This window comes from Heterodontus francisci, chromosome 10, assembly GCF_036365525.1.
Source record: "Heterodontus francisci isolate sHetFra1 chromosome 10, sHetFra1.hap1, whole genome shotgun sequence".
NCBI classification, from domain to species: Eukaryota; Metazoa; Chordata; class Chondrichthyes; order Heterodontiformes; family Heterodontidae; genus Heterodontus; species Heterodontus francisci.
In genome coordinates this window covers 125,049,748-125,121,836 of record NC_090380.1, presented here as the reverse complement: position 1 = coordinate 125,121,836, position 72,089 = coordinate 125,049,748, and positions in this window count along the sequence as shown.

The following is a 72,089-nucleotide window of genomic DNA, read 5'->3' as shown; positions in this document are numbered from 1 at the left end:
GGCCTAACCATCAGCCTCAAGAAAACAAACATCATGGGGCAGGACGTCAGAAATGCTCCATCCATCAATATTGGCGACCACGCTCTGGAAGTGGTTCAAGAGTTCACCTACCCAGGCTCAACTATCACCAGTAACCTGTCTCTAGATGCAGAAATCAACAAGCGCATGGGAAAGGCTTCCACTGCTGTCTCCAGACTGGCCAAGAGAGTGTGGGAAAATGGCGCACTGACACAGAACACAAAAGTCCGAGTGTATCAGGCCTGTGTCCTCAGTACCTTGCTCTACGGCAGCGAGGCCTGGACAATGTATGTCAGCCAAGAGCGACGTCTCAATTCATTCCATCTTCGCTGCCTCTGGAGAATACTTGGCATCAGGTGGCAGGACTGTATCTCCAACACAGAAGTCCTCGAGGCGGCCAACATCCCCAGCTTGTACACACTACTGAGTCAGCGGCGCTTGAGATAGCTTGGCCATGTGAGCCGCATGGAAGATGGCAGGATCCCCAAAGACACATTGTACAGTGAGCTCGCCACTGGTATCAGACCCACTGGCCGTCCATGTCTCCGCTATAAAGACATCTGCAAATGCGACATGAAATCCTGTGACATTGATCACAAGTCGTGGGAGTCAGTTGCCAGCGTTTGCCAGAGCTGGCGGGCAGCCATAAAGACGGGGCTAAAATGTGGCGAGTCGAAGAGACTTAGTAGTTGGCAGGAAAAAAGACAGAGGCGCAAGAGGAGAGCCAACTGTGCAACAGCCCCGACAAACAAATTTCTCTGCAGCACCTGTGGAAGAGACTGTCACTCTAGAATTGGCCTTTATAGCCACTCCAGGCGCTGCTTCACAAACCACTGACCATCTCCAGGCGCGTATCCATTGTCTCTCGAGATAAGGAGGCCCAAAAGAAGAGATGCATGCAATAAGGATACATCTGTAATCATGGGTGACGTTCATCTACATCTAGATTGGTCAAACCAAATTAGCAATAATACTGTGGAGGAGGATTTCCTGGAGTGTGTAAGTGACAGTTTTTTAAATCAATACATTGAGGAACCAACTGGAGAACAGGCTATCCTAGACTGGGTATTATGCAATGAGAAAGGATTAATTAACAATCTCATTGTGTGGGGTCCCTTGGGAAGGAGCGACCATAACATGGTAGAATTCTTCAAGATGGAAAGTGAAGTAGCTGAATCCGAAACTAGGGTCCTGAATCTAAATAAAGGAAACTACGAAGGTATGAGGCATGAGTTGGCTATGGTAGATTGGAGAACTTTACCAAAAGGGTTGATGGTGGATAGGCAATGGATAATATTTAAAGAACGTGTGCATGAATTACAACAGTTATTCATTCCTGTCTGGAGCAAAAATAAAACTGGAAAGGTGGCTCAACCATGGCTTACAAAAGAAATTAGGGATAGTATTAGATCCAAAGAGGAGGCATATAAAATTGACAGAAAAAGCAGCAAGTCTGAGAATTGGGAGCAGTTTAGAATTCAGCAAAGGAGGACAAAGAGGTTGATTAAGTGGACAACATAAAAACTGACTGTAAAAGCTTCTATAAATATGTGAAGAGAAAAAGATTAGTGAAGACAAATGTAGGTCAGAAACGGGGGAAATTATAATGGGGAACAAAGAAATGGCAGAACAATTAAACACCTACTTTGGTTCTGTCTTCACAAAGGCTGACACAAATAACCTCCCAGAAATGTTGGGGAACCAAGGGTCTAATGAGAGGGAGGAACTGAAGGAAATCAGTATTAATTTAAAAAAAAAAGTGCTAGGGAAATTAATGGGGTTAAAGGCTGACAAATCCCCAGGGTCTGATAATCTACATCCCAGAGTACTAAAGGAATTGGTCCTGGAAATAGTGGGGGAAATGCTCGAGTCTATTATAAAGGATGTGATAGCAGAACATTTGGAAAGCATAAACGGGATTGGGCAAAGTCAGCATGGGTTTACAAAAGGGAAATCATGCTTAACAAATCTACTGGAGTTTTTTGAGGATGTAACTAGTGGAATAGATAAGGGAGAACCAGTGGATGTGGTGTATTTGGATTTTCAGAAGACTTTTGATAAGGTCCCACATAAGAGGTTAGTGTGCAAAATTAAAGCACATGGGATTGGGGGTAATATACTGGCATGGATTGAGAATTGGTTGACAGACAAGAAACAGAGAGTAAGAATAAATTGGTCTTTTTCTGGGTGGCAGGCAGTGACTAGTGGGGTACCACAGGGATCAGTGCTTGGGCCTCAGCTATTCACAATATATATTAATGACTTGGGTGAGGGAACTAAATGTAACATTTCCAAGTTTGCAGACAACACAAATCTGGAGGGGAATGTGAACTGAGGAGGATGCAAAGAGGCTCCAATGTGATTTGGACAAGTTGGGTGAGTGGGCAAATGCATGGCAGATGCAGTATAATGTGGATAAATGTGAGGTTATCTACTTTGGTTGTAAAAACAGAGAGGTAGATTATTATCTGAATGGTGATAGATTGGGAAAGGGGGAGGTGCAACGAGACCTGGGTGTCCTTGTACACCAGTCGCTGAAAGCAAGCATTCAGGTGCAGCAAGCAGTTAGGAAGGCGAATGGTATTTTGGCCTTCATTGCAAGAGGATTTAAGTACAGGAGCAAGGATGTTTTACTGCAGTTATACAGGGCCTTGGTGAGACCACATCTGGAGTATTGTGTGCAGTTTTATCCTTCCTCAGATAAGGAGACTATTCTTGCATTGGAGGGAGTGAAAGAAGATTTACTAGGCTGATTCCTGGGATGGCAGGATTGACGTATGAGGAGAGATTGGGTTGACTAGACCTATATTCACTAGAGTTTAGAAGAATGAGAGGGGATCTCATAGAAACCTATAAAATTCTAATAGGCTGCATTTGGAGTACTGTGTGCAGTTCTGGTCGCTGCACTGCAGGAAAGATGTGATTAAGTTAGAGAGGGTGCAGAAAAGATTCACAAAGATGTTGCCTGGTTTGGAGGGCTTGAGTTATAAAGAGAGATTGGATAGGCTGGGTCTGTTTTCCCTGGAGCAAAGGAGGCTGAGAGGGGACATGATGGGGGTATATAAAATTGAGGGGCAAAGATAGGGTAGATAGCCAGAGTCTGTTTCCCATGGTAGGGGTGACTAAAACTAGAGGGCATAGATTTAAGGTGAGAGGGAGGAGGTTTAAAGGGGATCAAAGGGTAAATTTTTCACACAAAGAATAGTGGGTATCTGGAATGAGCTGCCAGAGGAGGTGGTGGAGGAAGGAACAGTAGTGACATTTAAGAGGCATCTGGACAGGTACTTGAATGAGCAAGGCATAGAGGGATATGGAATTAATGAAGGCAGGTGGGATTAGTATAGATAGGCATTATGGTCGGCATGGATGTGGTGGTTGTTTCTATGCTGTATGACTCTATGACTCTATGACTAGACAGGCTAGATGTAGGGAGGATGTTCTTGATGGCTGGGGTGTTCAGAACCAGGGGTCACAGTCTCAGGATACAGGGTATGCGATTTCGAACCAAGATGAGGAGAAATTTCTTCAGAGGGTGGTGAACCTGTGGAATTCTCTACCTCAGAAGGCAATGGAGGCCAAGTCATTAAATATATTCAAGGAGGAGATAGATATATTTCTTTATGCCAAAGGGATCAAGGGGTATGGGGAGAAAGTGGGAACAGGGGACTGAATTAGATGATCAGCCATGATCTTTTTTGAATGGTGGAGCAGGCCCAAAGGGCCGAATGGCCTACTCCTGCTCCTATTTTCTATGTTTTTATGTTTCTTGGAACTCCTGGTCACACAGGATCCATCCACTTAGGATGTCCTGAAACAATGCCCATATCTTGAGACTGAATACTAAAAAACACAGAGAAACATGAAAGCAAAAGAGGTGCAAAGTAGTGTGAGCCCTGCAAATTTCAGGGGTTATCCAATTTCCTGCTCAGCTCTCAATAAACCTGCAATCCATGCTCCGTACAGGCTGTTCCTGCACACAGTTGGCATCTCCCCAGTGTAGGTACTGTAATATGGGCACTAGCTAGTGTTCTGATGCAAGGTAAGCAGATAGTTTGTTAGCTGATTGCACAATCCCTGCAGTTTGTTTGTCAGGCGCCTCAGTTTCCTGATGAGGGTTTAAACTATCAGACAGTGGATCGGTTTTCCAGCTCACAACCACAGAACAAGCATGCAGCAAATCCCTGCTATGCACACTCCATTGTGTAACAGCAAGGAATATGTCATTTAGGAGAAATGTTGGCCAGAACTCAAGACAAGCTCAGCAACTTCAGCTGACTGGTTTTTGAATGAAGGCAATCACGGCGTGAATGAGAAATGTAGTTCCAGCAACTTGATGTAAGCATAACAAATAAATCCACCTCTCCCATGACCTCAGGGCAGATACTGGGTCAACACGGGCTGTCTGATCACTGGCACATTCTGCACACATTCTCATCAACATGGGCCTGTCTCTGGATTAAACAGGCAGGCCACCATACTGGGAAAATCTCTAAAGGCGCTCAGTGGAAAAGCACAACAGAAAATCCAATAGAGGAAGTCTGAAATGAACCTGAACCTGACACTAACTGGCTGCAGCATAAACCTCGGGTTTTGATTTGTTTTCATCTAAAATTATTGGTTTACAGCAGATAATCTGAGTTCAGTAGAAACACAAAATGAGAGATCGGGAACCACACGGTATGTATAAGACGCCCCTCATGATATGCCACCAGCCACTTCCAGCACAGCCCATGAAACACACCAGTTTGAGATGGGCATTCATGAGGGCATCCCCTCTGAGATCAGGAAGCATCAGAACTGGAGAGATCACGATGTTGCATAGCTGATGTGATGGCCACACATCCATTCAAAGAATTCACATGTCCCTCAAAGATCAAGCTGTATTCAGCTGTAAGATGGGTCCTGTACCAGCTGTATTCAGCTGTAAGACGGGTCCTGCACCGGCTGTATTTAAAGGACCAGTCAACAAGTTGCAGGTGAGGTGCTTTTGACTTGTATCTGCCGAGGCTAAGTTTGTGCAAGCACTGTGTTCTGTGTTTGGAGTTGGTTTTTGAGAGCTGCTGCTTAGTCAGGGAGGACGGAGGACGAGGAATTATTATTATTATTATTATTCAGGTTCAACAAGGATAGTTACTGAACTATGCCATGTCCTTCAACCTGACCTGGAGCCTCACAGCAGGTTGAGGATGGCTCTGCCAGTGGCTATGAAGGTCACAGTCACCCTTAATGTTTACACCTCCAAGTCCTTCCAGGCAGGATTGGGAGACATCAACAACATTTCCCAGTATGCCATCCTTCACAGTATTCGGAAGGTCATGGAGGCCAGCTACTCCAGACAAGGGCAGTTCATTGTCTATTCGCTCAGCAGGAACAAGCAGGTTGAGAAGGCATAGCTAAAAACAAAGTGCTGGAAAATACTCAGCAGGTCTGGCAGCATTTGTGGAGAGAGAAGCAGAGTTAACGTTTCAGCTCAGTGACCTTTCATCAGATGAATGTTAACTCTGCTTCTCTCTCCTCAGATGCTGAACATTTTCCAGCACTTTTTGTTTTAATTTCAGATTTCCAGCATCTGCAGTAATTTGCTTTTATATTAGGATGAGAGGGTAAATGGCTTTGCCAGGATAGCATAATTCCCGATGGTGCAAGGAGACATCAACTGCACACACAAAGCTCTGGAGGCCCCCACCTCAATGGGCTGAGGTCATAGAGACATTATGCACAGAAGGAAGCCATTTGGCCCTTTGAGTCCATGCTGGTGCTCTGCAGAGCAATCCAGTCAGTCTCACTCCCCTGCACAATCCCCATAGCCCTGCAAGTTTGCTTGCCTCATGTGCCCATCCAATTTCCTTTTCAAATCATTCATTGCCTCCACTGCCATTACCCTTCTGGGCAGTGGGTTTCAGGTCATTACCTCTCACTACATAGAACATAGAACAGTACAGCACAGTACAGGCCCTTCGGCCCACGATGTTGTGCCGAACCTTTAACCTACTCTAAGATCAAACTACCTACATACCCTTCATTCTACTAACATCCATGTACCTATCCAAGAGTCGCTTAAATGCCCCTAATGTATCTGCTTCTACTACCACCGCTGGCAGTGCATTCCACGCACCCACCACTCTCTGTGTAAAGAACCTACCTCTGACATCTCCCCTAAACCTTCCTCCAATCACCTTAAAATGATGCCCCCTGGTGATAGCCCTTTCCACCCTGGGAAAAAGTCTCTGACTATCCACTCTATCTATGCCTCTCATCATCTTGTACCCCTCTATCAAGTCACCTCTCATCCTTCTTCGCTCCAATGAGAAAAGCCCTAGCTCCCTCAATCTTTCTTCGTAGGACATGCCCTCCAGTCCAGGCAGCATCCTGGTAAATCTCCTCTGCACCCTCTCTAAAGCTTCCACATCCTTCCTATAATGAGGCCACCAGAACTGAACACAATATTCCAAGTGTGGTTGAACCAGGGCCTTATAGAGCTGCAGCATAACCTCGCGGCTCTTAAATTCAATCCCCCTGTTAATGAAAGCCAACACCATACACCTTCTTAACAACCCTATCAGCTTGGGTGGCAACTTTGAGCGATTTATGGACATGGACCCCAAGATCCCTCTGTTCCTCCACACTACCAAGAATCCTGTTTTTAAGCCTGTATTCCGCATTCAAATTCAACCTTCCAAAATGAATCACTTCACACTTTTCCAGGTTGAACTCCATCTGCCACTTCTCAGCCCAGCTCTGCCTCCTGTCAATGTCCCGTTGCAACCTACAACAGCCTTCCACGCTATCCACAACTCCAGCAACCTTCGTGTCAATGGCAAACTTGCTAACCCAGCCTTCCACTTCCTCATCCAAGTCATTTATAAAAATCGCAAAGAGTAGAGGTCCCAGAACAGATCCCTGTGGAACACCACTGGTCACCGAGCTCCATGCTGAATACTTTCCATCTACTACCATCCTCTGTCTTCTGTGGGCCAGCCAATTTTGTATCCAGACAGCCAACTTTCCCTGAATCCCATGCCGCCTCACTTTCTGAATGAGCCTACCATGGGGAACCTTATCAAACGCCTTGCTAAAGTCCATATACATCAGATCCACTGCTCTTCCTTCATCAATGTGTTTTGTCACATCTTCAAAGAATTCAATAAGGCTTGTGAGGCATGACCTGCCCCTCACAAAGCCATGCTGACTGTCTCTAATCAAACCATGCTTTGCCAAATAATCATAAATCCTGTCTCTCAGAATCCTCTCCAATAATTTGCCCACTACCGATGTAAGACTGACTGGTCTATAATTCCCAGGGTTATCCCTATTCCCTTTCTTGAACAAGGGAACAACATTTGCCACCTTCCAATCATCCGGTACTACTCCAGTGGACAGTGAAGATGCAAAGATCATCACCAAAGGCGCAGCAATCTCTTCCCTCGCTTCCCATAATATCCTTGGGTATATCCCGTCTGGCCCCGGGGACTTATCTGTCCTCATATCATTGAAAATTTCCAGCACATCCTCCTCCTTAACCTCAACCTGTTGGGGCATATCAGCCTGTTCCACGCTGTCCTCACAAATGACCAGGTCCCTCTCACTAGTGAATACTGAAGCAAAGTATTCATTTAGGACCTCCCCTACCTCCTCCGACTCCAGGCACAAGTTCCCTCCACTATCCCTGATCGGCCCTACCCTCACTCTGGCCATCCTCTTGTTCCTCACATAAGCGTAGAACGCCTTGGGATTTTCCTTAATCCTACCCGCCAAGACTTTTTCATGTCCCCTTCTAGCTCTCCTAAGTCCATTCTTCAGTTCCTTCCTGGCTACCTTGTAACCCTCTAGAGCCCTGTCTGATCCTTGCTTCCTCAACCTTAAGTAAGCTTCCTTCTTCCTCTTGACTAGCATAAAAAAGTTCTTCCTCGCATCCCATTGCATCTCTTATCAAAAAGCTCAAATTTGCATCCTGTATTCATTGCACAATCAGCTACCTTATCTAAACCTGTCATAATCTTCTTTGGCCTCCTTGTCTCGGGAGACAATGGGTAAGCGCCTGGATGTGGTCAGTGGTTTGTGAAGCACCGCCTGGAGTGGCTATAAAGGCCAATTCTAGAGTGACAGACTCTTCCACAGGCGCTGCAGATAAAATTGGTTGTCAGGGCTGTTACACAGTTGGCTCTCCCCTTGCGCTTCTGTCTTTTTCCCTGCCAACTGCTAAGTCTCTTTGACACGCCACTCTTTAGCCCTGCCTTAACGGCTGCCCACCAGCTCTGGCGAACGCTGGCAACTGACTCCCATGACTTGTGATCAGTGTCACAGGCCTTCATGTCACGTTTGCAGAAGTCTTTAAAGCGGAGACATGGACGGCTGGTGGATCTGATACCAGTGACGAGTTCGCTGTACAATGCAATGCGTCCTTGGGGTTCCTGCCAGCTTCCATGCGGCTCACATGGTCAAGCCATCTCAAGTGCCGCTGGCTCAGTAGAGTTTATATGCTGGGGATGTTGGTCACCTCGAGGACTTGTGTGTTGGAGATATGGTCCTGCCACCTGATGCCAAGGATTCTCCGGAGGCAGCGAAGATCTTGTACACCTCTATTAAATCTCCTCTCAATCTCCTTTGTCCTAAGGAAAATAAACCCAGTTTTTCCAACCTAACCTTGTAACTAAAATTCTCAATCCCTGGAACCATTCTGGTAAATCTCCTCTGCACCCTCTCAAGGACCCTCACATCCTTCCTGAAGTGTGGTGACCAGAACTGGACTCAATACTCCAGTTGGGGCCTAACCAGAGCTTTATAAAGGTTCAACATAACTTCCCTGCTTTTGTACTCAATGCCTTTATTTATGAAGCCTAATATTCCATATGCTTTACTAATTACTCTCAATATGGCAGTTTGGCAGGGGGATGGGAACCCGAGGATAGACTCAGTTGGGACAAAATCAGGAATGAAAATGGAAGGCTGAAAATTAATGGATGAGTTTGGAAGACACAGGAAACGAGGGTTAGAAAATAAAAAAAGTTTGGCAGTGCTCAAGGGTATCTATTTCAATGCAAGGAGTAAAGCAAATAAAGCAGATGAGCTGAGGGCACAGATAGACACATGACAGTATGATATCATAGCTATTACAGAAACATGGCTTAAGGACTTCTCAGAGATTTGCCTACATATCTGCTCTTCTATCCCCCTCTGACTGTTTGGGGGTCTATAGTACACTCCCAGCAGTGTGACTGCCCCTTTTTTGTTCCTTAGTTCAATCCATATGACCTCATTTGATGAACCTTCCAACAAATCATACCTCCTCACAGCTGTAATAGTTTCTTTGACCAAAATTTCCACTCCTCCTCCTTTCTTATCCCCCTCCCTATCGTGTCTGGAAACACTGTAACCAGGAACTTTGAGCTGCCAGTCATAGTCATAGTCATAGACTGAGGCCATTTGGATTGAGCTAAGGAAAAAAAAAGGGGCAATCACACTGCTGGGAGTGTAGTATAGACCACCAGTCAGAGGGGGATAGAAGAGCAGATATGTAGGCAAATCTCTGAGAAGTGCAAGAACAATAGGGCAGTAATACTCGGGGATTTTAATTACCCCAATATTAACTGGGATAGTTTTAGTGTGAAAGGAATTGAGGGAGCAGAATTCTTGAGGTGCATTCAGGAAACTTTTGTCCAACAAGAGGGGGCGCAGTTTTAGACTTAGTTTTTGGAAATGCAGCTGGGCAGGTGGAAGGAGTGGCTGTGGGAGAGCATTTTGGTGATAGTGATCATAATTCAGTCATTTTTAACACAATTATAGAAAAGGACAGAAATAGAACAAGGATTAGAGTTCTCAATTGGGCAAGGCCAATTTTACTAAACTGAAGAGTGATTTAGCGGAAGTGGACTGGAAACAGCTACTTGAAGGTAAATCAGTGTCAGAGCAGTGGGAGGTATTAAAAGGGGAGATTCAAGAGGTTCAGGGTAAACATGTTCCCACAAAGAAAAAGGGTGAGACGGCCAAATCTAGAGCCCCATGGATGTCAAGGAGCCTACAGGGTAAAATAAGGCAGAAAAGGAAAGCTCATGTCCGACACTGAGAACTCAATACGACAGAGAGCCAAGAGGAGTATAGAAAGTGGAGGGGTGAAACCAAAAAGGAAATTAGGAAAGCAAAGAGAGGGCATGAAAGAATATTGGCAAGCAAAATCAAGGTGAACCCAAAGATGTTTTATCAATACATTATGAGTAAGAGGATAACTAAGGAGAGAGTAGGGCCCTTAAAAGACCAAAAAGGTAATCTATGTGTCGGGGCAGAAGGTGTTGCTATGGTTCTTAATGAATACTCTGTCTGTCTTCACAAAAGAGGGGGACGATGCAGATATTGTAGTTAAGGAGGAAGAGTGTGAAGTATTGGATGTGATAAACATCGGGAGAGAGGAAGTATTAATGGGATTAAAATCTTTGAAAGTTGATGAATCTCCAGGACCAGATGAAATGTACCCTAGGCTGTTAAAAGAAGCAAGAGAGGAAATAGCAGAGGGTCTGACCATCATTTTCCAGTCCTCACTGGATACAGGTGTGATGCCGGAGGATTGGAGAATTGCTAACGTTGTACCTCTGTTTAAAAAGGGAGTGAAGGATAGACCGAATAATTACAGACCAATCAGTCTAACCTCAGTAGTGGGCAAATTATTGGAATCTATTCTGGGAGATAGGATAAACTGTCACTTAGAAAGGCACAGATTAATCAAGGATAGTCAGCATGGATTTGTTAAGGGAAGATCTTGTTTGACCAACTTGATCGAATTTTTTGAAGTAGTAACAGGGAAGAGAGATGAGGGTAGTGCAGTTGATGTGGTCTACATGCATTTTAGCAAGGCATTTGACAAGGTCCCACATGGCGGACTGGTTAAAAACACAAAATCCCATGAGATCCAGGGAAATGCAGCAAGGTGGATACAAAATTGACTCTGGCAGGAAACAAAGGGTAATTGTTGACGGGTGTCTTAGCGACTGGAGGGCTGTTTCCAGTGGCGTTCCACAGGGCTCAGTACTGGGTCCCCTGCTTTTCGTGGTATATATTAACGATTAGGACGTAAATGTAGGGGGCATGATCAAGAAGTTTACAGATGACACAAAGATTGGCCGTGTGGTAGATAGCTGGGAGGATAGCTGTAGGCTGCAGGAAGATATTGATGGTCTGGTCAGATGGGCAGAAAAATGGCAAATGTAATTCAACCCAGAGAAGTGTGAGGTGATGCATTTGGGGAGGTCAAACAAGGCAAAGGAATACACGATTAATGGGAAAATACTGAAGTGTAGAGGAAGTGAGGGACCTTGGAGTGAATGTCCACAGATCCCTGAAGGTAGCAGGACAAGTCAATAAGGTGGTTAAGAAGGCATATGGAATCCTTTCCTTTATTAGCCGAGGTATAGAATACAAGAGCAGGGAGGTTTGTGGTGAAGAATGAGGAAATGGTGGAGAGACTAAACAATTACTTTGTGTCTGTCTTCACAGAGGAAGACACAGAAAATCTCCCAGAAATACTAGGGAACCAATGGGCTTGTAAAAATGAGGAACTGAAAATAATTAGTATCAATAAAGAGGTAGTACTCAAAAAAAAAAAAAAAAAAAATTAACTGGATTGAAAGTTGATAAATCCCCTGGACCAGAAAAGCTACATCCCAGAGTGCTAAAGGAGGTGGTTTTAGAGATAGTGGATGCATTGGTGATTATCTTTCAAAATTTTATAGATTCTGGAAAAATTCCTGCAGACTGGAAAGTAGCAAATGTATCCCCTCGATTTAAGAAAGGAGGGAGAGAGAAAATGAAGAACTGCAGACCTGTTAGTTTGACGTCAGTAGTAGGGAAAATGCTAGAATCTATTATAAAGGATGAGATAACTGGACACTTGGAAAATAATGATATGATTGGGCAGAGTCAAGATGGATTTATGAAAGGGAAATTGTGTTTGGCAAACCTGTTGGAGTTTCTTGAGAATATTACTTGTAGCACAGATAAAGGAGAACCAGTGGATGTGATGTATTTGGATTTTCAGAAGGCTTTTGATAAGGTCCCAAACAGAAGATAATAAACAAAATTAGAGCATATGGGATTGGGGTTAATATACTGGCATGGATTGAGAATTGCTTAACAGACAGAAAACAGAGTAGGAATAAATGGGTCATTGTCAGGATGACAGGCTGTTACAAGTGGGTTACTGCAAGGATCAGTGCCTGGGTCACAGCTGCTCACAATCTATAGAAATGATATATTTCCAAATTTGCTGATGACACAAAACTATGTTGGAATGTGAGTTGTGAGGAGGATGCAAGGAGTCTTCAGGAGACCTGGACAGGCTAAGTGAATGGGCAAGAACATGGCAGATGGAATATAATGTGAATAAGTGTGAAGTTATCCACTTTGGTAGAAAAAACAGAAATGCAGAATATCTCTTAAATGGTTAGAGGTTGGGAAATGTTGATATCCAAAGGGACCTGGGTGTTCTTGTTCATGAGTCAGTAAAAGCTAGCATACAGGTGCAGCAAGCAATTAGGAAGGCAAATGGTATTTTGGCCTTCATTGCATGGGGATTTGAGTACAAGAATAAAGATGTATTGCTTCAATTGAATAAAGCCTTGGTGAGACCACACCTGGAGTATTTTGTACAGCATGGGTCTCTTTATCTAAGAATAAATATACTTGCCATACAGTGAGTGTAATGGAGGTTCACCAGACTAATCCCTGGGATGGTAGGATTGCCTTATGAGAAGAGGTTGAGGAAACTGGGTCTGTATTCTCGAGAGTTTTGAAGAATAAGAGCTGATCTCATTGTAACTTACAAAATTCTTACAGGGTGTGACAGGGTACATGTGGATAGGAAGTTTCCTCTGGCTGGTGAGTCTGGAACCAGAGGACACAGTCTCAGAATAAGGGGTAGGCCATTTAAGACTGAGATGAAGAGGAATTTCTTCACTCAGAGGATGGTGAATCTGTGGAATTCTCTACCCCAGAGAACTGTGGAAGCTCAATCATTGAGCATGTTCAAGACAGAAATCGATAGATATCTGGATACTAATGACATCAAGGGATATGGGGATAGTAGGTAAAAATGGCAGATTTAGATGATCAGCCATGATCTTACTAAATGGCAGAACAGGCTCAACGGACTGAAAGGCCTACTCCTGCTCCTATTTCCTATGTTCCATAGTTAGGGGGACAGACAGGACTTCCTGTAACTGTTATCATGAGTCCCACATGGTGGGCTGAATTTTACCAGCTCTCCAATGTCGGGTGTTGTGGCAGGGGGATCCGGAATATTCAAGCAGGAAAGGCCCGCCACAACCCTCGACGCCAGGTATGGCCCGCCCCATGTTACAGGCGGCGGTGGGACCTTGGTGTGGCCACCCTGCCACTTGGCAGCGGCACCCCAATTTAAATATGCTAAGCGTACGAACAAGGAGCAGAAGTAGGCCATTTGGCCCATCTAGTCTGCTCTGCCATTCAATAAGATCATGGTTGATCTGTTAGTGTCTCGAATTCCATACTCCCATCTACCCCTGATAATCTTTGATTTCCTTTCCTAACAAGAGTCTATCTCCCTCCGCCTTAAAAATATTCAATGACCCTGCCTCCACCACCTTCTGAGGTAGAGGATTCCAAAGTCGCACAACCCTCAGAGAAAAAATTTCTCCTCATCTCTGCCCTAAAGGTGTGACCCCTAGTTCTAGACTCCCCCCACAAGAGGAAACATCCTTTCCACATCCACCTTGTCAAGACCATTCAGGATCTTATAAACTTCAATCAAGTCTCCCCTCTCTAAACTCCAGTGAAAACAAGCCCAGCCTGTCCAACCTTTCCTCAAAAGACAACCCACTCATTCCAGTTATCAATCTAGTAAACCTCCTCTGAACCGCCTCCAATGCGTTCACATCCTTCCTCAAATAAGGAGACCAAAACTGTACACAGTATTTGAGATGTGGTCTCACCAATGCCCTGTATAACTGAAGCATAACATCCTTTCTTTTATTTTCAATTCCTCTCGTAATAAAGGATAGCATTCCATTAGCCTTCTTTATTACTTGCTGTACCTGTATGCTAACTATTTGTGACTCATGCACTAGAACACCTAGATCTCTCTGCACCTCGGAATTCTGCAGTCGTTCAGTGTTTAAGTAATACTCTGCTTTTTTTATTCTGCCTGCCAAAGTGAACAACCTCACATTTTTTACGTTGCCTGATTATGCATCCCGCTGCTCGTCACTCCTCAGTTCCGTATTTTTTGCTGAATGGGTGGCTGTCACATGTCGTCCCGTTCACAAATGAAAGAAGCCGGCGAGACAGCAGAAGAGGGAGCAATCTGGGACAGTGCAGGTAAGTCTCTGTATACCAGGGTTTCCACTCTGCTTACTGGAAGGTGGGGGGGGGGATGGGATTAGTGGGGGCATGGCTCTGCATACTGGAAGGGAGGTACTGCGTGCCCACCCTCTGTAAAGGGAGGGTCGCTCTGCACTGTTTGTATGTGAGGGAGCAATGGCACACCAGTCACCCTGTGAGTGGGGAAGGTGCCAGAAACAGTAGGCGTGTAAAAGTTACCTGGCTGGTGGGGCAATCGATGCAGCTGGTAGAATTTTGATGTGGTCATGCTGTGCCAATCTTAGTGAGAGCTAAGATGGGCAATGCCACGCCACATAGTTGATGCATGAAAGCACCTGATTTTACAATCGACAAGAATGCCTGCTGTGTTAGGAGCAGGGGGATAAGAAAGGAGGGGGAGTGGCAATTTTGGTCAAGGAAACTATTAGACCTGTGAGGAGGGATGATATGTTGGAAGGTTCATCAAATGAGGTCATATGGATTGAGCTAAGGAACAGAAAAGGGGCAATCACGCTGCTGGGAGTGTAGTATAGATCCCAAACAGTCAGAGGAAGATAGAAGAGCAGATATGAGAAGTGAAAGAACAGGCTTGACAGGGTAGATGTTGAGAATATGTTTCAACTAGTGGGGGAATCTTGAAATAGGGGACATAGTTACAGAATAAGGGGGCACACATTTAAAACTGAGATGTGAAGGAATTTCTTCTCTCAGAGGGGGGTGAATCTCTGGAATTCTCTACCTCAGAGTTGTGGAGGCCAGATCACAAAGTATTTAAGGAGGAGTTAGATAAATTTTTGAAATATCAAGGAGTCGAGGGTTATGCGGAGCAGGCCTGAAAGAGGAGTTGAGGCCTTGGACAGATCAGCCATGATATTATTGAATGGCAGGGCAGGCTTGAGGGGCCAAATGGCCTACTCCTGCTCCTATTTCTTATGTTCTTATGAACAATAGGGCAGTAATAGGGGATTTTAATTATCCCAATATTAACTGGGATAGTTTTAGTGTGAAAGGAATTGAAGGAGCAGAATTCCTGAGGTACATTCAGGAGAACCTTTTTGCCCAGTATGTAACAAATCCAACAAGAGGGGGCGCAGTTTTAGACTTAGTTTTAAGAAATGAAGATGGGCAGGTGGAAGGAGTGGCAGTGGGAGAGCATTTTGGTGATGGTGATCATAATTCAGACAGTTTTAACATAATTATGGAAAAGAACAGAGAGAGAACAGGAGTTAGAATTCTCAATTGGGGCAAGGCCAATTTTACTAAACTGAGGAGTGATTTAGCGAAAGTGGACTGGAAACAGCTACTTGAAAGTAAATCAGTGTCAGAGCAGTGGGAGGCATTCAAAGGGGGAGATTCAAGGGGCTCAGAGTAAACATGTTCCCACAAAGAAAAAGGGTGATACAGCCAAATCTAGAGCCCAATGGATGTCATGGAGGTTACAGGGTAAGATATGGCAGGTTGATAGGTAAATTGGCCATTATAAATTGCCCCTAGTATAGGTAGGTGGTAGGGGAATTGTGGGGATGTGAGAGGGTAATGGGATTAATGTAGGATTAGTATAAATGGGTGGTTGATGGTCGGCACAGACTCGGTGGGCCGAAGGGTCTGTTTCAGTGCTGTATCTCTAAATAAAAAAAGTTGCAGTTGTTCTCCTTGGAGCAGAGGAGATTTGATAGAGGCCTACAAGATTATAAGTTTAGATAAAGTAGACAAAGAAAAGCTGCTCCCATTAGCTGATGGTACAAGTATAGGGGGCACAGGTTTAAGGTTTGGGCAAGAGATACTGGGGGCAATGTGAGGACGAACATTTAGGGTGGCGCAGTGGTTAGCACTGCAGTCTCAGCTCCAGCGACCCGGGCTCAATTCTGGGTACTGCCTGTGTGAACTTTGCAAGTTCTCCCTGTGACCACGTGGGTTTCTGCCGGGTGCTCTGGTTTCCTCCCACATGCCAAAGACTTGCAGGTTGATAGGTAAATTGCCCATAGTGTAGGTAGGTGGTAGGAGAATAGTGGGGATGTGGTAGGGAATATGGGGTTAAATGTAGGATTAGTATAAATGGGTGGTTATTGGTTGACATGGACTCGGTGGGCTGAAGGGCCTGTTTCAGTGCTGTATCTCTAAATAAAAATAAATAAAATAAAAGGAAAGCTCATGTCCGACACAATACTACAGAAAGCTGAGAGGAGTATAGAAAGTGGAGGGGTGAAATCAAAAAGGAAATTAGGAAAGCAAAGAGAGGGCGTGAAAGAATATTGGCAAGCAAAATCAAGGTGAACCCAAAGATGTTTTATCAATACATTATGAGTAAGAGGGTGACTAAGGAGAGAGTAAAAACACCAAAAAGGTAACTTATGTGCAGGGGCAGAAGATGTTGGTTTGGTTCTTAATGAATACTTTGCGTCTGTCTTCACAAAAGAGGGGGGGCGATGCAGATATTGTAGTTAAGGAGGAAGAGTGTGAAGTATTGGATATGATAAACATAGGGAGAGGAAGTATTAATGGGATTAGCATCCTTGAAAGTTGCTAAATCACCAGGGCCAGATGAAATGTATCCCAGACTGTTAAAAGAAGCAAGAGAGGAAATAGCAGAGGGTCTGACCATCATTTCCCAGTCCTCACTGGATACAGGTGTGATGCCGGAGGATTGGAGAATTGCTAACATTGTACCTCTGTTTAAAAAGGGAGTGAAGGATAGACCGAATAATTACAGGCCAGTCAGTCTAACCTCAGTCGTGGGCAAATTATTGGAATCTATTCTGAGAGACAGGATAAACTGTCACTTAGAAAGGCACAGGTTAATCAAGGATAGTCAGCATGGATTTGTTAAGGGAAGATCTTGTTTGGTCAACTTGATCGAATTTTTTAAAGTAGTAACAGGGAAGAGAGATGAGGGTAGTGCAGTTGATGTGGTCTACATGCATTTTAGCAAGGCATTTGACAAGGTCCCACATGGCGGACTGGTTAAAAACATAAAATCCCATGAGATCCAGGGAAATGCAGCAAGGTGGATACAAAATTGGCTCAGTGGCAGAAGCAAAGGGTAACTGTTGACGTGTGTTTTAGCGACTGGAGGGCTGTTTCCAGTGGCGTTACGCAGGGCTCAGTACTGGGTCCTCTGCTTTTCGTGGTGTATATTAACAATTTGGATGTAAATGTAGGGGGCAAGATCAAGAAGTTTGTGGACGACACGAAGTTTGGCCGTGTGGTAGATAGCAAGGAGGATAGATGTAGGCTGAAGGAAGATATTGATGGTCTGGTCAGATGGGCAGAAAAGTGGCAAATGGAGTTCAACTTGGAGAAATGTGAGGTGATGCATTTGGGGAGGTCAAACAAGGCAAAGGAAATACATGATTAATGGGAAAATACTGAGAAGTGTAGAGGAAGTCAGTATACAAAGGGCCATCTTACAGTGCTGACTTTGTTTGCATTAGAGTACTATAGTGGAAGTTTGGTAACTGAGGAAGTTCGGTGAGGAGGGAGCGAGGAGCTCATTTCATTTCCAACCTGACCTCAGAGTGAGGGGAACCAAGAGCTTCCAAAGAACACAACTGACTGGTGAGTAAGTCCTGGTGGGTATTTTTCAAACTGAATTGAATTGTAAGTATCGGTTTTAGCAAGACTTAATTGTTTTTTTTAATTATAATCTTCTATAGTTTTAAATTTAAAGGGTTTAGTCATGGTAGGAGAGCTTGAGCCATGGTTTGCTCCTCTTGCTGCATGTGGGAATCCAGGAACATTTCCAGTCCCCGGGACCAGCATGCGTGCAGGAAGTGTCCAGCTGCAGCTCCTGGAAGCTCGGGTTTCAGAGCTGAAACAGTGGCTGGAAACACTGTAGAGCATCCATGAGTCTGAGAGCATTGTGGATAGCACATAAAGAGAGGTGGTCACACCGCCTCTGAAGGGACTTGAGGAAGGAAGGGAATGGGTGACCACCAGAAGTCCAAGAGAATCAGGCAGGTAGTTCAGGAGCCCCTGGGGTCCCACTTGCAAATTGGTAAAGCATTTTGGAGGCAGATGAGGCTGGTTCCTCCAGGGAATGTGCACAAAGCCAAGCTTCTGACACCGCAAGCAGCCTGTCTGCACAGGAAGGGGGAAAGAGAGGAAGAGCAATAGTAATAGGGGCTATTCCCCTCTCTAAAAAGTATACCGTTTTGGATACTGTTGGGGTTGCATCTAAACTGGAGGGGCACAAATATCCTGGCTGCGAGGTTTGCTAGCGTCACTCGGGTTTAAACTAGTGTGGCGGGGGGTGGGAACCAGAGCAGTAGGACAGCAAGTGAAATAAATGAGGGAGAACTAGTAAATAAGGCCAGTAAGACTAAGAGGAAGAGCAGGCAGGGAGATGCTGCGGAGAACAGCAGGACTGGTGGTCTGAAGTGCATTTGTTTCAATGCGAGAAGTATAACAGGTAAGGCAGATGAACTTAGAGCTTGGATTAGTACTTGGAACTATGATGATGTTGCTATTACAGAGACTTAGTTGCGGGAAGGACAGAATTGGCAGCTAAATGTTCCAGGATTTAGAAGCTTCAGGCAGGATAGAGGGGGATATAAAAGGGGTGGGGGAGTTGCATTACTGGTTAAGGAGAATATCACAGCTGTACTGCGGGAGGACACCTCAGAGGGGTCGTGCAGCGAGGCAATATGGGTAGAGCTCAGGAATAGGAAGGGTGCAGTCACGATGTTGGGGGTTTACTACAGGCCTCCCAACAGCCAGCGGGAGGTAGAGGAGCAGATATGTAGACAGATTTTGGAAAGATGTAAAGATAACAGGGTTGTAGTGGTGGGTGATTTTAACTTCCCCTATATTGACTGGGACTCACTTGGTGCTAGGGGCTTGGATGGGGCAGAATTTGTAAGGAGCATCCAGGAGGGCTTCTTGAAACAATATGTAGATAGTCCAACTAGGGATGCGGCCGTACTGGACCTGGTATTAGGGAATGGGCCCGGCCAGGTGGTCGAAGTTTCAGTAGGGGAAGCATTTTGGGAACAGTGACCATAATTCCATAAGTTTTTTAAGGTACTTGTGGATAAGGATAAGCGTAGTCCTCGGGTGAAGATGCTAAATTGGGGGAAGGCTAATTATAATAATATTAGGCAGGAACTGAAGAATTTAGATTGGGGGCGGCTGTTTGAGGGTAAATCAACATCTGACATGTGGAGTCTTTCAAATGTCAGTTGATTAGAATCCAGGACCAGCATCTTCCTGTGAGGAAGAAGGATAAGTTTGGCAAGTTTTGGGAACCTTGGATAATGCGGGATATTGTGAGCCTAGTCAAAAAGAAAAAGGAAGCATTCGTAAGGGCTGGAAGGCTAGGAACAGACGAATCCCTTGAGGAATATAAAGACAGTAGGAAGGAACTTAAGCAAGGAGTCAGGAGGGCGAAAAGGGGTCATGAAAAGTCATTGGCAAACAGGATTAAGGAAAATCCCAAGGCTTTCTATACGTATATAAAGAGCAAGAGGGTAACTAGGGAAAGGGTTGGCCCATTCAAGGACAGAGAAGGGAATCTGTGTGGAGCCAGAGGAAATGGGCGAGGTACTAAATGAGTACTTTGCATCAGTATTCACCAAAGAGAAGGACTTGGTGGATGATGAGCCTAGGGAAGGGAGTGTAGATAGTCTCAGTCATCTCATTATCAAAAAGGAGGAGGTGTTGGGTGTCTTGACAGAAATCTTTGCATCCTCATTGGCTACAGGTGAGGTCCCAGAGGACTGGAGAATAGCCAATGTTGTTCCTTTGTTCAAGAAGGGTGGCAAGGATAATCCAGGAAATTATAGGCAGGTGAGCCTTACATCAGTGGTAGGGAAATTATCAGAGAGGATTCTTCGGGACAGGATTTACTCCCATTTGGAAACAAACAAACTTATTGGTACGGCACAGTGGCGCAGTGGTTAGCACCGCAGCCTCACAACTCCAGGGACCCGGGTTTGATTCTGGGTACTGCCTGTGCGGAGTTTGCAAGTTCTCCCTGTGACCGCGTGGGTTTTCGCCGGGTGCTCCGGTTTCCTCCCACAGCCAAAGACTTGCAGGAGATAGGTAAATTGGCCGTTGTAAATTGCCCATAGTGTAGGTAGGTGGTAGGGAATATGGGATTACTGCAGGGTTAGTATAAATGGGTGGTTGTTGGTCGGCACAGACTCAGTGGGCTGAAGTGCCTGTTTCACTGCTGTATCTCTAAATAAATAAATTATTAGCGAGAGGCAGCATGGTTTTGTGAAGGGGAGGTCGTGTCTCACTAATTTGATTGAGTTTTTTGAGGAAGTGACAAAGATGATTGATGAAGGAAGGGCAGTGGATATTGTCTACATGGACTTCAGTAAAGCCTTTGACAAGGTCCCTCATGGCAGACTGGTACAAAAGGTGAATTCACATGGGATCAGAGGTGAGCTGACAAGATGGATACAGAACTGGCTCTGTCATAGAAGACAGAGGGTAGCGGTGGAAGGGTGCTTTTCTGAATGGAGGGATGTGACTAGTGGTGTTCCACAGGGATCAGTGCTGGGACCTTTGCTCTTTGTAGTATATATAAATGATTTGGAGGAAAATGTAACTGATCTGATTAGTAAGTTTGCAGACGACACAAAGGTTGGTGGAGTTGCGGATAATGAGGATTGTCAGAGGATACAGCAGGATATAGATCGGTTGGAGACTTGGGTGGAGAAATGGCAGATGGAGTTTAATCCGGACAAATGTGAGGTAATGCATTTTGGAAGGTCTAATGCAGGTGGTAAGTATACAGTAAATGGCAGAACCCTTCGGAGTATTGACAGGCAGAGAGATCTGGGCATACAGGTCCACAGGTCACAAAGTGGCAACGCAGGTGGATAAGGTAGTCAAGAAGGCATACGCATGCTTGCTTTCATCGGTCAGGGCATAGAGTATAAAAATTGGCAAGTCATGCTGCAGCTGTACAGAACTTTAGTTAGGCCAAACTCTTCTGGTCGCCACACTACCAGAAGGACGTGGAGGCTTTGGAGAGTGTACAGAGGAGGTTTACCAGGATGTTGCCTGGTCTGGAGGGCATTAACTATGAGGAGAGGTTGGATAAACTCGGATTGTTTTCACTGTAACGACGGAGGTGGAGGGGTGACATGATAGAGGTTTACAAAGTTATAAGCGGCATGGACAGAGTGGATAGTCAGAAGCTTTTTCCCAGGGTGGAAGAGTCAGTTACTAGGGGACATAGGTTTAAGGTGCGAGGGGCAAAGTTTAGAGGGGATGTGTGAGGCAAGTTCTTTACACAGAGGGTGGTGAGTGCCTGGAACTTGCTGCTGGGGGAGGTGGTGGAAGCAGGTACGATAGCGACGTTTAAGAGGCATCTTGACAAATTCATGAATAGGATGGGAATAGAGGGATGCGGGCCCCGGAAGTGCAGAAGGTTTTAGTTTAGGCAGGCATCAAGATCGGCGCAGGCTTGGAGGGCCGAATGGCCTGTTCCTGTGCTGTACTGTTCTTTGTTCTTTGGTGCAGGAGGGAGGGTTTTAGATTCCTGGACCACTGGAACTGTTTCTGGGGATGGTGGGACCTGTACAAGCGGGATGGTCTACATCTGAACCAGAGGGGGACTAACATCCTTGCTAGTGGGTTTGCTAGTGCTGTTGGGAAGAGTTTAAACTAATTTGGCAGGGGGAGGGGATGCAGACTCCAAGCAGAATAGGGACACAGCTAAACACAGGAAAGTGAACAAGTCAGAGGGAATACAGCGGAAGTAAGTTTCAAGGGAGTAAGACCAGGATGGAAGGCCTCTACTTTAATGCCAGGAGTATTGCAGGTAAAACGGATGTGTTAAGGGCAATGATTGACACGTGGAATTGTGATATAGTCGCCATCTCGGAGACATGGTTGAGGGAGGGGCAGGATTGGCAGCTCAATATCCCGGGAAATAGAATCTTCAGGCGAGACAGAAGAGGGGGTAAAAGAGGAGGGGGCATTGCAATATTGGTTAAGGAGTCAGTTACTGCAGTAAGGAGAGATGATATCTTGGAAGGGGCATCAAATGAAGCTTTATGGGTAGAGTTTGGAATAAAAAAGGGACAGCCACATTGCTAGGTGTTTATTATAGACCCTCAGACAGTCAGCGGGAAATTGAGGAGCAAATATGTGCACAATTTGCAGAGGTGTGTAAAAATAATAGGGTAATTATATTCGCTGATTTTAACTTTCCCAACATTAATTGGAATAGTCATCGTGTTAAGGGCTTAGATGGAGTGGAGTTCTTAAAATGTATACAGGAGAACTTTTTAGCTCAATATGTAGAGGATCCAACAAGGGCGGGTGCAGTGCTGGACCTAATTCTGGGGAATGAAGCCAGACAGGTGGTTGATGTGTTGGTGGGGGATCATTTTGGTGATAGCGACCACAACATGGTACAATTTAAGCTTGTTATGGAGAAAAAAATAAATAGACAAGTTGCAAAAAAAGGTTTTGGATTGGGGGAGAACAAATTTTAGTAAAATAAGGCAGGATCTGGCCAAGGTAGACTGGAAAGAGTTACTTGTCGGGAAATCTACAGAAGAGCAGTGGGGGGCATTCAAAAAGGAAATGGGGAGGGTACAGGCCCAACATGTTCCGTCTAGGGTAATAGGTAGGAGCAACAAGCCCAGAGAACCATGGATGACCAGAAACATTCAGGGTACGATGAGAAGGAAAAGAGGCTTTTAGCAAATACAAGGAGAGCAAATCAATGGAGGCATTAGTGGAATACAGAAAGTTGTAGGATGGAGCTTAAGAAAGCAATTAGGAGAGCAAAGAGGGGATATGAGAAAGCTCTGGCTGGTAAAAGTAGGGAAAATCCCAAGATATTCTGTAAGTATATCAATGGGAGGAGGATAACCAGGGAAAGAGTAGGACCCATTAGGGACCAAGGGGGAAATTTGTGGGTGGAGCCAGAGGACATTGGTAGGGTGTTGAACAAATACTTCACATCTGTCTTCACCCAAGAGAATGAGGATATGGAAGTGAGGTAGATTTGGAACTCAGAGACTGTGAGGTTCTTGAGAAAATTGTCATAGGGAGTGACAAGGTATTGGAGATTTTGGAAGGCTTAAAAGTGGACAAATCTCCAGGTCCGGACGATTTGTGTCCTAGGATGCTGTGGGAGGCGAGGGTGGAGATTGCAGGGGCTCTGACCCTAATTTTTAATTCCTCTCTGGCCACAGGGAAGGTGCCAGAGGACTGGAGAACAGCTAATGTGGTCCCACTATTTAAGAAAGGTTGCAGAGATAAGCCATGGAACTACAGACCAGTGAGTCTCACGTCAGTGGTAGGGAAACTATTGGAGAAAATTCTGAAGGAGAGAATCTATCTCCACTTGGAGAGGCAAAATTTGATTAGGAATGGTGAGCATGGCTTTGTCAGAGGGAGGTCATGCCTACCAAATTTGATTGAATTTTTTGAGCATGTGACCAGGTGTGTAGATGAGGGTAGTGCAGTTGATGTAGTGTACATGGATTTCAGCAAAGCCTTTGACAAGGTCTTATCAAGAAAGCAAATACACATGGGATACAAGGTAACTTGATAAGGTGGATTCAAAATTGGCTTAGCTGTACATCAACAACATAGATGACTGTGGGGGGTAGGATGAGTAAGTTTGCGGATGACACAAAGATTGGCTGAGTGGTTAACAGTGAGGTGGAGTGTCTTAGGTTACAGGAAGATATAGACGGGATGGTCAAATGGGCAGAAAAGTGGCAGATGGAATTTAACGCTGAAAAATGTGAGGTGATACACTTTGGAAGGAGTAATGTGACACGGAAGTATTCAATGAATGGCCTGACACTGGAAAGTTCTGAGGAACAAAGGGACCTTGGCGTGTTTGTCCATAGATCTCAGAAGGCAGAAGGGCAGGTTAATAGGGTGGTGAAATAGACATATGGGACACTTGCCTTAATCAATCGAGGCATAGATTACAAAAGCAGGGAGGTCATGTTGGAGTTGTACAGAACTTTGGTAAGGCCACAGCTGGAGTACTGTGTGCAATTCTGGTCACCACATTATAGGAAGGATGTGATTGCATTGGAGGGGGTGCAGAGGCGATTCACCAGGATGTTGCCTGGGATGGAACATTTAAGCTATGAAGAGAGGTTGGATAGGCTTGGGTTGTTTTCACTGGAGCAGAGAAGACTGAGGGGTGACCTGATTGAGGGGCATGGACAGGGTGGATAGGGAGCAGCTGTTCCCCTTAGTTGAAGGGTCAGTTACGAGGGGACACAAGTTTAAGGTGAGGGGCGGGAGGTTTGAGGGGGACTTGAGGAAGAACATTTTTACCCAGAGGGTGGTGACGGTCTGGAATGCCCTGCCTGGGAGGGTGGTAGAGGCGGGTTGCCTCACATCATTTAAAAAGTACCTGGATGAGCACTTGGCACGTCATAACATTAAACAAGGCTATGGGCCAAGTGCTGGCAAATGGGATTAGGTAGACAGGTCAGGTGTTTTAATGCATCGGTGCAGACTCGATGGGCCGATGGGCCGAAGGGCCTCTTCTGCACTGTATTATTCTATGCTTCTGTGATTCTCTGAAGTGAGGGACCTTGGAGTGAATGCTCACATATCCCTGAAGGTAGCAGGACAGGTCGATAAGGTGGTTTAGAAGGCATATGGAATCCTTTCCTTTTATTAGCTGAGGTATAGAATAGCGGAGCACTGAGGTTATGCTGGAACTGTATAACTCATTGGTTAGGCCACAACTGTGTGCAGTTCTGGTCACCTCCTTACAGAACAGATATAATTGCATGAGAGGGGGTACAGAGGAGATTTACGAGGATGTTGCCAAGACAGGAAAAATACAGCTATGAGGAAAGATTGGATAGGCTGGGGTTGTTCTCCTGGGAACAGAGAAGGCTGAGGGGAGATCTGATTGAAATGTACAACATTTTGAGGGGCCTGGATAGAGTGGAGGTGTAGGGTCTATTCACCTTAGCAGAGGGGTCAGTGAGGAGGGGGAATAGATTTAAAGTAATTGATAGAAAAATTAGAGGGGAGCTGAAGAAAAACCATTTCACCCAGAGTGGTGGGGATCTGGAACTGACTGTCTGAAAGGGTAGTTGAGGCAGAAACCCTCAACTCATTCAAAAGGTGTCTGAATACGCACCTCAAGTGCTGTAATATGCAGGGCTATGGACCAAATGCTGGAAGGTGGTATTTGAATAGGTGGATCATTTTTCAACCGGCAGACGCGATGGGCCAAGTGGCCTCTTTCTGTGCCTTAAACTTTCTGTGATTCTAACCTCCAAAGAATTGAGGGATACGACTTTGTCACGAGGAGATGGGTATGGTACACCCTATATTGTCTAGTCCGCTTCTCGTGAGGCCTAATATGCACCGCAGGCAAACCCACCAGGCCAATGCAGCCCACGAAGAGGCCACCGGCGGTGAGCAGCAGCAACCCCCAATGAGAGCTTGCCACTGCAGATCGCTGCGAATCTACAGGTCCTGCCAGGACATATCTGCAGATGTCAGAAGGCCAGTGTCAGAGGCGACGACGGATGTCAAGAGAGGCGGTGACACATCTGTGCCCTGCTCAATGATGGCCTGCAGCCAATGGGCTTCAGTGGGCATCCTATACCTGTGGCCCTCAGTGACAGTGGCTCCTAACTTTTACGCCTCTGCATCATTTCAGGGGCCCACTGGAGACCTTTGAGGGATCACCCAGTCAGCAGTGCACCACTACATCAGGGAGGTCACCAATGCCATGTACCGGAGGGACGGTGACTATGTCCACTTCATGACAGAACCTGGGAGCCAGGCCCAGAGGGCCATTGGTTTAGAATCATAGAAAGTTTAAGGCACAGAAAGAGGCCTTCATCGCTGATTGCACAATGTTCAGCACCATTTGTGACTCCTCAGATACTGAAGCAGTCTGTGTAGAAATGCAGAAAGATCTGGACAATATCCAGGCTTGGGCTGATAAATGGCAAGTAACATTTGCGCCACACAAGTGCCAGGCAATGACCATCTCCAACAAGAGAGAATCTAACCATCTCCCCTTGATGTTCAACAGCATTACAATGGCTGAATCCCCCACTATCATTAGCAAACTTGATTAGCAAGTTTGCAGACAACACTAAGATTGGAGTAGCAGATAGTGAAGGGGACTGTCAGAGAATACAGCAGAATATAGATAGATTGGAGAGTTGGGCAGAGAAATGGCAGATGGAGTTCAATCAGGGTAAATGCGAGGTGATGCATTTTGGAAGATCCAATTCAAGAGTGAATTATACAGTAAATGGAAAAGTCCTGGGGAAAATTGATGTACAGAGATTTGGGTGTTCAGGTCCACTGTTCCCTGAAGGTGGCAACGCAGGTAAATAGAGTGGTCAAGAAGGCATACGGCATGCTTTCCTTCATCGGATGGGGTATTGAGTACAAGAGTTGGCAGGTCATGTTACAGTTGTATAGGACTTTGGTTCGGCCACATTTGGAATACTGCGTGCAGTTCTGGTCGCCACATTACCAAAAGGATGTGGATGCTTTGGAGAGGGTGCAGAGGAGGTTCACCAGGATGTTGCCTGGTATGGAGGGCACTAGCTATGAGGAGAGGTTGAGTAGATTAGGATTATTTTCATTAGAAAGACGGCGGTTGAAGGGGGACCTGATTGAGGTGTACAAAATCATGAGAGGTATAGACAGGGTGGATAGCAAGAGGCTTTTTCCCAGAGTGGGGGATTCAATTACCAGAGGACACGAGTTCAAAGTGAAAGGGGAAAAGTTTAGGGGGGATATGCATGGAAAGTTCTTTACGCAGAGGGTGGTGGGTGCCTGGAAAGCGTTGCCAGCGGAGGTGGTAGATGCGGGCACAATGGCGTCTTTTTAAGATGTATCTAGACAGATACATGAATGGGCAGGAAGTAAAGAGATACAGACCCTTAGAAAATAGGCAACATGTTTAGATAGAGGATCTGGATCGGCGCAGGCTTGGAGGGCCGAAGGGCCTGTTCCTGTGCTGTAATTTTCTTTGTTCTTTGTTCTTTGTTCGGACAAATGTGGATTAATTAAGGAATGGCCAGCATGAATTTGTTAAAGGCAAATCATGTATAAATAACTTTATTGAGTTTTTCAATGAGCAAACAGGGAGGTTTGATGAGGGCAATGTGATTGATGTGTACATGGAATTCAAAAAGCGTTTGATAAAGTGTCACATAACAGGCTTGTCAGCAAAGTTATCGCCCATGGAATAAAAGGGACAGCATGGGTTCGAAGTTGGCTGAGTAACAGGAAACAGAGTAGTGGTGAACAGTTGTTTTTCAGACTGGAGTAAGATATATAGTGGGGTTCCCCAGGGATCTTGATTGGGACCTCTGCTTTTCTTGATATATATTAATGACCTGGGCTTGGCTGTACAGGGCACAATTTCGAAATTTGCAATAACACAAAACTGAGTGAACTGTGAGGAGGATAGTGATAAAATCCAAGAGGACACAGACAGGCTGGTGAAATGGGCAGACACATGGCAGAGGAAATTTAATAGAGAAAAATGCAAAGTTATACACTTTGGTAGGAAGAACGAAGAAAGGCAATATAAATTAAAGGGTACAATTCTGAAGTGGGTGCAGGAGCATCCTGGTTTTGTCCATCACTTTCTGGAGTGAGTCTTTGCCTGAGTGTAACCATGGCTGGCAGAAAACAGAGTTTGCATAAATGGGTGCTTTTCTGATTGGCAGGATGTGATGAGTGGAGTCCCGCAGGGGTATCAAATTTTTACAATTTATACAATGACTGAGATGAGGGGAGCGATGGCATGCTAACTAAATTTGCAGATGACAAAGATAGATAGGAAAGTATGTTGTGAAGTGGACATAAGGACGTTGCAGATCGATATAGATTTAGTTTAGTTTAGAGATACAGCACTGAAACAGGCCCTTCAGCCCAGAGTCTGTGCCGACCATCAACCACCCATTTATACTAATCCTACACTAATCCCATATTCCTACCACATCCCCACCTATCCCTATATTTCCCTACCACCTACCTATACCAGGGACAATTTATAATGGCCAATTTACCTACCAACCTGCAAGTCTTTTGGCTTGTGGGAGGAAACCGGAGCACCCGGAGAAAACCCACGCAGACACAGGGAGAACTTGCAAACTCCACACAGGCAGTACCCAGAATTGAACCTGGGTCGCTGGAGCTGTGAGGCTGCGGTGCTAACCACTGTGCCGCCCTTGATTGGTTGAGTGAGTGGGCAAAAATCTGGCAGATGGAGTATAATGTGGGAAAATGTGAAGTTGTTCATTTTGGCAGGAAGATTAAAAAAGCACAGTATTACTTAAACTGAGAACGACTGCAGAATTCCAAGGTGCAGAGAGATCTTGCTGTTCTCGTGCATGAGTCACAAAGTTAGTATACAGGTACAGCAAATAATAAAAAGGCTAATGGAATGCTCCTTTATTATGAGAGGAATTGAAAAAAAGTAAGGATGTGATGCTTCAGTTACACAGGGCATTGGTGAGACCACATCTCGAATACTGTGTGCAGTTTTGGTCTCCTTATTTGAGGAAGGATGTAAATGCATTGGAGGCAGTTAATAGGAGGTTTACTAGATTGATACCTGGAATAAGCAGGTTGTTTTATGAGGAAACATAGAAACATAGAAAAATAGGAACAGGAGTAGGCCATTCGGCCCTTCGAGCCTGCTGTACCTTTCAATACGATCATGGCTGATCATCCAAACTCAGTAACCTGTTCCTGCTTTCTCCCTGTATCCCTTGATCCCATTAGCCCTATGAACTATATCTAACTCTTTTTCTTGAATATATTTAATAATTTGGCCTCAACTGCTTTCCGTGGTAGAGAATTCCACAGGTTCACCACTCTCTGGGTGAAGAAATCCCTCCTCATCTCAGTCCGAAATGGCTCACCCCTTATCCTTAGACTGTGACCCCTGATCCTGGACTCCCCCGCCATCGGGAACATCCTTCCTGCATCTAGTCTGTCCAGTCCTGTTAGAATTTTGTAGGTTTCTATGAGATCCCCTCTCATTCTTCTAAACTCTAGTAAATACAAGCCTAATCGACCCAATCTCTCTCCATACATCAGTCCTGCCATCCCAGGAATCAGTCTGGTGAACCTTCACTGCACTCCCTCCATAGCAAGAACATCCTTCCTCAGTTAAGGAGACCAAAACTGCACACAATACTCCAGATGTGGTCTCACCAAGGCCTTGTATAATTGCAGCAAGACATCCCTGATCATTTCCTCCGCTGGCGGTGCAACTCTGCTTCTCTTTCCACAGATGCTGCCAGACCTGCTGAGTGGTTCCAGCATTTCTTGTTTTTATTTCAGATTTCCAGCATCCGCGGTATTTTGCTTTTATCCTTGCTCCTGTGTTTGAATCCTCTCGCTATGAAGGTAAACATACCATTTGCCTTCTTAACTGCCTGCTGCACCTGCATGCTTACTTTCAGCAACTGGTGTACAAGGACACCCAGGTCTTGCTGCACCTCCCCCTTTCCCAATCTATCGCCGTTCAGATAATCTGCCTTTCTGTTTTTGCTACCAAAGTGGATAACCTCACATTTATCCACATTATACTGCATCAGCCATGTATTTGCCCACTCACTCAACCTGTCCAAATCACACTGGAGCTTCTCTGCATCCTCCTCACAGCTCACGCTCCCACCCAGCTTTGTGTCATCTGAAAACTTGGATATATTACATTTAATTCCGTCATCTATATCATTAATATATATTGTGAATAGCTGGGGTCCTCGCAATGATCCCTGCAGTACCCCACTAGTCACTGCCTACCACTCGGAAAAATACCTGTTTATTCCTACTCTTTGTTTCCTCTCTATCCATGTCAGTACCTTACCCCCAATCTCATGTGGTTTAATTTTGCACACTAATCTCTTATGTGGGAACTTATCAAAAGCCTTCCGAAAGTCCAAATACACCATATCCACTGGTTCTCCCTTATCTATTCTACTAGTTACATCCTCAAAAAATTCCAGTAAATTAGTCAAGCATGATTTCCCTTTTGTAAATCCATGTTGACTTTGTCCGATCCTGTCATTGTTTTCCAAGTGCTCTTCTATTACATCTTTTATAATGGACTCGAGAATTTTCCCCACAACTGATGTCAGGCTGACTGGTCAATAATTCCCTGTTTTCTCTCTACCTCCCTTTTTAAATAGTGGGGTTACATTAGCTACCCTCCAATCTGTCAGAACTGTTCTAGAGTCTATAGAATTTTGAAAAATGACCGGCAATACATCTACTATTTCTAGGGCCACTTCCTTAAGTATTCTGGGATGCAGATTATCAGGCCCTGGGGATTTATCGGCCTTCAATCCCATCAATTTCCCCAACACCATTTCTTTACTAATACTGATTTCATACAGTTCCTCCTTCTCACTGGACCCTATGTTCCCCAACATGTCCTCCTTTGTGAAGACAGAACCAAAGTATGTATTTAATTGGTCAGCCATTTCTTTGTTCCCCGTTATAAATTCCCCCGTTTCTGACTGTAAGGGACCTACATTTGTCTTTCCTAACCTTTTTCTCTTCACATATCTATAGAAGCTTTTACAGTCAGTTTTTATGTTCTCTGCAAGCTTACACTCATACTCTATTTTCCCCTTCTTAATCACAGAATAATAGAACAAGACCAAAGAACAAAGAAAATTACAGCACAGGAACAGGCCCTTCGGCCCTCCAAGCCTGCGCCGATCCAGATCCTCTATCTAAACATGTTGCCTATTTTCTAAGGGTCTGTATCTCTTTGCTTCCTGCCCATTCATGTATCTGTCCAGATACATCTTAAAAGACGCTATCGTGCCCGCGTCTACCACCTCCACTGGCAACGCGTTCCAGGCACCCACCACCCTCTGCGTAAAGAACTTTCCATGCATATCCCCCCTAAACTTTTCCCCTCTCACTTTGAACTCGTGACCCCTAGTAATTGAATCCCCCACTCTGGGGGGGGGAAAAGCTTCTTGCTATCCACCCTGTCTATACCCCTCATGATTTTGTACACCTCAATCAGGTCCCCCCTCAACCTCCGTCTTTCTAATGAAAATAATCCTAATCTGCTCAACCTCTCTTCATAGCTAGCGCCCTCCATACCAGGCAACATCCTGGTGAACCTCCTCTGCACCCTCTCCAAAGCATCTACATCCTTTTGGTAATGTGGCGACCAGAACTGCACGCAGTATTCCAAATATGGCCGAACCAAAGTCTTATACAACTGTAACATGACCTGCCAACCCTTGTACTCAATACCCCGTCCGATGAAGGAAAGCATGCCGTATGCCTTCTTGACCACTCTATTGACCTGCGTTGCCAACTTCAGGGAACAATGGACCTGAACACCCAAATCTCTCTGTACATCAATTTTCCCCAGGACTTTTCCATTTACCGTATAGTTCACAGTACAGTATAGTAATGCAGTGCAGAAGAGGCCCTTTGGTCCATCGAGTCTGCACTGATGCATTAAAACACCTGACCTGTCTACCTAATCCCATTTGCCAGCACTTGGCCCATAGCCTTGAATGTTATGACGTGCCAAGTGCTCATCCAGGTACTTTTTAAAGGATGTGAGGCAACCCGCCCCTACCACCCTCCCAGGCAGGGCATCCAGACCGTCACCACCCTCTGGGTAAAAAAAGTTCTTCCTCAAATCCCCCTTAAACCTCCCGCCCCTCACCTTAAACTTGTGACCCCTCGTAACTGACCCTTCAACTAAGGGGAACAGTTGCTCCCTATCCACCCTGTCCATGCCCCTCATAATCTTGTACACCTCGATCAGGTCACCCCTCAGTCTTCTCTGCTCCAGTGAAAACAACCCAAGCCTATCCAACCTCTCTTCATAGCTTAAATGTTCCATCCCAGGCACCATCCTGGTGAATCGCCTCTGCAACCCCTCCAATGCAATCACATCCTTCCTATAATGTGGCGACCAGAATTGCACACAGTACTCCAGCTGTGGCCTTACCAAAGTTCTGTATAACTCCAACATGCCCTCCCTGCTTTTGTAATCTATGCCTCGATTGATAAAGGCAAGTGTCCCATATACCTTTTTTACCACCCTATTAACCTGCCCTTCTGCCTTCAGAGATCTATGGACAAACACACCAAGGTCCCTTTGTTCCTCGGAACTTTCCAGTGTCAGGCCATTCATTGAATACTTCCGTGTCACATTACTCCTTCCAAAGTGTATCACCTCACACTTTTCAGCACTAAATTCCATCTGCCACTTTTCTGCCCATTTGACCATCCCGTCTATATCTTCCTGTAACCCAAGACACTCAACCTCACTGTTAACCACTCGGCCAATCTTTGTGTCATCCGCGAACTTACTGATCCTACCCCCCACATAGTCATCTATGTCGTTCATATAAATGACAAACAAGAGGGGATCCAGCACAGATCCCTGTGGTACGCCACTGGACACTGGCTTCCAGTCACTAAAACAGCCATCTGTCATCTGTCTCCTACAGCTAAGCCAATTTTGAATCCACCTTATCAAGTTACACTGTATCCCATGTGCATTTGCTTTCTTGATAAATCTCCCATGTGGAGCCTTGTCAAAGGCTGTGCTGAAATCCATGTAAACTACATCAACTGCACTACCCTCATCTACACACCTGGTCACATGCTCAAAAGATTCAATCAAATTTGTTGGGAATGACCTCCCTCTGACAAAGCCATGCTGACTATTCCTAATCAAATTTTGCCTCTCCAAGTGGTGATAGATTCTCTCCTTCAGAATTTTCTCCAATAGTTTCCCTACCACTGACATGAGACTCACTGGGCTGTAATTCCCTGGCTTATCTCTACAACCTTTCGTAAATAGTGGGACCACATTAGCTGTTCTCCAATCCTCCGGCACCTCCCCCGTGGCCAGAGAGGAATTAAAAATTAGGGTCAGAGCCCCTGCAATCTCCACCCTCGCCTCCCACAGCATCCTGGGACACAAATCGTCTGGACCTGGAGATTTCTTCACTTTTAAGCCTTCCAAAACCTCCAATACCTTGTCACTCCCTATGACAATTTGCTCAAGAACTCAGTCTCTCTCTAAGTTCCATATCTACATCCTCATTCTCTTGGGTGAAGTCAGATGTGAAGTATTCGTTCAACACCCTACCAATGTCCTCTGTCTCCACCCACAAATTTCCCCGTTGGTCCCTAATGGGTCCTACTCTTTCCCTGGTTACCCTCTTCCCATTGATATACTTATAGAATATCTTGGGATTTTCCCTACTTTTACCAGCCAGAGCTTTCTCATATCCCCTCTTTGCTCTCCTAATTGCTTTCTTAAGCTCCATCCTACACTTTCTGTACTCCACTAATGCTTCCATTGATTTGTCTCCTTGTATTTGCTAAAAGCCTCTTTTCCTTCTCATCCTACCCTGAATGTTTCTGTTCATCCATGGTTCTCTGGGCTTGTTGCTCCTACCTATTACCCTAGAGGGAACATGTTGGGCCTGTACCCTCCCCATTTCCTTTTTGAATGCCCCCCACTGCTCTTCTGTAGATTTCCCGACAAGTAACTCTTTCCAGTCTACCTTGGCCAGATCCTGCCTTATTTTACTAAAATTCGTTCTCCCCCAATCCAAAACCTTTTTTTGCAACTTGTCTATTTATTTTTTTCTCCATAACAAGCTTAAATTGTACCATGTTGTGGTCGCTATCACCAAAATGATCCCCCACCAACACATCAACCACCTGTCCGGCTTCATTCCCCAGAATTAGGTCCAGCACTGCACCCTCCCTTATTGGATCCTCTACATATTGAGCTAAAAAGTTCTCCTGTATACATTTTAAGAACTCCACTCCATCTAAGCCCTTAACACGATGACTATCCCAATTAATGTTGGGAAAGTTGAAATCACCTAATATAATTACCCTATTATTTTTACACACCTCTGCAAATTGCGCACATATTTGCTCCTCAATTTCCCACTGACTATCTGGGGGTCTATAATAAACACCTAGCAATGTGGCTGTCCCTTTTTTATTCCTAAACTCTACCCATAAAGCTTCATTTGATGCCCCCTCCAAGATATCATCTCTCCTTACTGCAGTAACTGACTCCTTAACTAATATTGCAATGCCCCCTCCTCTTTTACCCCCTCCTCTGTCTCGCCTGAAGATTCTATATCCCGGGATATTGAGCTGCCAATCCTGCCCCTCCCTCAACCATGTCTCCGTGATGGCTACTATATCACAATTCCACGTGTCAATCATTGCCCTTAACTCATCCGTTTTACCTGCTACTCCTGGCATTAAAGTAGAGGCCATCCATCCTGGTCTTACTCCTTTGAAACTTACTTCTGCTGTATTCCCTCTGACCTGTTCGCTTTCCTGTGTATAGCTGTGTCCCTATTCTGCTTGGAGTCTGCGTCCCCTCCCGCTGCCAAATTAGTTTAAACTCCTCCCAACAGCACTAGCAAACCCGCCAGTAAGGATGTTAGTCCGGCTCTGGTTCCGATGTAGACCGTCCCGCTTGTACAGGTCCCACCTTCCTCAGAAACGGTCCCAGTGGTCCAGGAATCTAAAACCCTCCCTCCTGCACCAACTCTTAAGCCACGCATTCATCTGTGCTATTCTCCTATTTCGATACTCGCTAGCACGTGGCACTGGGAGTAATCTGGAGATTACAACCAGAGAGGTCCTGCTGTTTAGTCTACTGCCTAACTCCCTGAATTCTTGATGCAAGACCTCATCCCTCTTTCTACCTATGTCATTGGTACTAACATGTACCATGACCTCTGCCTTATCACCCTCCCCCTTCAGGATGCCCTGCATCCATTCAGTGACATCCCGAACCCTGGCACCAGGGAGGCAACACACCATCCTGGAGTCACGTTGACGGCCACAGTAGTGCCTATCTGTTCCCTGATTATAGAATCCCCTATTGCTATTGCTCTTCCTCTCTTTCCCCCTTCCTGTGCAGTCAGGCTGCTTGCGGTGCCAGAAGCTTGGCTCTGTCCGCACTCCCTGGAGGAACCAGCCTCATCAGCCTCCAAAATGGAATACCGATTTGCAAGCTCTTTGTACTTAATCAATCCCTTTGTCCTCCTTTGCTGAATTCTAAACTGCTCCTCATCCTCAGGTTTGCTGTTTGTTCTGGCCATTGTATATTTTTCCTCCTTGGATCTAATACTATCCCTAATTTCTTTTCTAAGCCACAGTTGAGCCAGACAGGAATGAACAATTGTTGTAATTCATCCATGCGCTCTTTAAATGCTAGCCATTGCCTATCCACTGTCAACCCTTTAAGTAACGTTCCCCAATCTATCATAGCCAACTCGTGCCTCATACCTTCATAGTTTCCTTTATTTAGATTCAGGATCCTAGTCTCAGAATCAACTACATCACTCTCCATCTTAATGAAGAATTCTATCATGTTGCGGTCGCTCTTCCCCAAGGGACCCCACACAACAAGATTGTTAACTAATCCTTTCTCATTACACAATACCTAGTCTAGGATGGCCTGTTCTCTTGTTGGTTCCTCAACGTATTGGTCCAAAAAACCATCACATACGCACTGCAGGAATTCCTCCTCTACAGTATCATTGCTAATTTGGTTTGCCCAATCTTTATGTAGATTAAAATCACCCATAATTACAGTTGCACATTTATTGCATGTGTCTCTAATTTCCTGTTTAATCTCATCCTCTGCATCACCACTGCTGTTTGAGGGTCTGTATACAACCCCCACTAATGTTTTCTGCCCCTTGGTGTTTCTCAGTTCCACCCATACAGATTCCACATCAGGATTCTCCGAGCTAATATCCTTCCTCACTATTGTATTGATTTCCTCTTTCACTAACAACACTACTCCACCTCCTTTCCCTTTTTGCCTGTCCTTCCTAAAAATACCCTTCGATATTCAGTTCCCATCCTTGGTCACCCTGCAGCCATGTCTCTAATCGCAACTATGTCGCATCCATTTACATCTATTTGCGCGGTTAATTCGCCTACCTTATTGCAAATACTCTGTGCATTGAGACACAATGCCTTTAGGCTTGTCTTTTTAACATTCTTAGTCATCTTAGACACATTGTACAGCGAGCTCGCCACTGGTATCAGACCCACCGGCCGTCCATGTCTCCGTTATAAAGACGTCTGCAAACGCGACATGAAATCGTGTGACATTGATCACAAGTCGTGGGAGTCAGTTGCCAGCATTCGCCAGAGCTGGCGGGCAGCCATAAAGACAGGGCTAAATTGTGGCGAGTCGAAGAGACTTAGTAGTTGGCAGGAAAAAAGACAGAGGCGCAAGGGGAGAGCCAACTGTGCAACAGCCCCAACAAACAAATTTCTCTGCAGCACCTGTGGAAGAGCCTGTCACTCCAGAATTGGCCTTTATAGCCACTCCAGGCGCTGCTTCACAAACCACTGACCACCTCCAGGCGCGTATCCATTGTCTCTCGAGATAAGGAGGCCCAAAAGAAAGAAAAGAAGTCATCTTAGCATTATTTCGCACTATGGCCCTATTTGTTTCTTGCCCTTGATTTCTATGCCTTCCACTTTTGCTTTTTTGTTTCCTGTCTTTCGTTTCTATCCTTGTTTCCTCCTCCTCAGTCTCCCCTCTCAAGTTCCCATCCCCCTGCCATTCTAGTTTAAATCCTCCCCAACAGTGCTCGCAAACGCCCCCGTGAGGACATCAGTTCCAGTCCTGCCTGGGTGTAACCTGTTCCGCTTGTACAGGTCTCATCTTCCCCAGAACCGGTCCCGATATCCCAGGAATCTAAATCCCTCCCTTCTGCACCATTTCTCCAGCCATGCAGTCATCTAGTCTATTCTTCTGTTCCTATACTCACTAACACGTGGCACAGGAACTAATCCTGAGATTACTACCTTTGAGGTCCTGCTTTTTAATTTAGCTCCTAACTCCTTAAATTCATCTTGCAGGACCTCATCCCTTTTTCTACCTATGTTGTTGGTACCGACATGTACCACGACCACTGGCCATTCACCCTCCCCTTTCAAAATGTCCTGCAGCCTCTCCAAGACATCCCTGACCCTAGCAACAGGGAGTCCTGGAGTCTTGTTTACAGCCACAGAAACGCCTGTCTGTTCCCCTTACAATTGAATCTCCTATCACTATGGCTCTCCCAGTCTTTTTCCTCCCCTGCTGTGCAGCAGAGCCATCCATGCTGCCATGGACTTGGCTGTTGCTGCTTTCCCCTTGGAGGCCATTCCTCCCAACAGTATTCAAAGCGGTATATCTGTTTGAGAGGGGGATGGCCACAGGGGACTCCTGCACTACTTGCCTACGCCTACTACTCCGTCTGGTGGTCACCCATCCCTTTTCTGCCTGTGCAGCCATTACCTGCGGTGTGACCACCTCACTAAACGTGCTATCCACGATGTTCTCAGCATCACAGATGCTCCACAGTGAATCCACCCGCAGCTCCAGCTCCGTAATGCGGGTAGCCAGTAGCTGCAGATGGATACACCTCCTGCACACATGGTCATCAGGGACACTGGAAGCGTCCCTGATTTCCCACATAGTGCAGGAGGAGCATATCACAGGGCTGAGCTCTCCTGCCATGACTTAGCCTTAGATTACTTAGTTACTCCCTATAAAAAATACTAATTACACTCGGGGCCTTGTTCTACTCCAAACACTACCCACAACAATATAAAGTCCTTAATAAATTAAACTAATTTAAAAATACACACTTTAGTAGTACTCACCTTATCACTTATAGGGTAGGTTTAAAAAAGCAGAACTTGCCCCTGATTTTTTTAAAGCTACTTCCAGGCACTAACAGCTGTTATTCACCAACTAATCACCTTGCAGCTTTCCTGTGATGTCACTGTTGACTTTTTTTTGTCAAACTCTGGCGCGCCTGGACTGCTCTCACACAGGTCCGAATCTGCTGCGCTCCCGGAAGGTAAGTGACTGGGCCTCGCTCCTCAGGCTCAATTTATCCTCTTCTCTTGCTCGGCATTCTCCCCACAGGTCCACTCCTCTCTGCTCCGCTCCCGGGAGGTAAGTGCACAAGGAAAGGTTGGACAGACTGGGCTTGTTTTCACTGGAGTTTAGAGAGGGGAGACTTGATTGAAGTGTATCAGATCCTGAATGGTCTTGACAAGGTGGATGTGGAAAGGATGTTTCCTCTTGTGGGTGAGTCCAGAACTAGGGGGCACTATTTTAAAATAAGGGGTCGCCCTTTAAGGACAGAGATGAGGAGAAATTTTTTCTGAGGGTTGTGCGACTTTGGAACCCTCTAAGTCAGAAGGTAGTGGAGGCGGGGTCATTGAATATTTTTAAGGCGGAGGGAGATAGATTCTTGTTAGGCAAGGGAATCAAAGGTTATCGGGGGTAGATGTGAGTGTGCAATTTGAGACACAAACAGATCAGGCATGATCTTATTAAATGGCAGAGCAGGCTCGATGGGCTGAATGGCCTACTTGTGCTCTTAATTCCTATGGTTGTATGGAGCAGAGAGACCTGGGATGTACGAGCCCAAATCATTGAACGTGGCAAGAAAGGTTGCAAAAGTGATTAAAAAGGCATGCAGTTTCCTGGGCTTTATAATAGACAGTGGGTGGAATTCTATGTTCTTCCCCCATGGCGGGTTTAATCCCCAGTTAAGGGTCTCTTCCCATCGCAGCCACAATTACCCATGTGGCCCTGTTGCTACGTGGGAAGCAATGCACAAGAATCTGTGAGGGCTGATTCCCAGCTCTAGCTGGAAGGTGGGGTAGGGTTAGGAGGTAGGTGCTCCGTCATTCAAAGGGAATTAGTGCCTGAACAAGGGACCTGGCTTTGGTAAGGGGGGGCCGGCTGAGGGCCAGCCCCCTGCCCTTCCTGCTGACCCTTCCCACCCTGACTTACTTTAAGCCTGGTTCCAGTGCCGCTCTTCGGTGTCTGGTCACTGCAGCCACCAGCTCCTTGGTGACCAGAGGCGGGACTTCTGGCGAGGGGATCCTCAATCCTATGGAAGCCTGTCACTGTCCAGTTAAGTGCCCCATTGCCACTAAATTCGGCGGGCCTTCTGGAAAAGAGGCAACATGGGGTCTCAGCGCTGGTTTTCCCCCAACATCGAGATCCCTGCCACCAGTATTAAATTGCCCCCAGTGAGTACAAAAGCCAAGAAGTTATATAAATCACTGGTTTGGCCTCAACTGGAGTATTGTGTCCAGTTCTGGGCACAATACTTTAGGAAGGATGTGAAGGCTTTAGAGAGAGTGCAGAAAAAGTTTACAAGAATGGTTCCAGGGATGAGGGATTTCAATTATGTGGATAGGTTGGAGAAACTGGGGTTGTTCTCCTTTAGAGAAGGTTTAGAGGAGATTTGATAGTGGTGTCAAAATCATGAGGGGTCTGGACAGAGTAGATCGAGAGAAACTGTTCCCATTGGTGTAAAGGTTGAGAACCAGAGGATACTGATTTAAGGTGAATGGCAAAAGAACCAGAGGTCAGTGGTTATCATCTGGAATGCACTGAGAGTGCGATGGAGACAGATTCAATCATGGCTTTCAAATGGAAATTGGATAAACAGTTGAAGGGAATAAATTTACAGGACGAAGGGAAAGGATGGGCTAGCTAGCTAAATGGCTCTTGCCATTTTATGATTCCAGGGATCGGATCTTCTTCTCCCGACGTCTGGTTTCGTGCTGCGGGGGGGGCCGGAGAATCGGAGCAGCAGCTGCCACGGAACCCGACGCCAGGATTGCTGGTTCCGATATTCCCAGGGGCAGCGAAGCTTGTGGTGACACTTCTGCGACGGGACCCTCCTTTAAATATGGTAATGACCTCTTTGCATCCATTTGAATGTAATTCGCTGTCATCTTACCACACATTGCCAATCTTGAGCTCAATGTACGGCACTCACACAGCTTCACTTTCCCATCCATAAGAAGCTGGTGCCACCGAGGTGGGGAAGGGGCCAACTCTGCACTGTGTATGGCTAAGGGGTGGAAGGGGAAACTTTGCATTTGGATACACTGTTTGCAGAGCTGGCAGACTTTTAAAGATGGTGGCAGCACCTGCTCCTGCATCAGATGACACCTTTCATGGCATAGCCAATGCCACACCCGCCACGTGATTTGGGGTGCGGGGTGGGGGGGGGGGGCGACCACCGTCACTATGGTAAGTGGTCACCCACCATATAATTGTGGCGGCGTGGCCATGTGGGTCATGTGCGGGACGGCTCTCATGTTCCACGCCCGCTGCTGCTCCTAGCGGTGGGATTGCAAAAGCCAGCCCCAAGTGTCTCTGTGCCTTGAGCTGATCTGCCTTCTTCACTAGACTCCTTGCTTTGAAGTATAAACCACAAGTGACTGAACAACTCCGATGTCTATTTTCAAACCTCTTTCCTTGCCCTTCCATACTCACTAATTTTCTGATTCCCATGCCCACCGACTCTGCTCATCCCTCCGATCTCCATTCACTGCACAGCTGTGGATCAGCTCAAGCTCTTATGGTGGCTCCAGCTGTTTCTCAGACTAGCTGTCTGATTTTGACTGCTTCTGGGCCATGGGTGTCACTCCCAGTGCTCCTTGCTCTCTCCTGGAATACTGGATCCAGTAGTGTGCATTACTAACAATGAGACCAGTATCCCAGTCTGTATGAGGATAATTGAAGTCCCTCATAACAGCTACTTTGCACTTTTTACATCCTTCTGTAATTTACCTACAAATTTTCCCCTCAATCTTCCTCCTATTATTTGGTAGTGCATGTTATATACGTATTTACTCTCTATTGTTCCTAAATTATTATTCCTTTGAATCCTCTGCTATATAGGCCCTCTGTAGGTCTGTAACAGTGGCTGATTGTGTTGGGCCCTTGGAGGTGGGCATGTAGGGAGGGAGGTGGGAGGGGGGGGGCAAACATTCCTGATATTTTACGGGTCCCCTGCTATTTTGTCCAGGGGAAGGAAGAGTGAGGATGGCTTTCCCGCCCCAGGCCAATTGAGGCCCTTAAGTGGCCGCAGGTGACGACTGGCGAACTCCTAGTGGGTGGGGGGAGGGGCCCCTCCTTTAGGGCAGTCCAAGGCCCCCGGAAGGCCCCCCAGCAATGACTGCTGCCTGCCCCCTGGGAAGAACCCCCACACTCCTCAACCAACCACCTCCCATTCTGTCATCGGGGCTTGCCTGAATGGCCCTAGTGTCCCAGATTTCTCTTAGCTCTCCCTTTCTTTTAATTTCCAAAATATACTTTATTCGTAAAAATCTGTAAAAACTACATTACAAACCAATTCAAAACAGCACCAAGTCGACAATACAAAGAGTGCAAAAGGAGATCTGTTTCCTTCAATACAGGAGTGAGTTGCCTCAAAGGTGTTTCTCTGCAGAAACTTTTCCACGAAGGATAGGTGGTACGGCACGGTCCAACTGGATGGAGCGTTCCGCGGCAATGTGCCCAGGCCCATCCTTCGCATCACCGGTAACAGTTAGAACCTCAGCATTGGTGTTTGCATACTGGGCTCCATGCACAGCTTGATGCAGCAGCACACGAAGGTGGTAATCAGGATGAGGGTGACGTTGGGTATATTTTTCCCGCCCTTATCCAGAGATTTGAACATTGTGTCCCTCCGGACCTGGTCCATTTTGGATCCCCAAATGAAGCGGAAAATGGCTTGGGTGATGGCCACAGCGCAGGAGTGGGGTATGGGCCAGACCTGCGCCACGTACAGCAACAACGTGAGCACCTCGCACCTGATGACCAGGTTCTTACCCACAATGCAGAGAGATTGCTGCTCCCACATGCTCGGCTTATGGAGTACCCTGGCTACTCGCTCCTCCCAGGTTTTTGTGCACGCCCCGGCCCTTCCGAACCATATCCCCAGCACCTTCAGGTAGTCTGACCTGACTGTGAAGGGGACAAAGGATCGGTCAGCCCAGTTCCCAAAGAACATGGCCTCGCTCTTGCTGTGGTTAACTGGCTCCCGAGGCCAGTTCGAACTGGTCGCAGATGCTCATCAGTCTGCAAACGGACAGTGGCTCCGAGCAGAAAATGGCGACGTCGTCCATGTACAAGGAGGCTTTAACCTGAGTACCTCCACTGCCTGGGATTGTCACAGAATCACAGAATCTGCTCGCATCCTTCCTAATGGACTCAGCAAAGGGTTCAATACAGCAAACAAACAAGACAGGGGAGAGAGGACAGCCCTGTCTGACTCCAGATTGGATCAGGAAACTTTCTGATTCCCACCCATTGATACAGACTGCACTACTGATGTTTTTTTTTATTCATTCACGGGATGTGGGTGTCACTGGCCAGGCCAGCATTTATTGCCCATCCCTAATTGCCCTTGAGAAGGTGGTGGTGAGCTGCCTTCTTGAACCGCTGCAGTCCATGTGGGGTAGGGATACCCACAGTGCTGTTAGGAAGGGAGTTCCAGGATTTTGACCCAGCGACAGTGAAGGAACGGCGATATAGTTCCAAGTCAGGATGGTGTGTGACTTGGAGGGGAACTTGCCGGTGGTGGTGTTCCCATGTATTTGCTGCCCTTGTCCTTCTAGTTGGTAGAGGTCGCGGGTTTGGAAGGTGCTGTCGAAGGAGCCTTGGTGCATTGCTGCAGTGCATCTTGTAGATGGTACACACTGCTGCCACTGTGCGTCGGTGGTGGAGGGAGTGAATGTTTGTAGATGGGGTGCCAATCAAGTGGACTGCTTTGTCCTGGATGGTGTCGAGTTTCTTGAGTGTTGTTGGAGCTGCACCCATCCAGGCAAGTGGAGAGTATTCCATCACACTCCTGACTTGTGCCTTGTAGATTGTGGACAGGCTTTGGTGAGTCAGGAGGTGAGATACTCGCCTCAAGATTCCTAGCCTCTGACCTCCTCTTGAAGCCACGGTATTTATACGGCTACTCCAGTTCAGTTTTCGGTCAATAGTAGCCCCTAGGATGTTGATAGTGGGGGATTCAGCGATGGTAATGCTGTTGAATGTCAAGGGGAGATGGTTAGATTCTCTCTTGTTGGAGATGGTCATTGCCCGCCACTTGTGTGGCGCGAATGTTACTTGCCATTTATCAGCCCAAGCCTGGATATTGTCCAAGTCTTGCTGCATTTCTACACGGACTGCTTCAGTATCTGAGGAGTTGCGAATGGTGCTGAACATTGTGCAATCATCAGCGAACATCCCCACTTCTGACCTTATGATTGAAGGAAGGTCATTGATGAAGCAGCTGAAGATGGTTGGGCCTAGGACACTACCCTGAGGAACTCCTGCAGTGATGTCCTGGAGCTGAGATGATTGACCTCCAACAACCACAACCATCTTCCTTTGTGCTATGTATGACTCCAGCCAGCGGAGGGTTTTCCCCGATTCCCATTGACCTCAGTTTTGCCAGGGCTCCTTGATACCATTCTCTGTTAAATGCTGCCTTGATGTCAAGGGCAGTCACTCTCACCTCACCTGTTGAGGTCAGCTCTTTTGTCCATGTTTGAACCAAGGCTGTAATGAGGTCAGGAGCTGAGTGGCCCTGGCGGAACCCAAACTGATGTTTGTGTAGAGCAGTTTGATCCAATTGCAGATTCCCTCCCCAGTCCCATTTTGGAAATCATGTCAATCATGTAGGTGTGTGATATCCTGTCAAAAGTCGTCTTCTGGTCCCGTCTGAGGCAGGTGTCCACCCTACTGTCCCGTAGGTAGGTGATCGTATCCCTGAGTAGCGCGAGGCTATCTGAGAACTTCCTGCCGGGTACAGTGCAGGTCTGATCAGGGTGAATCACCAACTCCAGAGCAGACTTGACCTGACTGGCTATGACTTTGGACAGAATCTTGTAATCAACATTAAGCAGTGAGATGGGCCGCCAATTTCTGATTTCTGCCCTCTCCCCCTTCCGCTTGTAGATGAGGGTGATGATGCCTTTCCTCATGGATTCTGACATGCTGCCGGCCAGGAGCATACTCTCATATACTTCCAGCAGGTCCGGGCCGACCCAGTCCCACAGGGCCGAGTACAACTTGACTGGTAAGCCGTCGCTTCCGGGAATTTTACTCGTCTCGAACGACTCGACTGCCTTTGTCAGCTCGTATGGCACAGTCTCTCCCAGGGTCTCCTGCAGTACCGGCAGTGGCCACTGCTCCTAGTGGCGCTGCAGGTATTGCAGACATTCCAGCCTTCCAATTCCCTTAAAGGAATGGCAGCTCTGACAGTAAGCAGTCAATTGGCTGCCCACCATTATATAGCTTCGGGGGTCCGACAGAGGGCTGAGCTGGGCCTTCTGACCCGTCACCAGAATAAATTCAGCCCAGTATCAATCCTGCCACCACTCCACCTCCTTTTCTCTTCCCTGTCTTTCCTGAATGCATGGTAGCCAGGAATAATTGGTGCCCAAGCCTCCCTTTCTTTGAGCCAGATCTTTGTTAATGCCATTATATCATAACCTCATGTGGCGTTGCATTTCTCTGCTCTGATCCTTCCTAATTTGGAAGTCCCCTTTTATCCTATTGCTGTCTGTCACTCCCAGTCTTCTGTACACTTTCCATCTCCTCTCTTCATCAAGGTCGCACTGGAGCAGCCTCCGCCATCGCTGATGTCCAACAGGTATGAAGTTCTTGCAGCTTGTGTGGATGAGAGCAGGGGTGGCAGGAAGGATAACCAAACTGATCATTGTACAAAGGGCCATTCAAGTTGGGGAAGTAAAAAGGAATGCTGTAGTAGTAGGGGACAGTATAGTTAAGGGGATAGATACTGTTCTTTGCAACTGAGAGCATGAGTCCCGAAGGCTGTGTTGCCTCTCGAGTGCCAGGATTAAGGACATCTCCTCAAGGCTGGAAAGCAATTTACAGTGGGAGGGGGAGGACCCAATCTATATGATCCATGTGGGCACCAACGACATAGGTAGGACTAGGAAGGGAGTTCTGCTAAGGGATTATGAGCAGGCAGGGGCTAAATTAAAAAAAAACTGAATCATAAAAGTAATAATCTCTGGATTGCTACCTGAGCCACAAGCAAATTGCCTCAACGATTGGTGTTGGCAGAAATGCGCTTCAATTCAAGAGGCACTAGGGCTTTAAACTAAATAATTTGGCGGAGGGTTCAGGTAAGGGGAAAACTCAAAGTTAATGACAATAGTGAAGGGTAGCGATACAGGTAATGATAACCAGATGTGTGACAGGAAGGGACAGAGTGTATAATCATAAGCGTGCACCAGCAAATAAAGTCACAGTAGGGAAAAATGGTTAAAAAGACAGAATTAAAGACTTTTTATCTGAATGCACGCAGCATTCGTGATAAGATAGATGAATTGAATAGAAATAAATTGGTATGATCTGATAGCCATTACAAAGACATGGTTGCAAGGTGACCAAGGCTAAGAATGGAATATTCAAGGGTATTTAATATTTCAGAAGAACAGAAGGAAAGGAAAAGGAGGTGGGTGGCTCTGTTAATAAAGGATGAGATCAGTACAATAAAAAAGAGAAATGATAAAAGCAAAATACTGCAGATGCTGGAAATCTGAAACAAGAACAAGAAATGCTGGAAATACTCAGCTGGTCTGGCAGCATCAGTGGAGAGAGAAACAGAGTTAACGTTTCAGGTCAGTGACCCTTCATCAGAACTTAAGTGAGAAATGATCTTGGCTCAGAAGATCAAGATGTAGAATCAGTTTGGATGGAGATAAGAAATAACAAAGGAAAGAAGTCACTGGTGAGAGTAGTTTATAGGCCCCTCACAGTAGCCACAGGGGTTGGTTAAATTAGTTGGCTAAACGGCTAGTGTGTGGTGCAAAAAGACACCATCAGCGTGGGTTCAATCCCTGCATCGGCTGTAGTAGTTCATGGAGGCCTGCCCTCCTCCCTTGTGGAGTGATGACCCTCAAACAATACATCAACTGTCCTTCTCAAATGGGAGAGATACTCATGGTCCTTTGGGACTATGGTGGCAACACTAACAGTAGCCACACTGCAGGACGGAGTATAAATCAAGAAATAGTGGGGGTTTGTAAGAAACGTACTACAATAATTGTGGGTGATTTTAATCTTCTTATAGATTGGACAAATCAAATTGATAAAGATAGCCTTGAGGACAAGTTCATAGTGTTTGGAACAGTTTGCAGCGGCAAACTTTTAAGGAGCTATTTAATAACTCTCAACAAAGATATTGTCATGCAGGCCCCCACCTGCCAGGAATGAGGCACATTATGTATCACCACATGGGCGGCACAGTGGTGCAGTGGTTAGCACCGCTGCCTCACAGCTCCAGGGACCCGGGTTCGATTCTGGGTACTGCCTGTGTGGAGCTTGCAAGTTCTCCCTGTGACCGCGTGGGTTTTCGCCGGGTGCTCCGGTTTCCTCCCACAGCCAAAGACTTGCAGGTGATAGGTAAATTGGCCATTGTAAATTGCCCCTAGTGTAGGGAGGTGATGGGGAATATGGGATTACTGTAGGGTTAGTATAAATGGGTGGTTGTTGGTCGGCACAGACTCGCTGGGCCGAAGGGCCTGTTTCAGTGCTGTATCTCTAAATAAATAAACATTAAAACTTAAAATTGTTGCTGGGAGGAAAAGGAATTGCCAGGCTCCTCACTGGAAAGAACTTTTTTTGAATAGTAACAGACGGCACTTGGAAAGGACAAAGGGGCCACTCCATTTTCCAATTTAATCCACAATGAACCTTTGATTACCAGACATTGAAGGTGGAAAGGCTAGCATTCCAGGTTAACTGCTAAAATGGCCGAATATATAAACCGACATGGTCAAACCAGTTTAGTGACATGACTAACTGACTGTTGGAGTTTTTTGCATTTGAATTTGCCACAGAGAATTTGAACTGGAAAAGCTGTTGACTCCTGGACTGAGAACATCTCTCTCCTGTATGCTCTCATCTCCTTCTCATGGAACTGAAAACCACTGAAGACATATGAACCCCAAGAGAGGAAACCCCAAGGCTGAAGAAGAATACTGGGCCCCAACGAAAAGCAGATTCACCTGCAAGCAAGGACTTCAGCGAGCTCAAGGCAAAGTAACAAAAACCCCTCTTCAGAGATTACTCCACTATTTTTCTTCTGCTCTTTTCTGTCTATATTTGCATGTGCGTATTACGTATGCATGCTAGTGTCGGGTGCAGTAAAGGCCGGCTCAGCTCTGCAAACGAAACTCAACCAGAGCCTGACAGGACCACAGCTGACTCGAGCCTGACCCAGTCCGAGTCCTTTCATTTTTTCCCGCGCCCGACCCGACCATCAGTTAACCTAGCTACCGTTTTTCACTTTGCTGCTTATCTGCACAAGCTTAAAAAAACAGAACCTAAACAACCTTTCAAGTCCAAAAAGTACATTAACATTGGAGCCACTTACCGGAGGTGGTGATAGAGTGGGTCTGACCCGACCCGAGCCTGAATGCCGGACCCGGAAGAGTAAACTGACCCGACCCGAACCCGACACATGTCGTCGGGTCTCGGGTTCGGGTCAGGTAGCCACGCCCTAGGGTGCGGCGTGTAGCCATAGACGTTAACCAAATTAGAGTTTAAGTTTAAGTTTTAATAAATTTCACTTTTCTTTAATCTAAAGAAGCCTGTTCGTGCTCATTTCTTTGCCTTTATAATTGGAAAGCGGTGAACAAGGATTCACAAAGGGGGAGCTCAAAACACTGTTTAAAATTAAAACCCTGTTACAGTAAGAGCAGGTGAAGGCTGAGAGGAAACCCTAGACACCTTTCACACCTGGTCATAAGAGATTTGGGTGCTAGCGTCTGGATTTGACCCACAGACAAACAAGATAAATTGGAAGTGGGAAGCCAAATTGTTCCCAATCAAAAAGAGCAAGATTTCAATACAGGTTTTCTTGTGGTTGTCTGTGATTGAATACCAACATGTCTGCAACTGAAGCTAGTAGCTCTCCAAGCCAGGGTGAAGTAACTGGGGATAAGTTAAAAGCACAGTCCATGGAGGAGTTGAGGAAAATGGCTGAACAGTGTGGGATCACTGTACGTGGCAAGACTAGGAAGTCTGAATTCCTAAGACTAGTGGCCAACCACTTTTCCCTTGAATCTGAGGAAGCAGAAACAGTGTTAGAAGCAGACCCAGACAGGGTATTGTTAGCAAAGATACAATTGGAACAGAGGAAACTTGAATCAGAGGAGAGGGAGAAAGAGAGAGCCTTCCAGAAGGAATGTGAAGAAAATGAAAGGCAGGAAAGAGAGAGAGAGAGAGGGAGAGAAAGCGAGAGGCAGGAGAGAGACAGAAAAAGAAGCTTCCAGAAAGAATGCAAAGAAAGTTGAAGCGGCTTGAGTTAACAAGGGGGTGACAAAATAACCCCAGTGGAAGTAATGCCAATATGGAGGGGCAGAATTTGGGGCAGGGTACAAAATTGCTAAAACTCGTTCAATTAATTCCAAAATTCAATGGGGATGACGTCGAGGCATTTTGTGTCTTTTGAGAAACTGGCAAGGCAGCTGAAATGGCCAGCTGAGACCTGGTCTCTTTTACTACAAAGCAGGCTAACTGGAAAAGCCTATGAGGTTTATTCCCTGTTGCCAGATGAGAGTTCATCGAATTATGAAATGACCAAAAATGCTATCCTCAGGCCATATGAATTAGTACCCGAAGTCTATCGCCAAAAGTTTAGAACTCTCAAAAAGCAAGCTAAACAAACTTATCTGGAGTTTGAAAGAAGTAAGCAGCTGGCTTTTGACCAGTGGCTGAGGACACAGAAGATACAGCTCAGCTATGAGACTTTCTGAGAAGTAATTCTGTTAGAGGAATTTAAAAACTCTCTCCCACTCTCAGTAAAGACCCAGGTAGAGGAGCAGTGGGTTCAGGGAGCCCGGCAAGCGGCCATTCTGGCCGATGAGTTTGCTTTAATTTATAAGTCGGTTTCCCAGAGAGAACCTTTCCTAATCAACCCCACAAATCCGAAAAGGACAAAGGGTGGGAAGGTGATCTCCACCCAAGCAGTCCTGGGAGAGAAAGGAAAGCAGGAGACCTCCAGCCAAAAAGGAAGGTGCTGTAAGCTAGAGCGAGACCTGGAGACCTCTGTGCTTCCATTGTAATAAGGTAGGGCATTTAAAGCTGACTGCTGGAAACTAAATAGAAAACCGGTAGGATTAATCAGGGCAAACCTGCTCAATGAAGACGGGACCCTGATGGAAAGCACAGCAGAACAAGCTGTGGCTTTAACTGCAGTAAGAGTGCAACCCAGGAAGCTTACAATGGCTTGTGGAGGAAAATTTAATATGATTCCTGAAGGTTATCAGGGTTTTGTGTCTGAAGGGAAAGTAACCCCGTACCCCTCAAGTGGTCAAGCAAGCCCATAGTAATTCTATGGGCCACTAGATCCCTTTTACTGGGAAAAGGCCTGACCATTCCCCCAGAGAGTGCAGTGATCACCAAAATGGTGGTGAATGGTATTGGAGGGCACTGTAAGTTTGTACCTGTACACCGGGCACACCTGGATTGCGACCAAGTTTTGGGACCGGTGACCATAGGGATTGTCCCTGGTTTGCCGGTGGACAGGGTTGACCTGCTCCTAGGTAATTTTCTAGTGGGTGTGAAGGTGGTAGCGCCCCCCCTCAGTAGTGAAAGAAAGACTGAAGGTCGTCAGACAGGGTGGTGGCAGGAGACAGTCCCCTGCAGAGTCCCTGAATGTGTAGTGGGTCAGGCCATGTTCAAACCAGCTCCCCCAGAGGAGACTGCATTAGCACTGCAGGCTGATGACCTGGTCTGCCTGTCCGAGACCTTCTTTGGAAAGTTAGGAGACCCAGGGAATGAATTAAATGGATTTTCCCTCACTGAGGCTCAGTGAGCTGACCCAGTATTGAGAGTTAGCACAGGCTGCCCAGTCTGAAAGTGAAGTAGAGGGAGTCGCTGATTGCTACTATTTAAAGAATGAGGTACTGATGAGGAAATGGAGTTCTCCTCACAGACCTGAGAGCAAGGAGTGGACAGTAGTTCACCAGTTAGTGGTGCCACAGAGGTACCGGGGAGAAATATTAAGAAGGGCCCACGAGACTACAGTGGCTGTACATGCCGGTATACGAAAGACCAAAGCCTGCATAAGACAGTAGTTTGACTGGCCAAAACTCCACAAAGATGTGGTGGAGTACTGCAGGAGTTACCACACGTGCCAGTTTGAGGGGAAACCCCAACCTACAGTGAAACCTGTGCCCCTAAGTCCTGTACCGGTGTTAGGAGGAGCCTCCAGCCAAGGGCTGGTGAATAGTAAGGGACCCTTGCCGAGAACAAAAGGGGACAGGCAGGCACACGGCTGACAAAAGTTCAGAAAGGGAAGGGGAAAAAGTGACCAAGAGGGCAGGTTAAAGGAAGTCTGGGAGGAATCCCAGATGAAAACCCCCTACTGTCTGGTCAACCAACCCTGAAAAATGTGAAAAGTTAGACCCCACAACCTCCTATGTAAATGCAGATTCTAGAAGCACCCCACCAGAGTTGCTAACAGCATTTACAGGAACCTGCAGAGACAAAGAGAGACCTCTAGGGGGCAGAGAAACTGAGGGTGATGCCTCACCTAATCGAAGCGCCACAGGAGAGTGCAGTCAAGTCTGCACAAATACCTGCAGGTAGGAGTGTCCCAGAGAACAAAAGGGAGATTAACAAAGAATCCTCCCCCACAGTCAGAGGAAAAGGGAACCACCCATCCCCTGAAGTCAAAAGCTTTTGCATGACTCAGCAAAGCGCTGAAAGAGAGTTCAGGATAGACCCTCCCACGACTAACTCTCATGAGAAAAATATTGCCTCAACAAGAAAACCCTAGGCCATCATGGCAATGGGCAAACTGAAGAAAAGCTTCCCTAAAGAACCTCATGGCTACTGGGATTCCAAAAAAAGGGAAGTTAAAGCAGCACTGGCACCCAAAAAAGACAATTTTAATAAGCTTAAAAATTTATGAATGAATGGAAATGAATGCGAGAAATGCATGGTTTGTCTTTCAATCCATTTAATGAAATGTACCTTTTTTTTTCAAATCGCATTTCATTCCCCTGGGTGTGGAGGTATCATGCAGGTCCCTACCTGCCAGGAATGAGGCACATTAATATCATCACATGAACATTAAAACTTAAAATTGTTGCTGGGAAGAAAAGAGGGCCTATCGCAAGGAATTGCCAGACCCCTCACCAGAAAGAATTATTTTTGGATAGTAACAGACAGTACCTGGAAAGGACAGAGGGGCCACTCCCTGCTCCAATTTAATCCACAATAGACCTTTGATTATCAGACATTGAAGGTGGAAAGACTAACATTCCAGGTTAACTGCTAAAATGGTCGAATATATAAACAAACGTGGTCAGGACAGTTGAGTCACATGACTAACTGACTGTTAGAGTTTTTTGCATTTGAACTTGCCACAGAGAATTTGAACTGGAAGAGCTCATGACTCCCGGACTGAGAACATCTTTTTCCTGTCTGCTCTCATTTCCTTCTCATGGAACTGAAAACCACGGAAGACACATGAACCCCAAGAGAGGAAAGTCTCCTACAGTGAACAAGGTTTAAGAAGAATAGTGGGCCCCATCGAAAAGCAAGATCTACTTACAATCAAGGACTTCAGTGAGCTTGAAGCACAGTGACAAAAACCCCTCTTCAGAGATTGTCTCAAACCTCTCTACTATTTTTCTTCTGTTCTTTTCTGTCTCTATTTGCATATGCGTATCACGTATGCATGCTAGTGTGGGGTGTGGTGTGTATCTGTAGGTGTTAACTGAATTCAAGTTTAAGTTTTAATAAATTTCATTTTTCTTCTTTAAACTTAAGAAAGTCTGTTTGTGCTCATTTCTTTGTCTTATAATGGGAAAGTGATGAACAAGGATTCAACAAGGGGGAGCTAAAAACAGTGTGTTCAAAATTATACCCTGTTATAGTAAGACCAGGTGAAGGCTGAGAAAGATCCCTAGACACCTTTCTCACCTGATCGTAACAATATATGCAATGGCGAAAGAATCTACAAGAAGGATGAACCTAAAATGGTTAACTAAGGAAGTTATGGATGGTATCAAATTGAAAGTCACGGAGTCATTTACAGCACAGAAGGTGATTATTCGGCCCATCAAGTCCATGCCGGCTCTCCATGGAGCAATCCAGACAGTCCCACTCCCTCACTCGATCCCTGTAGCCCTGCAAGTTTATTTCCTTCAAGTGGCCATCCAACCTCCTTTTGAAGTCAGTGATTGTCTCTGCTTCCACCACCCCCGTGGGCAGCGAGTTCCAGGTCATGACCACTCACTGTGTAAAAAAATTCTTCCTCACATTCCCCCTGCATCTTTTGCCCAAAACCTTCAATCTGTGTCCCCTAGCCCTTGTACCATTAGTGAATGTCCTGTTGCAGGTGGTTCATATCATCCTCACTGTTTGCCACTCCTCCAAGTTTGGTGTTATTGGCAAATTTTGAGATTCTACTCTGTATTCCAAGATCCAGGTCATTTATATATAGCAAAAAAGCAGTGGTCCCAGCACTGACCCATAGGGAATACCACAGTCTACCATCCTCCAGTCTGAAAAACCACCATTTATCCAACTCACTGTTTTCTGTCCTTTCGGCAATTTTTATCTAATTGGACACTGACCCTCCTATTCCATGAGCCTCAGTTTTGTTCAGCAGCCTTTTATGTGGTACCTTATCAAACGTTTCTTAAAATCCATATAAACAACATTTACTGCATTCCCTTCGTTAACCTTCTCTGTTACTTCATGAAAAAATTCAATCAGATTAGTCAAGCATGATCTGCTTTTTACAAATCTGTGCTGGCTTTCCTTAATTAACTAAAACCTCTTCAAGTGCCTGTTGATTTTTTTCCATGATTATTGTTTCTCAAACCTTACCCATCACTGATGTTAAACTAACTGGCCTGTAGTTGCTAGGACTGTCCTTACACCCTTCCTTGAATAAGGGTGTCACATTTGCCACTTTCCAATCCTCTGGCACCTCCCCCATATCCAGGGAAGATTGGAAGATTATGACAAGCCCTTCCGCTATCTCCATCCCCACTTCCTTTAGTATCCTGGGATACAAGCCATTCAGACCAGGTGACTTATCTACCCTAAGCACAGCCAGCCTTTCAATTCCTCTCAATTTTTATCCTATCCATTGCCTCTACTCTCTCCGCTTCTACTGATATTTTGTCAGATTCCATTTCCTTAGTGAACACTGATACCAAGTACTCATCAAGTATATTAGCCTTGCCCTGTACCTCTAAGCATATATTACCCTCTTTGACCCTCATAAGCCACATTCCACCTCTTGCCACTCGCTTACAATTTACATATCAGTTGAAGATTTTTGACTGCCAATCTATTCTCATGTTCTTTCTTTGCCAGTCTTTTCCTCTGCACCTCTCCTCTCAACTTAGGGCGGCACAGTGACGCAGTGGTTAGCACCGCAGCCTCACAGCTCCAGCGACCCGGGTTTGATTCTGGGTACTGCCTGTGTGGAGTTTGCAAGTTCTCCCTGTGACCGCGTGGGTTTTTGCCGGGTGCTCCGGTTTCCTCCTACAGCCAAAGACTTGAGGTTGATAGGTAAATTGGCCATTATAAATTGCCCCTAGTATAGGTAGGTGGTAGGGAAATTGAGGGAAGGTGGGGATGTGGTAGGAATATGGGATTAATGTAGGATTAGTACAAATGGGTGGTTGATGGTCGGCACAGACTGGGTGGGCCGAAGGGCCTGTTTCAGTGCTGTATGTCTAAATAAATAAATAAATAGGATGTACATAGCACTTAGGAGTAGGAGTAGGCCATTTGGCCCTTCGAGCCTGCTCCACCATTCAATAAGATCATGGCTGATCTAGTTGTGGTCTCAACTCCACTTTATTGTATAAGACCTGGTTCTTACTTGAAGAATTCCCTGACATGCATTATACACCCTCTTTTTTGTTTCACCATAATCTCTATCTCCCCCGTCATCCAAGGAACCCTGCTTTTGGTCCCCTTACCTTTCGTACTTGTTGGAATGTTCCTAGCCTGCATCTGAAGCATCGCATCCTTAAAGATAATCCATTGCTCCAATACAGCTCTACCTGTCAGTCTTTGGTTCCATTCTACCCTGGTTAGATCCCTTCTCATCGCATTGAAATTAGCCCCCTTCCAATTTAGACATTCTACCTTATTTCGTTCCTTGCTTTTCTGCATTACTAGCCTAAGCTTTATGATACGATGGTCACTTTACCCAAGTGCTTCCCCCACAGACACTTGGTCCACTTGATTCCCCAACATCAGAACCAGCAATACCTCCTTTCCAGTTGGACTGAGAACATACTGATGAAGGAAGTTCCCCTGAACACATTTCAGAAATTCCACCCCCACCCTTACCCTTTACTCTAAAATTATGCCCATCGATATTTGGGGATTTATCACCACTCTATAGCTCTCGTGCAGATTTACTCTGTCTCTTTCGCACTACATGGAAGCCTATAAAAATAAGCCAATGGTGTAATCATACCCTTTTTGCTGCTCAACTCTACCCAAATGGATTCTGTCCCTTTCCAACACTACAATGTCTTCCCTAACCAGTACTGCCACCCCACCTCCCTTTTTGCCTTCTCTATCTTTTCTGAACACTTTATATACTTGTATATGTTGTGTTGTGTGGCACTACACTGGCTAAATGGGACAGATTCAGAACAGATCTAGTAACTCAAAATTGGGAATCCTTGAGGCACTGTGGACCATCATCAGCAGCAGAACTGTACTTAACCACAAGCCCGGCACATACCCCACTCTACTATTATCATCAGGCCAAGGGATCAACCCTGGTTCAAAAAAGAGTGCGGGAGAGCAACAGGTATACCTAAAAATGAGATGTCAACCTGGTGAAGCTACAACAAAGGACTACTTGCGTGCCAAACAGTAAAAGCAGCATGCAGTATACAGAGCTAAGCAATCCCACAATCAACAGATCTGATCAAAGCTCTGCAGTCCTGCCACGTCTAATTGTGAATGGTGGTGGACAATTAAACAACTAACCGGAGGAGGAGGAGCTCCACAAATATCCCCGTCCTCAATGACGGAGGCTCCCAGCACATCAGTGCAAAACAAAAGGGCTGAAGCATTTGCAAATATCTTCAGCCAGAAGTGCCGACTGGATGATCCATCTCGGCCTCCTCCTGAGATCTCCAGCATCACAGATGCCAGTCTTCAGCCAATTCGATTCACTCCACGTGATATCAAAAAATGACTGAAAGCTTTGGCTTATTTTTGCAAAGGCTATGGTTCCTGACAATATTCCGGCAATAGTACTGAAGACCTGTGCTGCAGAACCTGCTGTGCCCCGAGCCAAGCTGTTCCAGAACAGCTACAACACTGGCATCTACCTGGCAACCTGGAAAACTACCCAGCTATGTCCTGTACACCAAAAGCAGGACAAATCCAATCCGACCAATTACTGCCCCATCTGTATACTCTCGATCATCAATAAAGTGATGAAAGATATCATCGACAGTGCTATCAAGCAGCACTTACACAGCAATAACCATCTCACTAATGCTCAGTTTGGGTTCCGCCAGGACCACTCAGCTTCTGGCCTCATTACAACCTTGGTTCAAAAATGGGCAAAAGAGTTGAAGTCAAGAGGTGAGGTGAGAGTGACTGCCCTTGATATGAAGGCAGCATTTGACCGAGCATGTGTTGTGTTGTGTGTTTGTTTGGTATGCTGCCACCTTAGCTAGTCTATCTTAGAGAGATTCTTTAGTCTGGAATAATTAGAACATTAACCTTTATTACATTATAAGTATGTACAGCTTCACACCAGTCTGTGTGACTCCTTGAAAGCCACGCTGCATCTATCTTTAAGTCTCTCTCATATGTGATCTCTTAGATCATCATGGGCAGGTATTCTTTACATTCTCTCAACATTAACCCTTTCAGACCCTTATACTACATCTCCCCCCAAGTCTTTATCCAAATATACATATTTACATACATTCACTTTTAATTTACATACTACCCCATCTCCCCCCAAGTTTCTGACATCATAGATTCAATCTGTCAGGAGGCTCCACAACTCTTCCTGATTTCGTTGTCATCAGATGTGGATGTTTAGTAGTCGTTCTCTGAACTCACGCTTCTTGACTTGGATCACCTTCATTGAGGTTTGTAGTATCCAGTGTTTTCTGAATTTCAGGGTCAACATCTGATTCGTCCAAATATATGACTGATTGACGTCTTTGATAAAGAGAAATAAGATTCCTACTGTTTCTTCTTACAGTACCTTCTGAAGTTCTTACTAAATAAGGATTCTCCTCTCTCTGGACAATTACTCCTTTTCTGTTTTGGTCTTACCTTTTATCTTTTGTCCTCCTGACAACTTCATTAGGTTCCTAGTATGGTACTTCCTGCTATAATTATGGGCTTGCTTCTTTTGGTAAGACTTTTATCTGTCTTGAACTCTCTGATAATCCTGGATTTAACGTTGGAAATAGGAGCAGGAGTAGGCCATTTGGCCCGTCGAGCCTGCTCCGCCATTCAAACAGATCATGGCTGATCACAGAATCGTTCCAGCGCATAAAGAGGCCATTTGGCCCATCCTGTCTGCACTGGCTCTCTGAAATAGCAATTCCTTCAGTTTCATTCCCCTGCCTTCTCCCCATAACCCTGCACATTCTTCCTTTTCATATAACTATCTAATTCCCTTTTGAATGCTTCAATTGAACCTGCCTCCACCACGTTCTCAGGCAGCGCATTCCAGACCTTAACCACTCGCTGCATGAAAAAGTTTTTCCTCATGTCACTTTTGCTTCTCTTACCAAATACTTTAAATCTGTGCCCTCTCGTCCTCGGTCCTTTCACGAGTGGGAACAGTTTCTCTCTATCTACTCTGTCCAGACCCTGCATGATTTTGAATACTTTTATCAAATCACCTCTCAACCTTCTCTTCTCCAAGGAAAACAGTCCTAAATTCTCCAATCTTTCTTCGTAACTGAAATTCCTCATCCCTGGAACCATTCTCGTGAAAAACATCCATTAACCACTACTCTCTGTTTCCTGTCACTCAGCCAATTTCATATCCATGTTGCTACCATCCCTTTTATTCCATGAGCTACAAGTTTGCTCACAAGTCTGTTGTGTGGTACTGTATCAAATGCCTTTTGAAAGTCCATGTACACCACATCAACAGCATTGCCCTCATCAACCCTCTCTGTTACCTCCTCAAAAGAACTCCAGCAAGTTAGTTAAACATGATTTTCCCTTAAGAAATCCATGCTGGATTTCCTTCATTTACTCGCATTTGTCCATGTGACTAGTGATTTTGTCCCGAATTATTTTTTCTAGAAGTTTCCCCACCACTGAAGTTAAACTGACTGGCGTGAACTGTTTGCAATTCTCCAGTCCTCTGGCATCACCCCAGAGTCTAAGGAAGACTGAAAAATTATGGCCAGTGCCTCTGAGATTTCCACCCTCACTTCCCTCAGTATCCTTGGATACATCTCATCCAGTCCTGATGCTTTATCCACTTTAAGTACAGACAGCCTCTCTAATACTTCCTCTTTAGCAATTTTAAACCCCTCTAGAGTCTGAATTACCTCCTCTTTCGACATTGTCTGGATTGCATCTTCTTCCTTGGTAAAGACAGATGCAAAGTATTCATTTAATACCTCAGCTATGCCCTCTGCCTCCATGTGTAAATCCCTTTTCTGGTCTCTAATCAGCCCCACTCCTCCTTTTACTATTTATATGCCTATAGAAAATTTTGGGATTTCCTTTACTGCTAGCTGCCAGTCTCTTCTTATGCTCTCTTTGCTTCTCTTATTTGCTTTTTCACTTCCCCTCTGGACCTTCTATATTCAGCCTCGATAGTATTTTCTGCCTGGCATCTGTCATAAGCGCACTTTTTCTTCTTTACCTTAATCTCTACCTCTTTTGTCATCCAGAGAGCTTTGGATTTGTTTTCTCTATTTTTCCCCTTCGAGGGAACATACCTTGACTGTACCCGAACTATCTCTTCTTTGAAGGTAGCCCATTGTTCATCTACCAGTTTCCCTGCCAGCTTTTGATTCCAATTTATTCGCCCCAGCTCCATTATTATCCCACTGAAGTTGGCCTTCCCCCAGTTAATTATTCTTACCTGGATTGCTCTTTGTCCTTTTCCATAGTCAGCCTAAACCTTATGATACAATGATCACTATCCCCTAAATACTCTCCTACTCATAGTTGATCCACTTGGCCAACCTCATTCCCAAGAACTAGGTCCAGCAGTGCCTCCTTTCTCATTGGACTAGCAATATACTGTTGTAGAAAGTTTTCCTGAACACACTCTAGGAACTCTTGCCCCTCACTGTCCTTTACACTACTATTATCCCAGTCTACATTTGGATAATTAAAGTCCCCCATTATAACTACCCTATAATTTTTGCACTTGTCTGTAATTTCCTTGCAAATTTGTTCCTCCATGTCCTTCCCACTAGCTGGTGGCCTATAGACAACACCAAGCAATGTAACTGCACCTTTTTTGTTCCTTAGCTCTCGCCAAATTGATTCTGTCCTCAACCCTTATGGGACATCCTTTTTCTCCAGCACTGCAATGCTCTCCTTAATCCACACCGCCACCCCTCCCCCCTTTTTTCCCTTTCCTATCTTTCCTGAACACCTTGTATCCAGGAATATGGAACACCCAGTCCTGCCCTTCTTTGAGCCAGGTCTCTGTTATAGCCACAACTTCATATTTCCACATGGCAATCTGTGCCTGTACCTCACCAGTCTTATTAACCACACTCCATGCATTCACATACATGCACATTAACCCTGATTCAGACTTTATTACTTTCTTCCTTACTCTGACCCCACCTAATAAATTACTATTCCCAACTTTAGTGCTATCTATCTCTCTATCTCTCAGTATTCTGTGCTTCTTGGTATACCTCTCTGATACTTGCTCCTGATTCCCACACCCCAGACAAGTTACCAGTTTTGCTTCCCTCCAATCTGACCTCCCTCTCAGGTTCCCATCCCCCTGATAATTTAGTTTAAACCCTCCCCAAAAGCACTAGCAAATCTGAGGATATTCATCCCAGTCCTGCTAAGATGCAACTTGTCCATCTTGTACAGATCCCACCTGCCCCAGAACCCATCCCAATGTCTCAGAAATCTGATGCCCTCCCTCCTACACTAGTTCTTCAACCACGTGTTCAATCACCCAATTCTCCTATTCCTATGCTCACTTGCATGTGGGACTGGGAGTAATCCTGAGATTACTGCTTTTGAGGTCCTGCTTTTTAATCTCCTTCCTAGCTCCCTAAAATCTGCTTTCAGGACCTCATCCCCCTTCTTACCGATGTTATTGGTACCAATGTGGACCACGACCTCAGGCTGTTTACCCTCCCCCAGAAGAAGGTCCTGCATCCTCTTCGTGACATCCTTGACCCTGGATCCAGGGAGGCAACACACCATCCTGGAGTCACGTTTACTGCTGCAGAAACACCTGTCTGTTCCCCTATCTAACGAATCCCCTATCACTACTGCTCTTCCATGCTTCTCCCTTCCTGTGCAGTTGAGCCACCTGTGGTGCCACAAACCTGGCTCTGACTGCACTCCGCTGACGAACCATCACTCTCACCAGTATTCAAAATGGAAAACCGATTAGCGAGTGAGATCATATCAGGGGACTCCTGCACTACCTGCCTGGCTCTCCTAGACTGCCTGGTGGTCACCCATTCCCTATCTGCCTGCATACTCCTAATGTGTGGTGTGACCATCTCCCTATACGTGATATGATCTACCTCGATGTAATTTTCCCCCACTCTCCCCATTTATAGCCCTGGAAGTAATTTCTTGGGTAGGATTGGAATTTGGGTTCAAAGTTTTCTTCCAATTAACAGTTTAGATGGTGCCAATCTGCATAACAATGGAGTATTCTGTAGTTCAGAAGTGCTGTTTGAAAATCTTGATTTTTCTTTAACAGTGATTTAATAGTTCCGACACCTCATTCAGCTTCTCCATTTGATTGTGGATACCTAGGGGAACTTGTTAGATGTACAAATCTACAGTTTTCCGCAAAGTGCATGAAGTAATCATTTGCAAATTGTGGTCCATTATTGGACAATATCTGATCAGGTATACCATGTATTGTTACAAGAAATCTGCACACTTGAATGACTGCTTCAGTTGTTGTTGTGTACATATTTTAACCTCGATCCACCCTGAGAAGTAATTGACTACAATTAGATAGGATTTTCCATCAAAGATGAATAGATCCATCCATTTCTTCGATATCTTTCGATATTCTTGGCCACCACACATACATCTGAGCCCGTGCTCTACATTTAGTTTTGTCCATATGACCCTGGTGTATTTTCTCCAAGAGATCTACCCAGAGTGACTCTGGAATCACCAGTCTCCCGTCATGTACCAGTAAATCATCCACTATGGTAAAATGCCTTGTGTGTTTGAAGAAGATTTTCATCCCCTTAACCTTGGGACTCTGTTGTGGCCCACCTTGCTTATAATATTAGCAGACATAGATGCAGTCTTCACTTTGCATCTGCGCATGACGAATTTGTTTGACAGAAATAGGAAGTGGTATTTCGCTAATGCCGCTTGTCTTTTGAGGGTTTGCTACTATGCCGCTATTGCTGACAATGTGTCCGAAAAAACAAATGGACATTTTTGAAAACTTGCCCTTCTCATTAAGTGTTAGGCCTTTGTCTTGCATACTATTCAAAACCACTCTAACCCTTTGATTATGTTCTTTAATGGACTAAGATGTCGTCCATATGGCATATTACATCTTCAAGGCCCTGTAGAATATTCGACATAGTTCTCTGGAGTATTTCCGGTGCTGATGTGATACCGAATGGTAGACGGTGAAAACAGAATCTCCCAAATGAAGTCATGAAGGTTGTCAATAACCTTTACTTCTTATCCAATGGAATTTGGCAAAAGCCACTAATCATGTCAGGCTTCGTGAAGACAGTACCTTTGGATAACTTTGCCAAGCTTTTGTCCACTGAGGACATCAGATGAACTTCTCGTGCTGCAGCCTTACTAAGTTGAGTTAAGTGTACAAAAATGTGAAGATCACCATTAGGTTCAGGAACTGGAACCATTCCTGAACTCTGTAGGTTCAGTAACAGGAGAAATGACTCCTGGTCCTGGTCGTGTCTTCTAGTTGATGTTCGACATCCTTCATTAGTGGGTGTGGAATCTTCCTGGGCATGAAAAGACATCCTGGTTTAGCATCTTTCTGCAGGGTAATGCTATTTTTGGTCTTCAGTCTCCCTAGAACAGTTAACAATTTCAGGAGTTCCTCTTGGAAGTGACTCCTGGATTCTTGTTGCTCAACTTCTTCCACTTTCTTTATAAGATGAAAGAGAATACAAGCTCTTCTACTTGAGAGAGAGAATTCCTGATTCCTTAGAACATGCAGTGTTTCGAATATATGCTTTCGCTTGTACTGGAACGTTGCCAGTAGCTTCCCCTTTACTTCGAGTTTAAACCCTCCTGGGCCATGGAACTAAGTTTCTGTTGGTTGTAGTTTAGTTTAGAGATACAGCACTGAAACAGGCCCTTCGGCCCACCGAGTCTGTGCCGACCATCAACCACCCATTTATACTAATCCTACACTAATTCCATATTCCTTCCACATCCCCACCTGTCCCTATATTTCCCTACCACCTACCTATACTAGGGGCAATTTATAATGGCCAATTTACCTATCAACCTGCAAGTCTTTGGCATGTGGGAGGAAACCGGAGCACCCGGAGGAAACCCACGCAGACACAGGGAGAACTTGCAAACTCCACACAGGCAGTACCCAGAATTGAACCCGGGTCGCTGAAGCTGTGAGGCTGCGGTGCTAACCACTGCGCCACTGTGCAAATAAGTTGATAACCACAGTTCTTTATCTGATAAGATGGTTATACTTGCTCTGGTGTTGGGTTTAAAATTAGTGATATGTCTGTTGACACATTTTTCTGCAGACCAAAAATGCCTGATTAGGATAATTGATCTCACCAAGAAAGTGTTTTGATTTCTCTCCTGAAGGATGTTGCTTAACTTCATTAACCACTCTGCTCTTGAATGCTTTTTCTTTTGAACTTGAGGGAGTAGAGTTTTTACTTTGTCACATTTTACCAAAATGCCCTATTTTCTTACAGTGGAAGTATTCTTTGTTTGCAGGACACTGTTCGCGCCTGCGGGCACTTATTCACCACATTGCTGGTAGGGTTTAATGGCGTCTTTCGCTTCCCCTTCTCCCCACCGCCCCCCCTACCACCCACCCAAGTGTACTTTCTTTTCTGGTGCTTCTTCTACACCCCCTGCTTAAGGAACTGTACAGTTGCTGAAGATTTCCTGAACCAAGGTCTTTCTTCACCTCTCAGGGTTTTTCTGTTGTTCCGGACCTCTGCTTGTCTCACCAGCTGAATAGCTTTGTCCAGGGTGATAATAAATCTGTAATAAATCTGATAGGGATTCATCAGCAATACCTACTACAATGCGGTCTCTTAATAATTCTGCTTCAGGGGCTCCATATTCATATCTTCCAGCTAGTCTGTAAAGGTCATTGATAACAGCATCAACTGTTTCACCTGGTTTCTGGACCCTTCTGTTGAATCTTGTTCTTTCTAAAATTTTATTGCTTTGCAAGTTGAAATAAGAATCAAAAGCCTTTCAAACTTCACTGAATTTGGTGGATGTCTCAAATACCTTGCCTTGAAATAAAATCATCTGCTATAGCCCCAATAGAACACAGCAATGTGTGACCTTGCTGTGCTTCAGACTGGCTGCCTAATTTAGAAACAAGGGAGGTGGTGGTGTAGTGGTATACAGTAGGGAGGGAGTTGCCCTGGGAGTCTCATGGCATCAGATCAAACATGGACAAGGAAACCTCCTGCTGATTACCACCTACCGCCCTCCCTCAGCTGATCAATCAGTACTCCTCCATGTTGATCAACACTTGGAAGAAGCATTGAAGGTGGCAAGGGTGCAGATTGTACTCTGGGTGGGGGGCTTCAGTGTCCATCACCAAGAGCGGCTTGGTAGCACCACTACTGACCGAGCTGGCCGAGTCCTAAAGGACATATCTGCTAGACTGGGTATGCGGCAGGTGGTGAGGTAACCAACAAGAGGGAAAAACATACTTGACCTCGCCCTCAGCAATCTGCCTGCTGCAGATGCACCTGTCCATGACAATATTGGTAGGAGCGACCACTGCACAGTCCTTGTGGAGAGGAAGTCCCGTCTTCATATTGAGGATACCCTCCATCGTGTTGTGTGGCACTACCACCATGCTAAATGGGATAGATTTCGAACAGATCTAGCAATGCAAAACTGGGCATCCATGAGGCGCTGTGGGCCATCAGCAGCAGCAGCAGAATTGTACTCAACCACAATCTGTAACCTCATGGCCCGGCATATCCCCCACACTACCATTACCATCAAGCCAAGAGACCAACCCTGGTTCAATGAAGAGTGCAGGAGGGCATGCCAGGAGCAGCACCAGGCATACCTCAAAATGAGGCGTCAACCTGGTGAAGCTACAACACAGGACTACTTGCGTGCCAAACTGCGTAAGCAGCATGCGATAGACAGAGCTAAGTGATCCTATAACCAAGGGATCAGATCTAAGCTCTGCAGTCCTGCCATGTCCAGCTGTGAATGAAGTGGACAATTAAACAACTAACTGGAGGAGGTGGCTCCACAATATCCCCATCCTCAATGATGGGGAAGCCCAGCATATTAGTGCGAAAGATAAGGCAGAAGCATTTGTAACAATCTTCAGCCAGAAGTGCCGAGTGAATGATCCATCTCGGCCTCCTCCTGAAATCCCCAGCATCACAGATGCCAGTCTTCAGCCAGTTCGATTCACTCCACGTGATATCAAGAAACGACTGAAGGCACTGGATACTGCAAAAGCTATGGGCCCTGAAAACACTCCGGCAATAGTACTGAAGACTTGTGCTCCAGAACTTGCCGCACTCCTAACCAGGTTGTTGCAGTACAGCTACAACACTGGCATCTACCCAGCAATGTGGAAAATTACCCAGGTATGTCCTGTACACAAAAAGCAGGACAAGTCCAACCCAGCCAATTACTGCCCCATCAGTCTACTCTCGAGCATCAGTAAAGTGATGGAAGGTGTCATTGACAATCCTATCAAGCAGCACTTGCTTAGCAATAACCTGCTCAGTGATGCTCAGTTTGGGTTCCGCCAGGGCCACTCAGCTCCTGACCTCATTACAGCCTTGGGCTTGGGTTGATAAGTGGCAAGTAACATTCACGCCACACAAGTGCCAGGCAATGACCATCTCCAACAAGAGAGAATCCAACCAGCTCCCCTTGACATTCAATGGCATTACAATGGCTGAATCCCCCATTATCAACATCCTAGGGGTTACCATTGACCAGAAACTGAACTGATGTAGCCATATAAATACCGTGGCTACAAGAGCAGGTCAGAGGTGAGGAATCCTGCAGTGAGTAACTCACCTCCCGACTCCCCAAAGCCTGTCCACCATCTACAAGGCACAAGTCAGGAGTGTGATGGAATACTCTCCACTTGCCTGGATGTGTGCAGCTCCAACAACACTCAAGAATCTCGACACCATCCAGGACAAAGCAGCCCGCTTGACTGGCACCCCATCCACAAACATTCACTCCCACCACCACCACCAATGCAAGGTGGCAGCAGTGTGTACCATCTACAAGATGCACTGCAGCAACTCGCCAAAGCTCCTTCGACAGCACCTTCCAAACCCACGACCTCTACCAACTAGAAGGACAATGGCAACAAATGTGTGGGAACATCACCAAGTTCCCCTGACTTGGAACTATATCGCTGTTCCTTCACTGTCGCTGGTTCAAAATCCTGGAACTCCATCCCTAACAGCACTGTGGGTGTACCTACCTCAAGAAGGCACCTCTCAAGGGCAATTAGGGATGGGCAACAAATGTGGGCCTTGCCCGCGACGCTCACATCGCATGTAACGATTAAAAATATTAAATGCTGAGTCCTTACCATTTTTAAGCCACATTTCCGTTATTGCCACTACATCATATTCCCATTCTGCTATTTGTGCTTGTAGCTCACCAACCTTATTCACCACACTTTGTGCGTTTACACATATGCATTGTAATCCTGCCTTTGAATTTCTTGTAGTCCTTCTTAATCTGCTCCCATCTAATATGGAACTACTCCCTTCTCTAACACTGTCTAACACTCTTTCATTATGGACCTTATTCCTCTTTTCTACTTCTGTATGCTGGTGCCCATCCCCCTGCCATTTAGTTTAAACCCTCCCCAACTATATTAGTGAACCTCCCGAAGAGGACATTAGTTCCAGTGTTGTTGAGGTGCCTCCTGCACTAGAACTGGTCCCAATTACCCAAGGATCTGAAATCTTCCCTCCTACACCATGCTTCAAGAAACGCATTGATCCTCCCTATCTTCCTATTTCTCCTCTTGCTATCACGTGGCACTGGGAGTAATCCAAAGATTACTACCTTCGATGTCCTACTCTTTAACTTCCTACCTAGATCCTGAAAATCTGAGGTGACCACCAGCTGAAATGTATGATCCAAGGAACTCTCCTGCTCCCTGATGCTCCGCAGTGATTCCAGCTGCCCCTCATCCAGTTAGGATGAGACGCGAAGGCTCAGTTAGGGCGCTTGAGAGTTACAAGCTAGCCAGGAAGAATCTAAAGGGAGAGCTAAGAAGAGCAAGGAGAGGACACGAGAAGTCATTGGCAGATAGGATCAGGGAAAACCCCAAGGCTTTCTATAGGTATATCAGGAATAAAAGAATGACTAGAGTTAGATTAGGGCCAATCAAGGATAGTAGTGGGAAGTTGTGTGTGGAATCAGAGGAGGTAGGGGAAGTGTTAAATGAATATTTTGCGTCAGTATTTACAGTAGAGAAAGAAAATGTTGTCGAGGAGAATACTGAGATTCAGGCTACTAGGCTAGATGGGATTGAGGTTCACAAGGAGGAGGTGTTAGCAATTTTGGAAAGTGTGAAAATAGATAAGTCCCCTGGGCCAGATGGGATTTATCCTAGGATTCTCTGGGAAGCTAGGGGGGAGATTGCAGAGCCTTTGTCCTTGATCTTTATGTCGTCATTGTCGACAGGAATAGTGCCGGAAGACTGGAGGATAGCAAATGTTGTCCCCTTGTTCAAGAAGGGGAGTAGAGACAGCCCTGGTAATTATAAACCTGTGAGCCTTACTTCGGTTGTGGGTAAAATGTTGGAAAAGGTTATAAGAGACAGGATTTATAATCATCTTGAAAAGAATAAGTTCATTAGCGATAGTCAGCACGGTTTTGTGACGGGTAGGTCGTGCCTCACAAACCTTATTGAGTTTTTCGAGAAGGTGACCAAACAGGTGGATGAGGGTAAAGCAGTGGATGTCGTGTATATGGATTTCAGTAAGGCGTTTGATAAGGTTCCCCATGGTAGGCTATTGCAGAAAATACGGAAGTATGGGGTTGAAGGTGATTTAGAGCTTTGGATCAGAAATTGGCTAGCTGAAAGAAGACAGAGGGTGGTGGTTGATGGCAAATGTTCATCCTGGAGTTTAGTTACTAGTGGTGTACCGCAAGGATCTGTTTTGGGGCCACTGCTGTTTGTCATTTTTATAAATGACCCTGGAAGGGGGTGTAGAAGGGTGGGTTAGTAAATTTGCGGATGACACTAAGGTCGGTGGAGTTGTGGATAGTGCCGAAGGATGTTGTAGGGTACAGAGGGACATAGATAGGCTGCAGAGCTGGGCTGAGAGATGGCAAATGGAGTTTAATGCGGAAAAGTGCGAGGTGATTCACTTTGGAAGGAGTAACAGGAATGCAGAGTACTGGGCTAATGGGAAGATTCTTGGTAGTGTAGATGAACAGAGAGATCTTGGTGTCCAGGTGCATAAATCCCTGAAGGTTGCTACCCAGGTTAATAGGGCTGTTAAGAAGGCATATGGTGTGTTCGCTTTTATTAGTAGAGGGATCGAGTTTCGGAGCCACGAGGTCATGCTGCAGCTGTACAAAACTCTGGTGAGGCCGCACCTGGAGTATTGCGTGCAGTTCTGGTCACCGCATTATAGGAAGGATGTGGAAGCTTTGGAAAGGGTGCAGAGGAGATTTACTAGGATGTTGCCTGGTATGGAGGGAAGGTCTTACGAGGAAAGGCTGAGGGACTTGAGGTTGTTTTCGTTGGAGAGAAGGAGGAGGAGAGGTGACTTAATAGAGACATATAAGATAATCAGAGGGTTAGATAGGGTGGATAGTGAGAGTCTTTTTCCTCGGATGGTGATGGCAAACACGAGGGGACATAGCTTTAAGTTGAGGGGTGATAGATATAGGACAGATGTCAGAGGTAGTTTCTTTACTCAGAGAGTAGTAGGGGCGTGGAACGCCCTGCCGGCAACAGTAGTAGACTCGCCAACTTTAAGGGCATTTAAGTGGTCATTGTATAGACATATGGATGAAAATGGAATAGTGTAGGTCAGATGGTTTCACAGGTCGGCGCAACATCGAGGGCCGAAGGGCCTGTACTGCGCTGTAATGTTCTAATTCTAATTCTAATTCAAGTAGTGTGGAGGTAGTGTGGAGAAACAGAGGGATCTTGGGGTCCATGTCCATAGATCTCTCAAAGTTGCCACCCAAGTTGATAGGGTTGTTAAGAAGGCGTTATGGCGTGTTGGCTTCCATTAACAGGGGGATTGAGTTTAAGAGCCGCGAGGTTATGCTGCAGCTCTATAAGGCCCTGGTTAGACCACACTTAGAATATTGTGTTCAGTTCTTGTCGCCTCATTATAGGAAGGATGTGGAAGCTTTAGAGAGGGTGCAGAGGAGATTTACCAGGATGCTGCCTGGACTGGAGGGCATGTCCTACGAAGAAAGATTGAGGGAGCTAGGGCTTTTCTCATTGGAGCGAAGAAGGATGAGAGGTGACTTGATAGAGGTATACAAGATGATGAGAGGCATAGATAGAGTGGATAGCCAGAGACTTTTCCCCAGGGCGGAAAGGGCTATCACCAGGGGGCATAATTTTAAGGTGATTGGAGGAAGGTTTGGGGGAGATGTCAGAGGTAGGTTCTTTACACAGAGAGTGGTGGGTGCGTGGAATGCGCTGCCAGCGGTGGTAGTAGAAGCAGATACATTAGGGGCATTCAAGCGACTCTTGGATAGGTACATGGATGATAGTAGAATGAAGGGTAGGTAGTTAGTTTGATCTTAGAGTAGGTTAAAGGTTCGGCACAACATCGTGGGTCGAAGTGTCTGTACTGTGCTGTACTGTTCTATGTTCAAGCTCAGAAACCCTGAGCTCGAGCTGAAGCAGCTGGAGACTCTTCCTACACACGTGGTCGCCCAAGACACATGAAGTGTCCTGAAGTTCCCACATGGTACAGGAATTGCAAGCAACAGTTTGCATATGCCCGTCCATGATCCAAACAAAAACCCTCTATTCCCTTTTTAAACAATCCATTTTGTACTCTTTTAAACTATCAAATGTAGTCAATAACCTCTGGTGCTGCTCTGTGTTTATACTCTTATTCCAACACTTACTGTTACACTACCCAATTGAATATTGTTAATTTCCCAGGTCCTAATTGGAATCAATACCCTAGAGTAATGACAGGAAAGAGAAAAATACTCACCGATCACTTACCTTCTTCCTTGAAATGTCAGCCTGTGAATTACTTGAGAACACAGTCAGTCAGTTCCTCCCCCTCAGCCCTCTATTTTGCGACCAGTCTCTTTGTTCTCTCTCGACCCGCTCCTTTATACTGCTGCCGGTCTCGCTCTGCCCTCTCTTGACCTGCTCCTTTATCCTGTCGCCGGTCTCACTGTGCTCTCTCTCGACCCGCTCCTTTATACTGTTGCTGGTCTCACTGTGCTCTCTCTCGACCCGCTCCTTTATACTGTTGCCAGTCTTGCTGTGCTCCCCCTCGGCCCGCTCCCTTATACTACCGCCGGTCTCGCTCTGCCCTCTCTTGACCTGCTCCTTTATCCTGTCGCCGGTCTCACTGTGCTCTCTCTCGACCCGCTCCTTTATACTGTTGCTGGTCTCACTGTGCTCTCTCTCGACCCGCTCCTTTATCCTGTCGCCGGTCTCATTGTGCTCTCTCTCGACCCGCTCCTTTATACTGTTGCCAGTCTTGCTGTGCTCCCCCTCGGCCCGCTCCCTTATACTACCGCCGGTCTCACTGTGCTCTCTCTGGACCCGTTCCTTTATACTGCTGCCGGTCTTGCTGTGCTCCCCCTCAGCCCGCTCCCTTATACTACCACCGGTCTCACTGTGCTCTCTCTTGACCCGCTCCCTTATACTGCCACTGGTCTCACTGTGCTCCCCTTCAATCCGCTCCTTTACACTGCTGCCGGTCTTGCTGTGCTCTCTCTTGACCCGCTCCTTTATCCTGTTGCTGGTCTCGCTGTGCTCTCTCTTGACCCGCTCCTTTCTACGGCCGCCGGTCTCACTGTGCTCGCTCTCAGCCCCACACCTTTACACTGTTGCCAGTCCCACTGTGCTCTCTCTCAACCTGCTCCTTTATACTGCTGCCAGTCCCACTGTGCTCTCTCTCAACCCGCTCCTTTATACTGCTGCCAGTCCCACTGTGCTCTCTTGACCCGCTCCCTTATACTGCTGCCAGTCTCACTGTACTCTCTCTCATGTCTGCTCTTATGAGTGCTTCCATTTTTTTGGTAAATTGTGAAGATTTGTGTTTCAAATCTGAAAAGATTCCACAAATGCTGGAGCTTTGTGTGTTTTTTTTTTAAAAGGAGGTCACCAGAAGGTTTATGGACTGAGCTTGAAAACAAACAATTACTGGAAGGCACCTATTTGCAGATAATTACCCAGCAGGAGTTGTTTTTGACTTGGGGAAGATGTTTGCAGAGAAGTGACAGGTCAAGATTTATAGAGGTCAGGAGACTTGACTTCTGGAATATTTTTAGTTTCACTTTTATTGTTACAAAAGGTAGTTGGTGATGAACAGTGGTTTGAAAAGCAGTTGGAGAAAACTTGCCAAGAAGAACAAACCACCCCAACTCAGTCTATTTCAGCAGTTTGGAAAAAGCCTGCCAGTTTTCCCTTTCTTGGAGAGCTGAAAAGCAAGTGTAAGAAGCAGACTGAAACTGTGCCATTAAGTATATATTGCCTCTTCCTATTCCTTCTGCTAAAATGTATCACCTCACACTTGTCAGAATAATTCCATCTTCCACCTCTCTGCCCATTCTGCTAGCCTATCTATGTCCTGTTGCAGGCAGATCATTTCATCGTCACTGTTTGCCACACCTCCATTTAAATAATAGTCTGCTTTTTGATTCTTCCTACCAAAGTGCATGACCTCACACTTTCCTACATTAAAATCCATCTGCCAAGTTTTTGCCCACTCACTCAACCTATCTATATCCCCTTGCAGATTCCTTATGTCATGACAACATGCCTTCCCACCTATTTTTGTATCGTCAGCAAATTTGGATATATTACACTCTGTCCCCTCCTCCCAGTCATTAATATAGATAGGAGATAATTGAGGCCGTAGGACTGATCCTTGTGGCACTCCACTAGTTACGTCTTTCCAACCTGAAAAAGACCCATTAATCCCGACTCTCAGTCTTCTGTGAGTTAACCAATCCTCAATCCATGCTAATACATTACCCCCAATACAGTGAGCTCCTATCTTGTGCAATAATCTTTATACGGCACCTTATCGAATGCCTTCTGTTAATACAAATATACTACATCTACCAGTTCCCCTTTATCAACTCTGCTTGTTATATCCTCAAAGAACTCAAGCAAATTTGTCAAACATGATTTCCCTTTCACATAACTATGTTGGCTATGTTTGATTGTGTTAAGCTTTTCTAAATGTCCTGCTATTTCTTCCTTAATAATGGACTCTAGCATTTTCCCCAATGACTGATGTTAGGCTGACTGGCCTATAGTTTCCTACTTTTTGTCTCCCTCCCTTCTTGAACAGGGGTGTCACCATTAGCGGTTTTCCAATCCGCTGGGACCCTCCTGGAATCCAGCGAGTTCTGGAATATTTCGACCAATGCCTCCTCTATCTCTGCAGCCGCTTTCTTTAAAACCCTTGGATGCAGGCCATCAGGTCCTGGTGACTTTTCTGCCTTTATTCCCATTAGTTTGACAAATACTTTGTCCCTCGTGATAGAGAGTATTACAAGATCTTTCCTCCCATTAGCTCCTTGCTTATCTGATATCTGTGGAATGTTTATAATGTCCTCCACTGTGAGAACCGATGCAAAATATTATCTGCCATTTCCCTGTTTCCATTATCAATTCTCCAGTCGCATCCTACAAGGGTCCCACTCTCACTTTAACTATTCTCTTCCTTTTAATATACCCGTAGAAGCTCTTGCTGTTTGTTTTTATATTTCTTGCCAATTTACTCTCAATCAATTTTCTCCTTCTATATTAGATTTTTACTCATCCACTGCTGGTTCCTAAAAAATTCACAATCCTCTTGCCTATCACTAGTTTTCGCCACTTTGTATGCTTTAGTTTTTGATTGGATACTCTCCTTGACCGCCTTTGTTAACCACGGGTGGTTCATCCTTCTCATCCAGTCCTTCTTTTTGACCGGGATAAAATTTTGCTTAGTGTTATGAAATATCTGCTTAAATGTCTGCCACTGCTCATCCACTGACCTTCCTCTTAGTCTATTTTTCCAGCCCGCTTTAGACAACTCTTTCTTCATACCTCTGTAATTGCCCTCGTTTAAGTTGAGGACACTGGTTTGAAACCCGAGTTGCTCCCCCATCAAACTGAATTTGAAATTCTGCCATGTTGTGATGGCGACCCCCTTGAGGATCCTGAACTACAATATCTCTTATTAATCCTACCTCATTATACATTACTAGATCTAAAATAGCCTGTTCCCGGATAGGTTCTGCAACGGATTGCTCTAAGTAACAATCCCTG